The sequence below is a fragment of the Paralichthys olivaceus genome, chromosome 6, assembly GCF_024713975.1.
Source record: "Paralichthys olivaceus isolate ysfri-2021 chromosome 6, ASM2471397v2, whole genome shotgun sequence".
NCBI lineage: Eukaryota > Metazoa > Chordata > Actinopteri > Pleuronectiformes > Paralichthyidae > Paralichthys > Paralichthys olivaceus.
Window position 1 is genome coordinate 16673349 of NC_091098.1, and position 72089 is coordinate 16745437.

At 41.3% G+C, this 72089-nt stretch overlaps 3 protein-coding genes across 7 annotated transcripts; all 3 read right to left on the bottom strand.

The window, feature by feature from the left end:
* Positions 1-1319: 1319 nt before the first annotated feature.
* On the bottom strand, positions 1320-17388 carry kcna10a (potassium voltage-gated channel, shaker-related subfamily, member 10a). Of its 2 annotated transcripts, XR_002203126.2 has the most exons (5): positions 17092-17388; positions 5308-7288; positions 3300-3373; positions 2794-2827; positions 1320-2576 (listed from the first exon to the last, which is right to left on the bottom strand). XR_002203126.2 is itself a non-coding variant. In XM_020096457.2 (2 exons), exon 2 carries the CDS (start codon positions 7104-7106, stop codon positions 5367-5369), a length of 1740 nt encoding a protein of 579 aa, XP_019952016.2. In that variant the 5' UTR covers positions 7107-7288; positions 17092-17388; the 3' UTR covers positions 3406-5366. The 2 variants fall into 2 exon arrangements, 1 of the variants encoding a protein (XP_019952016.2); XM_020096457.2 differs by lacking the exons at positions 1320-2576; positions 2794-2827; positions 3300-3373 and having other exon boundaries at positions 3406-7288.
* A 6892-nt stretch (positions 17389-24280) lies between these two features.
* kcna2b (potassium voltage-gated channel, shaker-related subfamily, member 2b) lies at positions 24281-32639 on the bottom strand. 4 transcript variants are annotated; one of them, XM_020096385.2, is made up of 3 exons: positions 32381-32638; positions 31528-31684; positions 24281-30825 (listed from the first exon to the last, which is right to left on the bottom strand). In XM_020096385.2, exon 3 carries the CDS (start codon positions 30712-30714, stop codon positions 29215-29217), a length of 1500 nt encoding a protein of 499 aa, XP_019951944.1. In that variant the 5' UTR covers positions 30715-30825; positions 31528-31684; positions 32381-32638; the 3' UTR covers positions 24281-29214. The 4 variants fall into 4 exon arrangements, with proteins under 4 accessions (XP_019951944.1, XP_069382146.1, XP_019951945.1 ...); XM_069526045.1 differs by having other exon boundaries at positions 32350-32638; XM_020096386.2 differs by lacking the exon at positions 31528-31684 and having other exon boundaries at positions 32381-32639.
* A 6893-nt stretch (positions 32640-39532) lies between these two features.
* LOC109635016 (potassium voltage-gated channel subfamily A member 3) lies at positions 39533-45964 on the bottom strand. Its single transcript, XM_020095907.2, has 3 exons — positions 42940-45964; positions 40560-40633; positions 39533-40433 (listed from the first exon to the last, which is right to left on the bottom strand). Exon 1 carries the CDS (start codon positions 45789-45791, stop codon positions 44196-44198), a length of 1596 nt encoding a protein of 531 aa, XP_019951466.1. The 5' UTR covers positions 45792-45964; the 3' UTR covers positions 39533-40433; positions 40560-40633; positions 42940-44195.
* Positions 45965-72089: the final 26125 nt, after the last annotated feature.

Consider the following 72089-nt stretch of genomic DNA (forward strand, 5'->3'; position numbering starts at 1 on the left):
CCTTGGTATTTATGCTTTTCACATTAATAAGAAAGGATCAGGTTGGACCTCAGGACATGACATTGACATAGATTAATTTCCTGTAACATTACCTTAACCATAATTATTACTTGTCCATCCCTAACCTCAACCGTTCCCTAACCTTCAAGCACGTCTTCACCTTAAAATTCAAAGATACACATTTCTCTTTGTCCCACAGTGAAACCTAATTTCCAAAATGTGACTGTGAAAACAGCTTTAGGCTCCAGAATGAACAGAAATAAACTTTGTGCCAGTTCTTTCCTCTCTCTCTTCGTACTACGCCTACTGTGGACTCCTCTGTCTGTCTTCTCACTCGCTGTCCATATCTTCTACTCCGGTGTGGAACTTTCCATCAAAGCATCTCGTTAATGATGGAGCACTCTCATGCATCTTTAAGCACTTGACAGGTATCTTCCACTGTGCAGTTCAGTCCTTTGAACACACAAATTCACACACGTTGGTTCTGCCGGCTGGGGCAGGCTGTTCTGTAGTGGGTATGGATCATGCACGTGGAGGTGGATTCTACATGGATTCTACTCTCGAAAATTGAACAGGATGACAAGAAGCAACAATATCACAGATCACAGGTCTCTGGCTGTGCTGACTGGTAAATAAATTGAATTAAATTAAGTACATTTAATGAGATTTAATAAAGGAATTACATTTAAAAAATGATAAAATTCCATAATATGAAGAAATTCTATGATTAAATTTAATCATTTATATTTAATTTTGATTCGTGAAATAAATAAGATAAAGTACATTAAACTAAAGAAATTAAATAAATGATATAAAATAACATACATTTAATTAATTGCATTATACACATACCTCAAGAGTCGTATACATTGCTTGTTGCAGTATACAGACAATGACAAAATCAAGAACATTGTAGTTTAATTTGCATCTCAAAAACAAAGGTTATAGATTAAATAAAAATCATTAGCAATATATATTATAAAATTATTACTCCAGGGATTCATAATTTTTTTAATGAATTTGTATAATTTAAAAGTGATGCATACATTATACCTTATTTATTCAAACATTATATAAGAAATACCGAAAGTAATCTGGTAGTCTCTATTACAGAGTTTGGGTAATCCCTTGGATTACATTACCGATTACAATTTTGATGAGGTATCTTGTGACTGTAATGGAATACAATTTTAGTGACCTTTTGTGACCCTCCCTTGTCAAGGATCCAGTCAGATTGACTGGCTGTAGTTAAAACCTCACAGTTAGAATGTGGGACACTCAAACACACACAGACACACACGCATGAAAAAAACAGACACTGGGATTAATATCAAAAGCTGCTTTAGTCCTCGCTGATATGATGGATGATATCTGGATTTAAAATTTAGGATGTTGGCTTTGTCCTTTTCAAATTCGAGATTGAATCCCTAGAAACCATCAGAAAATTCTAATAATTGCTTCCAAGAATGACTTTGTATGCTGCACGTCTCTGAATATTATAAAAGAAAGTTAGCCAAAAATCCCCCTGATATTGTAGCATGTTATACAAAACTGTTCTTCTTTTACAACTGCATCAGTTTAAATGTGTTGGTGGAGATGAAGGATCACATCTTGTGTAGATGAACACATGTATTTCAGTCAAATACAAATTCAATGCAGAAATGTAACAATATTGGAGGAACTAGTAACAAAGCGAGGCTTAAAGTGGGTTTATACACAACAGACAAAAGTAACTCCCACTGACAGAAAACTTGAAAACAAGATATGCCCTTTAAATTGTTTGTCAAGCAAAGAATTTTTTCCCCCCAGTCAAAATACTTTTTTAAGTTACGCCTCTTATTGGTTTATACGTTAAATCATTTCCTCCAGGGATAATGCTTTTGCATTTTCTGACATTTCTGGATTTTGTGTTTCATATATGGCATCTAGAGCTTTTTCAGTTCAGACACAACAAGAAGAAAATATTTTCTGTCCGGAATATTCATGCAAAGGGTGGGGCCTGGCTAGAGCTTGCAAAAGGCATCTATTCTCGAATCTCTGTCTTTAGACGCTATCTTCTAAAATGGTACCTCTTTTTTTAGCCTTTTTTATCCCGTTACATGGACTTAGTCAGACATTTTCTGGACATTTTACCATAGGGGGCTGGCAGGAAAAATGTCCAGACATTCCGACTCAGACGTTTGAATTCTCACATCCAGCCCTTCCGGAACATTTCAGCACATGCATGTCTGAAGGCAGCTTAAGTTCACACAGTCGGGGAAGCACCTGGGCACCTTTTCCTCCTGCACTTCAATTACACAAATGACAAATTACAGGATCAGTTGTTCTGTGTGTAAGAGCATGTGTCGTGTGAACATACAGATTTATGTGGGATCAATTTCACTTGGAGGCTATTTCCACACACACTTGTAACCTATCTGTGTGTCTGACAGTCCATTACCAGACAACAGGTCTTATGTGAACTCAAAGATCCCGTCTCCTCCCAAGTGTCATTCATCCCTCCTTTCTCTCTTTTCATCAGTGGCTCCGTTTTCACTCTTTGTCCTTGGATGTCCCACATGTCCTATGGTCATAATCTGAGACATACATCCATTCATAGTTTAGGGTTCCTGTTATCAGGTTAGAGGAAACACAACCTGTTTCACTGCAGCAGTTTGAAAACAATATTGGAATCAAGAGCATTTGGAGAGCCAGAAAATGTTTGTGTTAATGTTCCCAACTCCACATAATGACACAACAGTTGTGATGTTACACAGAATAAAATCAGCTGAAGAAATTAGATTCACATGTTACCTCTGGGGTCTATTGCTCTTCACACGGCATCAAGCTTGAAGAAAGAAAAAAGCTTATTTTAGAGTCTTGATGGTGACTGTGAAGCAGTTTTACTGTGTGTGGAGTTATTCCACAATGTATTGCTTTATGTATAAAGTGAATCTATACCCTTAGGTCTTAGGAGCCTCCTCAGCCTGAGACAAAGTTCTGAGGTTAGTCCTGAAAGAAGGGTATCAGGTGAAGCTGGCCACCATTAATAGCTCAGACTACTCCTAGTCATCCAGAGACTGGCATCCTGTTGTTGTCTGGAAGATTTCCAGTGATACGGTTGATTTACTTGCCTTAATGTGACCTCTACCTTTTCGTGTGTGTGTGTGTGTGTGTGTGTGTGTGTGTGTGGCACTAACAGTGAAAGCAGAGACAGATTACTGCAAGTAATGACAAAATCTAATATAACATGAGGCATTTTCTTCCCTGAAGGTGAACACTGACAGATATAAGGATAAATTACAAGAATGCTGACTCACTTTCTTCTTCTGTCTGTCTCTCACTGGCACGGACACATGCGTGCACGCACATGCACACACACGTGCACACCTTTCTAAAAAACATCAGACCACATAAAACATGAGACATTACTTAAAATTCCAGAATATATTGCATCAACATAACAGTAAATCATATACTGATATGTACAAATACAGTGTAATGGTCTTGGTGGTGTGATAAACCCTCACCTGTGGTAGTCATGACAACACAAGGTAATCACTTCAGGCCAGTCTACCTCTGAGTAGCACAACTGTGACTTTACAGACAAGGGACTGACATTCATATCATTATAATGGACGTACTGTATAACCACTGTATTCTTCATTATATCCTTAAAGCTGAAGTATCATCAAGACGCATATTAAAACTTAAAATATTATTTTATTTGTTAACACAAATGAATTAAGTTGTTTAACTTCAAATTAAGGTTAACGAGTTACACAACAGCTAACTTTAATCTGAAAGAACTTAATTCATTTGTGTGTTTGCAATGAAATTTACTTTTTTGTATGAATATTAATTTGACTACTAAAGCCATTTTGAGATAATAACATCCTGGAGCTAGAATTACATGCCACTTTCTTTCAAACATTTCTATTATAATTAGTAAATACAAGATATAAAAAAGTACCATTTTGACATTGCATTAACACAGCATAATTTACAATTAGTCCTGCAACAGCCCTGTAACAGTTCCCTTTATACCCTGTATTCAGCAGTTATCTTTGGCTTCTCTCTACTTTCAGTTTTTTTCTGATCACGTTGTAACTGAAACTTTCACTCTGTCAATATGATGTCCACTAATGGATGGTGATGATGCTCATAGCATGAGATCCAGAAAGTATGCGTTTCACAAACAGATTCAATCTATGCTGTACTTTGGCTACGTTAGACTGTATTTCAGGTCAGAATGCATTTCTGTATCAGACAGCATTTGGGAAAGTAACTCTCCCAATCAAATGCCAGAATGGAGAATAAAGTCTACATTTTCAACCAAGATGAAATGAAAAATATGAAGCATATATGCATGATGAACATGGGAGTTACAGTAAGATTATGTATGGCGAGTTCAACAGCATCCTAAATAATACATTTAAGGCACTCCATTATATACATAGTGTGAAGTCTGATGACTATAATTGTGGAGTATTGTCACCCACGATACATATCAGAGAGAAAAATAAATACAATGAAATTGTGAGACATTTGTAGATAAATACAGCAGGGCTATATCCTAGAAACTATACACAAGATACACATTCTTACGGAAAAATTGTGTTTGAGATATTTGTGTTGAGTAATGTTTTCTTAAACAACCTTGGTCCTGTTTGAGTAGGATTGGCCATCATTCCCATCACTTGATGATTTTGCACTTTCAGTATCGTGTTAGTAAGCATGAGAGTTGGTCACCTTTCCACAACCTACAAGTCATCATAAACATCATTTGTTAGCTCCTGCAGCAGCAGCAGAAAGGCCATTCCTATAAACAGAGCCAAGAAGTGGCTCCATATAACACACAGGCTGGTGGCATTTAACTCCTCTCTTTTATTTTCATTTAATTTGTCTGGTTTAAACCTGTATAACTCTTATACTTTCATGGCCCTTGAAGAAACTTCAAATTTCCACTATTTTTAAAGTTGTATTTCAAGGGTGGTTTGCTGGTGCACAAAATGTTCTAAGCAATAGGATTAATGGCCAAGATAATACAAACAAGACCAAAATTATCAAAACAACTTTAAACATATATACTGCTGAAATATGACAATGAAGGTTTTTTTCTGCTTAACTAAAAAAAGTGTCCTTATGCTAAAACTTGTAATATGTTGACATCTTGAACATGACTTGTCTGTTATTCATCATTTTCATATTAGACATTAAAGAGGTAATTAGGGTATGCCCTGTATTTCATTATAAAACATATTTTTCAGTACACAAACAAGATACCTCACTTCCCGTTCTTCGGGAGAAATCATGAAAGTTAAATACCTCTATATTATCTTTATCTTTAATATTCCTCCACTGCTTTGTGGCAGTCTCTCCTTCAGTTATTTCCCTTTGTCCCTCTGCCAGATGCCATTGGATATAGTGAGCGAGGTGTTGCTGCCCTGCTTGGTATCTGTCTCAGCCTTCATTGCTTGCTCATTAGCATCTGTCAACGGCAACTTCTCCTCTGCCTCTGTCTCTCTATGGTAGAAGTAGTTGAAGTTAGAGACAATAACAGGAACAGGCAAAGCGATGGTCAGCACACCTGCAATGGCACACAGGGTGCCCACCATCTTGCCCCCCATGGTGATGGGACACATGTCCCCATAGCCCACAGTGGTCATGGTAACCACAGCCCACCAGAATCCATCAGGTATGCTGACAAACTGTGTGTTAGGCTCATCTACCTCAGCAAAGTAGATAGCACTGGAGAAAAGGATGACTCCAATGAAGAGGAAGAAGATGAGCAAGCCAAGCTCACGCATACTGGCCTTCAGAGTCTGTCCCAGGATCTGCAGTCCCTTGGAGTGACGAGAGAGTTTAAATATGCGAAACACCCTGACAAGGCGGATGATACGAAGAATTGCCAAAGACATGTTCTGCCCTGAGCTCTCCTCTGGCGTTGTGACCATTTCTGTAACCACAGTGACAAAATAGGGGATTATGGATATAATGTCAATGATGTTCATGAGGTTGTGGAAAAATTCCTTTTTGCTGGGACAGACCAAAAACCGCACACACAGCTCAAAGAAGAACCAGGCGATGCAGGCGGTCTCAATGATGAAGAAGGGATCCGAGAAAGTTGTGGGCTTTGCACCAGGTGGAGCCGTGTAACCACTGGTTTGGTTGAAAGGTTGTGGAACTGTGGGTACAACTGGGTCAGAGTCATCTCTAAATTCTGGAAGAGTTTCCATGCAGAAAATAATGATGGATATGACAATAACAAAAACAGATACAAGTGCTACACCCCGGGCAGCATTGGAGCTCTCTGGGTACTCAAACAGCAACCAGAATTGCCTGTACATGTCATTATTGGGTAGAGGTATGTCAACATCCTTTATAAATCCTTCATCCTCTCTGAACTGCTCCAAGGCCTCACTTCCAAGCTCATAGAACACAATTTCATCTGCAAACACATCAAGGGGAACATTAGCTGGTCGTCTGATCTTACCCCCTGACTGGTAGTAATACAAGATCCCGTCAAAACTGGGTCTGTTCCGATCGAAGAAATACTCATTCCTCATTGGATCGAAGTACTCCATTCTCTTCAAAGGGTCTCCAAGCAGAGTTTCAGGAAACTGGTCCAATGTTTTGAGCTGCGTCTCAAAACGGAGACCAGCAATGTTGATGATGACTTTCTGATCTCCATCCTCGAGCCCACGTTTATCGGCAAATAAATCTTCGCAGCACTCCTTGGTGAGCCGACTGAAGATTGTCTCACTCTCCTTAGTGCCCTCACTACTTAGCAGCAATTTCCAGTTGGAGATCATGCTGGCACAGCTAGTGCGCCCCCGCCTGCTTGGGGTTGCCATCGTAGGGGACTGGGGCACCACCAGGGTCTGTGCCAGTGGAATGGGTGAAGATGAGGTGGATTCCCAAAAGCAGGAGGGCACAGTACTGTGGTGGGAGGGTGTAGAGGAAAGTTGAGAACCTCGCAGAAGGTAGTTGCCGCCTGGGTTGTGGTCCTCTGGGGGCAGGTCCACAGTGAGAGCTGTGGTCTCATCAGCATATGTGTCCACCTCATCCTCAAGGCTGCCCTCAAGTTCATCCAGGCTCTCAAAGTCTACCAGGGCCACCTCCATGGCTGCAGTTCAGCCAGTGCAAAGCCTTGACACCCCAGGGTAAGACAATCACACACAGATGGACTGATTGGTGGCTCAATCACACGATTCAGCAGTGAAGAACCAGAGAATCCTGTCGTCAGCAAAACTTACACAAACAGGACAAATTGTTTGTCTTCTCTATTCTTCCCTCCCTCTAACACCTGCAGAGTGAGAGACAGAGAGAAAAAAATTAGTGTCTTCCTGTCAATGGTGAAGGGTTTGTTTTGTGAAATTGTCATCAGCTTACAAGAATATCATGTCTGAAAGTACATGTCCTATCATGACTCTTAGTTTCCTTCTCTCTGGAAACCACCAGCACCAGAAAGATGACTGAAAGTTGGAGCTACGGAAATGACGGTAGAAAGAGGAAGAAGAGGTTGAGGCTGCTGGAGGATTGGTAGAAAGAAAGGAGAGATTAGCAGTAACACTGGGGTGAGGAGATTTGACCAGTTTGGAAAGACAGACGTAGTAGTGAAGTCTTTGAAAGTTCTTTCCACAGTCTGTTATTGTGGAGGCACTGTGATGAGTCATGTAACTGTGAAAAGGGAAAAAAAGCAAATGATTAAACAAAACAGTAACCAAATAATTGGATGTAAGTGTAGCTAATGGAGGGCTTATTTGTAAAAGTGACCTAAAATCAGGCTGTAGGAGGAGAGGGTAGGACAGGACAACTGGGGCTGTGCATTCATTAGTGCATAATTAAATGCCTGTGCTGCGATAGCATGGGCTTCACTTCCTCCAGACACCAGGGCTCATTTATAAGCCGGACTGTTCCCCTTAATTTCCTCTCGCCTTGAGAATACATTAGTCTGACTGTTTCTATTCTGCTGTTTGTTTTACGTCTTTGTTAAATTTATCTTTCATTCACATAAAGAAATAAATCATTTGTAGGCTGACTTGTGAGGTGCATGCATTTGACATTTGTTTGGATCTGTGTGTGCATTGTGCTTACACTGTACACGTGAGCATGTGTGTGATCGAGTGCTGACGCCTGCAGATGTTTAATTAAAGACTCCAGAGATGAGTCACCACCTGAAACGCCAGTGATACCAACCCGGCTGAGGGGAGGGAGAGGCCCGCTGAGTGAATGAGGACGACATGAAAATTGTTGGGAAGACGGATGTGGGCGGGATGAGATGAGGAAGGAAAGTGACAGTGAGAGAGAATGGGAGTTGAAAGGTGGGTGGATGGAGAGACAGGATGATGAGAGACAAGGACAGAGGGTTTCTCACGGAGAGAAGAAACAGATGACGATGAGGGGGTAAGAGAAACAAGGGATTATGCGAACTGACAGATGTATCTAATAGGAAAAAAAAAACACCTACAGCTTTAATGACGGATCACCACTCAGAGCTAAAATGATCATTCCAACCCAACCCCTCTCTCCTCCCATCTTCCACCACATGACTGGAATGACATGATCTGACCCTTTGAACAACCAGAACTGTCTCATTGTCTTAAAATAGAAGCTCCACTAACAAAACATACAAAGATCAGAACATGGAAATTAACCAATGATATTGCTCTGATTCCTAATGTAGATAGGCCATTATTGTTTAATTTTGCTAAATGCAACCGAAAGACCTAAAAAATGCTTAAATGTCTGCCTCTGAAAGTAATAGAACCCCATGTGAGTGCTCTGACTCTCTGAAAAGACAAATTGTTTCTAAAACGAATCAAGATGGTTGCACTGATTCAGCCGTTTTAGAGACGTGGCCAAGAAGAACTGATCAATGTGGATTTCTTTGGGGGGGAATGTCGATACTGATATTAGGGAGTAAATAAAAATAAAACATAAACACAACAAATATATAGAACTTGAACAAAACAATAAATCAAAACATAAACACTGATATGTCAGTGATATTGACCAGTATTATCAGCTAACCATCGGTCTCTACCAAGATCTATTGAGAGTCTCTGGATTAGGAATTTACTTTCATAAACTGCCATGCAAAACCTGCTCTCTAGACTCTTTCTGTTGCATAAAGAAACAAACAGCCCATGCTATGAGACAGAGCTACAAACAGCAGCACACACCTTACCTGACTTATGAAGAAGCCTACGAGCCATGTGTGTGCAATATTCTGTAAAAAGGTCAAAAAGAAGTGGGACAAAAGGCTCCTCCACAGGTTCTGACACTGCGGCTGCTCTCTGCTAACACCACAGTCAGGATCAGAATGACTAATCTATCACAGACAGCATTGGGTAACCTTATGCTGAAGTAGAAACTAGAGCTGTAGCAAAGGCCACATGTGCACACATGCACACTCACGAATGAATTCAAACAGGCCTGCACACAGAAGAACAAAGGAAAGACAGACAGTGTAAAAGGACCTGATGCTAAACACTGTTCATCTTGTGGATGTGTTTGTGTGTGAGTGCTGTGGGCCAGGTGTCCTATAAACTGTCTCACATCATGATCTGGGTGATGTGCTCAAGGCCCAATGGAGTGGAGCGGTGCGATAAGATCCTCAGATTTCTACATGTTTACACACAAACACATTGAGGCCATATCCATATCTGATTTATTAACAGTATCCCAATTAATAATTGATGCTTAACAAATCCATTTACATGTCTGACATGGCTGAGAGGGAAAGAACGACGAGAGAGTGACGAGTCAGAGAGCTGCCTTCCTGACATACCTCCCTGTCTTCACGCTGTAAAATGTATTTGTGCACACAGGCATGCAGGGAAGCTGTCACTCCACTCCATGAGTATGTGTGAACACAACTGTGGAGAGTCATGTCAACACTGTTAAAGTATGGCTCATTCAATATCATATCAGTATTTATTGATGTGAGATTTAATCCTGATTTAAACCATTAAATACTCAATATGACTTGCTATTTAAAATGATTAATTATTATCATGTTTTCACCCCATCTGTTTCTTTGTTTCTCAACATGATTTTGCAAAAAATACTCCACAGATTTCCACAGAATGTGATGCAAGGATAGGACATGGAAATAGGGCAGATCCAGTAACATGCGTTATAATTCATAGATCTTGATGAGAAAATCTGGCATTTTAAGGGAACTGATATCTATAAGTGTAAAAAAAATTTGAACTTGCTAATTACAATGCTCTACTGAGTTGTAATTGTAAAAGAAAAAAACTAACTAAACTAAATGGACCATGAAGCAGTAAATTGAAACGTTTTATAGATTCCAGAAAAACATATTGGCAAAAATACTTTTTACTTTAATCTGGAAGTTTAGTAGGAAAAATGGCTGCATTTAACACCAAACCAGAAACTCTGACTTTACTGAGATGAAAAAGCAAGTAGTAGTTTAACATTAAAGTATAAATAATCAAATCTACTTTTGTCCACACCCTGGAGTTGGAGGTTTCTCTTTTGACTTATTTTCATCACAAACATTTAAAAAGCTAAAATGCAGTGCAGACAGTTACATTAGTGGGCAAGGACTTGACTTATGGGCTTTAAAGTTCACCCAAAATGAAAATTCACTGCTTATCTACTCACCAATATGCTGATGGAGTATTTGTCCACAAAACACTTCTGTTTACCCCTGAAACTCCAAAAGAATTTTGTGGACTCTAACACTTCACCCACCACTCCATCATCATAGTGGTCAGTGAATTTCCATTTTTGGGTGAACTATCCCTTTAAGCTCAAAGAAAAGAATAAATAAATGATGACAGGATACATTTGTACATGATTCTACATATACACATATCGTATTCTGTAATACATTAATATATTCATGTAACATGCCTTTGCCAGACGGTAGCAGCTGCGCTTTGCAGCAGTGAGGACAAAATGCTTCCGAAGAGGTAACATGACCTTGACTCGTGGTAGGACAGTGAAAAAGAGGTGTCATATGGGGCCCACGCCAACGCATGACTATTCTTACCACTCTATTAATACACGGGAAGTCAAAAAACCAATGAAAAGTCGTTCTACATATGAAGCTCTGACGCAAACTAACACAGGAAAGCCCTGCACACACAGAGTGGGAGGGGCAAAAGACTGCATGTGTGGGCCAACATGGGAATCTCCATCAGAAATATACTCTTACACGCAGTGCTGAGCAACTGTACAGTTTAGTGAGCTTGCCCTTGTGACACTACCACATGTGCGTAAACATGAGCAGATGTTCAGGAAGATCTAGATTAACAGCAAGCTAAGGCTTTGCTAGCTGGTCTGCAAGAAATACCATCATCAGACATAACGTCTGATGACAGTGAGTTACACTGAGTAATAATTAACCTTTTCTATTCAGCAGAAGATTTGCTTCATTAACTGATGCAAGGCGACCATCACTGTCACTACATGTGTCAGACATACATGAACTACTTCAGACAAGTGCAGCACCAACTTAGATGACTTTCCAATAATGTGTTTAATGTGAAGACACGTTTTTGCAAATCAACACACACCACTGAAAAAAGATACGGACAGCAACACACTCACTTTTGGTGCGGATCAAAACTGCTGACTTCAGATCTTTTAAAGCCATGAAAGGTTTTCAAAGAGATCAAGCTTAGTGTATTACGGCCATTATGTCTGTCTGACGTTAGCTGGTACTTTTTTTTTTTCTTCATGTGTTTGTGTGTGTGTGTGTGTGTGAGATCCCTGAGTAATTCCACTCAGGGTTGAGGCTTCATTAAAGTTTCAAGTGATCTTTTGCTTGCAGCTGATCCTGGTGCATATTTCAAATTTTTAATTGGATTGGTCGTCAGGTCAGCCTTTGTTCTTTTATCTCTAAGTACTTCATCTAAGTACTTCATGTGGCTCTGCACAAATACTGCTAAACTACACACTGTTTAACAAAGGGCCATATTGAGATGCAAATATACTTTACTTTTAAGATATACTGCTGCAGTTGTTTCAACTCACCGAAAATGATCTGCCTTTAAATAATAGTTCAATCCCCTCAGCACACACTGACATTCCAACACACTTTACTGACTAATATTCATTATCACAAGAATAAATCTGCAGTGTGCCAGATGTTTGCAGCTGAGCACAGTTGGTGTATCTGTTAAGTGCGCTCACACAAGTGTGTGTGTGTGTTTGTGTGTGTGTGTGTGTGTGTGTGGGGGGGGGGTGACTATATAGGACTATCACGGGACATACTCTCACTTTAAGGCACAGTAAATACAGTACGTTTGACCTTGTGTGCTGAAGCGTTTGTTATCAACCTGTGATGTGCTGCTGCTACTGCTGGTGGATGCGGTAGTGGTGGTGTGTGTGTGTGAGGGCATGGGTTGGTAGAGCTGATATTTTTGGACCGGAGTTTTGACCCTATTAAACAGATTAATGCAGGCTGGGCAGCTCAGTGCCATAAGCCGAGGGATCTCTTCCGTCAGATCAACACAGATATGATAGTGAGCCACACAAACACAAAAAAAGCAGCACACTTACACACAAATGTGCAAATCTACAACCAAATGTTCATTGTTAACTTCAGAATCCATGTGTAGAAACTGAACTATATTAAAGCTTGGTTAAGGTTCAGCGTTTACATCAGCTGTGATGAGTAGTTGATTAATGGGGTTTTTTTTCAATTTAAATGCTAATAATTCTCTGGGTCCGGTTTCTCAATGTGCATATTTAACTCTTTCCTTTGTAACATATGAGCATGAAGTAAATATATTTCAATCAGCAGAGACTGATAAAGGAATGACCAGGTCAAAAAGTGCTATGAAATAGATGGTTTCAATATGTAGAAAACTTCCTCTGAGGACAGACACTGGTGGCTGTGGACTTCAAGAGAGGTAACGTCTGATCGGAGGGAAGAAGTTCAGGCATCCACAGTCAAGGTGAAGAGGTGAATCACAAAACTCATGGTGCTGAAATGACAGATGGAACACTTGAAGGTTGACAGCTAACAAGTGATTGGCTCAAGGCAAAGTGTCAGGTTGTGATTGGCTGAGACAAGAATGAGGTGGTGGAGATAAGACATAGTGGGAAATAGGGTCCCCTGCTTACAGAATGTTTCATTTTTTCTTTTGGATTGTTCTTCAGATAAAAAAAAGCTATTTTCTGACATTTCAAATTGCCCATATTTGGGCCATTTTCAGGTTTACTTGCTATATACTGTTGTTTGCATTTGTCAGTTGTCATCTGAACCACCTTCGCAAACAAGACTGGAGCAGGATGTTTCACAGTGGAAAGCTTTTGTAGCTAATATTTCATATTTTACATTTTATTTTTGTAATCTATGTTGACTGGAGCCATGTAACTTTGGGATATAGACAAATAAGTCAGACCATAGACTGAATGTTAAGATGGAAACCTAGTCGCACCCTAGTGACTGGCTTCAGCTGTGAGAGGGATTTAGAGGACTCCTCCTCTCCATACATTGTCTAAATTTACAGATTCTCTTGTTTCTACCCAGTCTGACTTTACACGTGTCCGATGACACTGTTTGTTTTTCTAAGTGTCGTGTGTCAGGCTGTTAAAAAAATCATTGTTAGTTAAAAACCCAGACTTAGTACTGCAATATATAAACAACCTTTTCTTTTGGGTACAAAAATGCAGATATTGTTTATTTACATGATTCATGATACAAATGTCTTTCTTCATTACCATCATGACTGAAAGTGATCCGTTTACAAGCACACATATACTCTATAAGTCAAAAGTGTACATAGCATAAATACACAACACACACCAGCAAAATACTACTCATCACAAAGCCAGTCATTTCTATCCAGTACAAACACACCTCTTTTCTATTCACATGTTCAGACAGTATCACAGATGGTAATTGAGAATATTTTTTTAATTATCAAACAACTATTATCCGAATAACAGATGTTTATGAATATCGTAACCTTACCCCTCTCTCTTGAGCTTTCACATCACTTACTGAAATATGAATTACAAATGTCCATTTGGTAATTCAGTTTTAACAACCAGAGCCAACAAGGCTTCTCAGTAATGGAGCTAAAAATAGATGCAAAATGGACCCTCCAGTACTTCAGAGTGTGGCAGCAAGAAGGTGACATTATACTGTATGTTTTTATTAAATAAATGAATGTGTCTGACTTTTGTTTTGGTTTGTTAGTTTGTCTGTTATTTATCAGGCTCACACAAAAACTACTTGACAGATATCCAACTTAAACCATAAAATAAACCATAACATTTTGGTGCAAAATAAATCTGCTCTTTTTTAAATCTGAATTAACAACTTCATTATCTCATTAATTCAGAAAAACAGAGCACAGAGATACAGCTGTTGCTGCATATCAGCTGAACCCTGATAAGCAATCCTCTAACAGTGCTGTGTGGTTATGTGGTTATGCTAAAAAGATAAAATAGGCTGTTTTAATGAATTAACAAGATGGCAATACACTTCTGTAGTTTTAAAAAAATTGTGTTGATTTCTCAAATAATTATTCATGAATCTAGATGGAGACTGATAACAATGAGTGTGTGCAGTTTGGTGCAAATCCAAATAAAAATCCAGATCTACTAAATGTATATAAGGTGAAACTGAATTAAACATGGCTGATATGCAATATTATGCCTAAAAATGTAAAAAAAACAAACATCTTAATATGAGTTTGCTCATGTCACCAATGCATGCCCACTCCATATGTCTGTCTGGAGCAGATTTGTTGTCTATGTGCAGTCTCTGTGGGGCACTCATAGCTGACATGGGTGTCTGCAGGCTCCAGGCCAAGTCCCAGTGCACAGCAGCTGGGACCGAAATCCTCCCCTGGCTTTTCGACAACACACACACACACACACACACACACACACACACACACACACACACACACACACACACACACACACACACACACACACACACACACACACACACACACACACACACACAATGAAGGCAACAACAGCATGAGCGAAGTACAGCCAAAAATCAACTCCCGATAAATTAAAAACTTCCAGTGGAGCAGCTAAATACATCACAGAGACACAACTGGAGGCGATGACACTGAAGGTGAGACTCGTGTAATGTACTCAGGCAGAGGGACAAATAAAAACGCAGTTTGATGGAATCAGACAGACGGTCCACGGTCCATGGACAAAGACTGAACACTGCTGGTTAATGTGTCAAGACGCCCTGAATTACTGGCAGAGGTGCCAGTGTGAGTCTGTCTGGATGAAAGTGTTACACACATGGTGGCCGGCAACCATCAGAGCAAAGTTATCAATGAAACATAAAGGCTTCAAGATAAATGAACAATGAAATTCATAGCACATCAGGTCGTAGGCCCATCAGAGGGGATTTGACAATCACTAGGTGTTTTGTAGCAGGTTGAATGAAATTAAATGAGCATTTGATTTTACCTCAAAGTACAGACACTCACTCAGTGTTATCCCTTCCACACACACATACACAGACAGGCATTCCTCTTTAAGCCGGTCTCATTTTCAAAAATATGACGTTATGTTTTTTTAGAAGCTTTTTTTTGTGCCAGATCCAGACAGAAAATATGGCCATCTGGTCTGACTCTCCACATGTCACTAATCCCAGGTAGCGTACTAACAAGTGATGTACGCACGCACACACACACACACACACACACACACACACACACACACACAGAGATGCCAAAATGCACCGTGCACACTGAGTGAAGCCACATCTGCTTATAAATGACACACGCTGTACACTTTTGAACCCTCAAGACAAATTTTCTCCGTCACAGTATCAGCTTACTGACATAAACAGACTCATGGCTACAAGTCTACTTATATGTGCATACACAATAACACAAATAACACAACACGCTAGATTATGGCTATTGATTGGTGATCTTCACACAGGAAGAAATAATCATGAAAGGAATCATATATTTTTTATATATATATAAATACAATGTTGGTTAACATTATGGGATATCTACTGTCATTTCCATTAATTTCCGACAAGCACACGTTGACCAATTGCACGGTCTACAGAGCCATGTCATCTCCCCTGGTCAGGGAAGTACGAGAGGAGCTCTTCAACTGTCAGTTTCCATCACAGAGCCAAAAAACTTAACCAATTCTTACCTGTTTTTGTAACAGCAGTATTTTACTTTTTAAGCAAGTCTGTTTCTGTGAAGGAAATCAAGCCGAGGTGCTGGATTTACTCAAATCCTGAACATTTTTAAAACAACTAAGATGAAAAAGACGCGAAAACAAATTCAGTATCACAGGACAGGATCGATGCTCAATATGCCAGTCCTGCAGCCTACTAGCATTTTATTTCATATTGTCCATTTCAGTGTTATCCAAATACATTTTACATAATAAAACATTACACTTAGACATCAACAAAAAATGTACATATGTTTTGTTTATAATTTCTCAAGTTATTTGACTGAATCAAATTTACTCAACATGATAGTAAACTTATGGCCCTTTACATTAAACTAATGTAATAAAGTTACATGGTATTTTAAACATGTAATTGACATAGATAAAGTCAACATTATGAGCATACATTGTTTTGAGTGCAATCTAAATACTTTTTAAATTTCCTTTCCTTTCAAAAATCACATATAACAAATCAACTATCCACTAATCAATAGCCAACATAAATGATACTCAATAAGCTCATACTGTTTCATTCATCATTTTCTTAAATTGAATTATAGTTTAGGAACATTTCAAATCATTGTCCAGAGAGCTGCTCAGGTCACCAATTAAAAATCTATGATTTAGTCTTGATTTTTTTCAGCACCTACTTAAACCAGGGAGGGAAAATAGAAGAGTTGTGCAGACTCATGGAAGAATTGACCTTAATTGAAAAGAATGTATCCCTTCTTTCCTCTGATTTGTTTCCATTTGGGTGAATTGTCCTTCTTTTATTCACGAGTAAAAGAAGGTGGATGTGATTTCTCTGTAGCTCCAGACTCACACTTAAGTAGCGCGAACGTGCAACAGCTGGTTGAATGAAAGAAAACGCGCAGGGAGGTGACGGATCATGAGGAGCCAGTGACGGACGCACGGAGGAGAAGTGGAAGCGGAACCTACCTTCAGTCCCGTCACGATCCCCGCACATGCCCGGGCTGTGCTGGCGAAAGTTTGTTCGCTCCGGGCCGTGCCGGAGGCATGGTTAATGAGCACCGGATCCACTGATCCCCACGTACTTCCTGTCGCCCCCGGGTTGACCGCACCGACAGCAGGCGCGGTGGAGGTGCACCGGCCAGATGTGACAATGATATAACAACTGCATGGTTAAATGTGGCTAATTCCCCGCTGGCAAAAAAACCTGTTTATTTATTTTTTCTTCTTCGTCCTCCAACCAAAGCTGCAGCCTGTGGATCTGTTTATCTCCAGGGAGGGGAGGAAGGGAGGGAGGAAGGGAGGGAGGGAGGGAGAGAGAGAGAGAGAGATGCTTTCTTGATCACAATCTTTCATGATAACTTTCGCATTTGTAATCATAAATACTCAAACGACACATTTAAAATTTCTATCTAACAACAATATGGACATTAGAGGGATAGTTCACCCAAAAAATGAATATTCACTCATTATCTAGTCACCACAATGCCGATGGAGGAGGTGGGTGAAGTGTTTTAGTCCACTCCTTTAGGAGTTTCAGGGGAAAACAGTGTTGCAGCCAAATTTAATAAAACGTAAGTAAATGGTGACAGATTCTGCAAACATAAAAAACAAAACACAGAAATAAACATAAAATGCCTCCATACTGCTCCTGTGGTGTCATCCAAGTGTGCGTATGACCCCGCATTCAAATTCGACTCAAAAAAGAGTTTATATACAATATGTTTTTAGCCGAAATGTCCGCTGTGATCCAGATGCAAACGCGGCTCATGGGATATCAGTGGCTGATTACCCCTGAAACTCCAAAAGTGTTGTGTGGACTCAAACACTTCATCAACTCCTCCATCGGCATAGTGGCATAGTAGAGTAGATAATGCGATCATTTTCATTTTTAGGTAAACTATCCCTTTAACGATATTCCCCATAGGGATATTGATACTGTTATTGGTCACTTTAACGTCCCATGGCCTGAACCTGCCCAGGAACGCTTAAAACTCCACTGTCGTGAAAGCAGTACTCCCCGAGACCTGTGAACACAGTTTGATTATTAGATCAATAATGTTCGTGCTCAAGAGACCCTTTGGATGATGATGACCACTAGATTTGCTTGAATGCTGAACCGTACAGAATTGTGGATTTTGCCCCTCCCCATCACATTACTTCAGGGCCAGGGGTAATAAAAGTAACCAGAAAGTCTCACAGTATGCAGAAGTGTGGTTTTTCAGATGTATTCGAAAAGGTTGAAACTCTGCTTCAATACTAGCTTCTCTGCATTCCTGCTGCCCTTCCTCTTCTGACAGTTCCACCTGCACCACTTCATCATCTATCGTGTATCATTAAGTATGTGCGGGTCAAACTCCCTGTGGTCGAAGAAGATCGATCGGATGCATTGCTTGTGTATTAATCTCCCATCATCGCTGTTTAAATGGCTTCAAGGTTTCCACACCGACCCCTGGACCTGCAGCCAGCTTCTGGGGGGGGGGGTTGCCCCTGAACCTGGATCATGACAAAGCCACATGGGGATGACTGTGTAGGATATGGATAGGCTTCCCTCTGCAGGCTAATGGAGGTACTGCTGTTTTTTATGTTGTTGTTTGTTTGTCTGACTTATTTCAGTTGTGTTTGGTGTTAAATCTTTTTTGGACAGTCTGCCTGGTAAAATAAAGAACAAGTTAATCTCATGAAACTCTGGCTGATTGTGATAATTCCCCTTTCATTTTGTTCAAAGATATTTCCACTGAGGCTGGTTGCTTGAATGATTGGGCTCCATGTGCCTCAAACAGATGCAGACTGAAGTTGCACTGCTACAGATTATTTCTTTATTGCAGTTTTTATCAATGTGGTTAAAATCTGAAATAAGAACTCAAGATCCAAATTTCTTTATCAATTGTTGACACCATTCAATGCCCTCTTTTCTGTAGCCACAAATAAAGTTAATGGACTGCACATACGGACGTTTTGCAAAAACTACACAACAGATTTCCACGAAATTTGGTAAAGATTCCTCTCAGTATTGACACAGATCTGGACAAAGGAACAGATCCAAGATTGTTTTTTATCCCTTTCCTTAACATGCAAAATAAGATGCTTTTTGTGTGGGACATTTTCACAGATTTCCTAAGAAAATATAATAATGCATGAATATTTATGAAAATGATCAGACATACTTGGGGGACTGATACAGACGTCTGCGAGCAATTTTGTATAGATGCAAACAAGAATCAAGATCTAGAAGATTTAAATATGGTTTCATGAGGCCACTGTTGGGCCTTGGTGGAGGTGACTGTAGTTCTAGTTTGACATGAACTCTCAACTTTAGAGTCATTAACCTCCAGATTAAGCACATCTGTTCCCCTGCATGCTATTTCCCAGTGTACGCAGCCACACAAATCTGGATATTTCTGACTGTGTTTTCTGATTGTGTTTCCACCTCCATCCATATTCATGAGTCTCCTTCCAGGAATCCTCAACTACGCGTCTCGGCAGGCCTGATCTCCCACTCTTTTCTCATTTTCTCTGTTTTTCCTATTCCTCACAAAGCTGTTATACTGCCAACACTCTGTGTCTACTCTGCTTTCCCATTAGAGTCACAAAAACATGCCAAAGAGAGAAAGGCGGCTTGGCAACTTCAAAGACAAAGCTGCAGAGACGACGAGGGAGACGAGAATAAAGAGAATATCTGGAAGATTGTCTGTTAGTCTGTTAAATTAAGTTTTCGTTTGTTGCTCTATGTGAACTTTATGTGAACTCTACTCTCGGGGGAATCCAAAAGTATAAGATTATATGGGAAATTCAATATTACATTCTGTATATGTATGACAGAATTTGTGAAAATTAAAATGATGCCATACCACTAAAATTATATTTGGAAAAAAGTTATATTCTTCCTTGGTTGGGTTTGAACCAGGCAGATGGAGGGAAAGTAAATGCTCCCTTCAGCTAAGTAACCATTGACTGCTAATGCTCTCCAATCACCACCCATGAATCCACTTCTGTTGCATTCTTGATCAATACGCTAAGAGGTAAGAGGAATAAAAGCAAAGGGCAAATCTGCAGGGGAGAGAAAGTGTGTGTGTCCAGTGGGACTGTGTGAGCACATCTGAAAATCTGTGTTTTTAACATTAGTAAGCTAGAGTCAGGTAGAAAATCATTCACTCAACAAAGCAAACATGAAGCTGCAAAACAGAGGAGTAAAGACCCACCTGCAGAAAGACAGATATGCAGCAGGGGAGAGATGGAAAAGAGAACTGAAAACTAAAAGGGATTGTAGGATTTTTTATTTTTTTTAGTTTATGAATTATTTATACGGGTGAGATATTTTAAGCCCCCAATTTCATGTCTGTGAGAAATGAATGAGTGGAGGAGAGGAGCAGAGAAAGTGGATATCATTTGCCTCCTTGAGTCCTCACAGAGGTGACTTTTATCGTACTGAGCTGCATGCACACACACACACACACACACACACACACACACACACACACACACACACACAACGCTGCCTCTCCACATGATCTCATTCAGTGAACAGTATAAGAATCCCTAGTATTCATCAGCACATTCTACCATCAGAGGACCACCTGCTTGTAAATGCATTATGGGAAACAAGATCTTTTTGGTAGTGATGCATCCTATGTTTGGTCTCTGGGCTCCTTTTAACTGCATGAAAACTGAAACTATTGTCTTTCTACAAAAATAATGCAGAAGTCACAGGTTGGCTCTTAATGCTTATGAATTTGGTTCATTTCTTTTCACAGAATCAAGGTTCAGCAGCATCACATGAAGAAGGTGAGTAACTTATTCCAGTTCAGCATCTGTAAATATAATCATGTCTCTTCATGGACACTAGGTGGCAGAGAGGCTAACAGCAAGTGGATTCATTGGCCACTGGTTGCTGATTGAACTCATTTTTAAGGCTGCTGTGGATCAGGATGTAGAGCGGGTTGATCCGGGTTGCTGGACAAAGATGAATATGTGTGTGAATGGGTGAATGGCAAAACTGTACTGTGAAGTGCTTTGAGTGGTCATCAAGAAGAGAAAAGTGAGATATAAATACAGACCTTGTACTTATAATAAAGTGAAATCCAAACTTTGCTGCAAAGTGTGAATCAATAGGGATCAGTTATCTGTGGGGCTGTTTGGTGTCTGTGCTGAGCTGAAACATAAGAACCCGGTAAATTTTGTTGATTTATAAAATACTTCTTTTCATTTCTTTAGTGTCCTCATTACTCGTCACACCCAATATGTTTTTCCGCAGAGACTTTCAAGCAATTAATGCCCCAGCAAATACTTAATAATTCTAAGGTGTTGACCTTACTATGTAAAGTGCCTTGAGATAATAAAATTAGATAAAATTGAATTGAATGGAACAAATGTAAAGGTACGACCATGGTCAACAATTGTTGCTGCTCTACATCAGCCGTGTGTCTCTGATAACCATCATGATCTTAAACGTCTTCTAGCCTTCAACACACACACCTCCAGCTCAGGAGGAATAAGCATTGGGAAGTACAAATCAAATATATGGCTCCTGCAAGGTTGACTTGTCAGAGCAGAAAGTTCCATAAAGACAGACAGTGAAGTGGAAACTTTTAAGGAGGCCCTCCATCTGCTCACCCTTCCACTAGAAATCCTTGTGCAGCTGATGTATGGAGAGGACTGCAGGTTTACCTCAGTTCAGATGGTTCTATAAACTGTTTAGAAAGTAAAGAAACCCTCATGTCTGTCTTTACTGTGATGCAACGTACTTGCACGTGGTTCAGTTTAATCTCTGCAGGCCCTTAAAGAAAGCATGTGTCAGTCCAGGCTGACTTGCTAAAGCTTTATTATTATTTTCAAACATATCATCATTGCTCTTTTCTTTATTAATACCCTTTAGCGGAGAAAGGGGCCGTTTGATTCTGTCCCACATTATCACACATGCTGAAAAGACAAGACACATTCCTTTTCTGTGATCGTACATAATCTTTGACACAGTTTTTTTCCTCTCTCACTCACAGTAAACTACTGTATGTAAATCACCTTTTCATGCCTCTCAAGATCCTACTTATACATAAAGGCAAGAAACTAAACGGCTTAACAGGATTAACAGCTATAGGTGTCTGTTATATTTATGGGGAATGCCTCCTTTCTCCATCTCTTATTGTTTATGAATGGGTGTTCAACTGTCAACTGCAGCGATCAGATGAAATAAAGAATTTAGCTAATTGCAAACTTCTCTATGCATAACCATATTCATACCCATACATATATATATGTTATGTTAATGCGGCCATTAAATACTATGATTTAAAAACAATTTATTTTACAATAGATATATTTTAAGACAATATTGAAGACTGTTGCAGTGCTGTGTTCTGCTGTAAATAAAGGTATATGATGGACAGCAGCCGACAGAATGTGGGCCAAACACATAAATCAATTCAGCTCATTAAACTCATTGACAGGCCGGAGCTCTCCAGTGGCTCTTTTCACTGATACGTCCACATTCCCATCTATTTAAAATCCAACCCAGCTCCTGATCCACCTCCTCTTTCATTCACATCATCCCTGCATCTAATATATTGTTTTTATATTTGCATTCTTTAAAAATAACCGTCTTTTTCATTTGTGTCGAACATTTACTACAAATCCAATGAAAATATTATATATATTTATTCCCCACTCTTATAAAAACAATCAACCATGGAATATACACAATCCACTGGCTGTTTGAGTATTTACAGCAAGAAGCAGGCATTCCCTTCAACCAGAGAGGAAACCTATTGCTATTAATAGAGGAGGTAAGGAGCCTCCCATGGGTGAACAGGAGTGATAAAGAAAGGGCTCCCCCTCCTCCACAGACATTCATAAAAAAAATGTTCAGATGTGCACACAATATGAAAACAGGTTTTCCTTGTGGAACATGGCACGCTATAAAGAAAGTTTAGAATGACAGGCCATTAACTGGGCTGTATATTAGGTTATAAATCAGTTCATACTAAAATGGGCAAATGTTCACAGCATGTGAGCTATGCACTTGGCCCATTGGGCATTGCCTCATATTATGTGTCCATCAAAATGACAGGATTTATGGCAGGAACTGGGTCAGGAAATGCACTGGTAACATATGAATTTCATTATTTTCTCATGGCCACTTCAGGTAATCTAATAAATAAATATTGAAAGTCTGGCTGACCTACATGGAAAGCTTGATGCTCATGTTTAATACATAACAAACAGCAATATGTGAATTAATGACAATCAGTTATGTGTTGGGCTGTCTAGATTCTGAGCTTAGGTGAAATACCAGAACCATGCTGGTCAGCTGAGATGGTCATAGAGAGCATTATACTCCTGCTAATGTACATCTGAGGGGAGACTCAGATCACTCAGTGTGCATCACTCTGCTGCTGGAGGGGGAGAGAGATGAATATAAGGGGAAATGTGTGGGGAATGAAATGTGAGAAGGGCGAATGACAGAGAGGGAAAGTGAGAACAAACTCAAGCAGCAGTGATGGAGGGAACAAGAGGAGAAGCAAACATTTCCAGCAACTGGGGAGAGGTGTTCGACTAAGAGATGGTGAGAGTGTTTGTGCTTGTCCCACTCTATGTCGAACCGTGAATCAAGAGCGGTTTGCTCTCCTCTGTCTTCCTCGTTCTCTTTGCCACTGCCCCTCGCTGGTTTTATAAATAGACCACTTTGCTTTCTCAGTAAACCACAATGTACATAAGATTAACTCAGGAGGTAAAGCAGGACAAATTCAGGAGGTTAAGGTCGATAGTCGATTCAAATGTATCTTCTGTAATGGACAAGAGAGCGGCCACTTTTCATCAATTTATATTGTATGATATATGACAATTTTAGTTTTTCTCTCTCATGATGACTATTTTCTTTGCTTTAAGATCACGAAAGAGGAAAGTAATCTGTGGCACACTGTAAACTCTCTGACTGAGATATTAAGAAATCATTTTTGAGAATCCCGAACATCAAGTATATTGTTAAGATAAAAAACATTGTAGTTCAAAATCATTAATTCAAAGAACAGATTTGGACTCACATTTAAATAACCCTGCAATAAGAGCATATAGGTGTAGATAATGGATGGATGGATGGATGATGATGATCCAAGCCCACTCCAATTTCATCAGCCACAAGAAGAAGTCAGGAGAAAAACAGAAGCTTATTGTAAAGATATTATTATTGATATAATCATTAGATCATTAGTATCATCAAACCATTAGCAGTATTATTATTCATAATAGTTAGTCATTTACAATGGTTTTGAATGACAAAAGTGCCTCTTTCAGTTTATATTCACTGTAAGTCCTTGTGACCTTCCTCCTTTGCATGTAACATCAGACAGTTTGCATCTTGGTCTCTTTCTTTACAATGGTAGAAAAAAAAAACACAGGTTGTAAACAAATACATGGAGCTGAGCAGAATCCACGTTAAGAATGATAATACAGTGAATACTGTGGACTGTGTAAAGCACATTCAAAATAATTTCTGACTGAAGGCAGATGAATTAGAGTAATTGAGATCAGTAGTAGTCTTGAGGTAAATATGTGTCGAGACAGTACAGACAGAATCAATCCTGCATATGTATTTCAGTTAATCCTTCGCCCATGCAACATGTGAGGCTCAAAGGAAAGCTTATAATGACATTCAATACAAAACCATGGAGGAAACAAACAAAAGATAAGTTAGACATCTGAAAACACTAAATTAAAGTTCTAATAGAAATTATATTCCCTTTATGAATTCATAATATACATTCCATCCTTTGTCCTTGGAGCATAAAAACCTAAGAGCTAGTTCATCATCTATGAAGCTTCTTGGGTAAGTTCAGCAGGCATACACTTTGATTCCCTGCTACATAGGAATCTGTAAATGGCAGGAGCTCATTTTAAAGCAGAAGCTTTAGGCATTTTAAGACATTACTGAAAGCAGCCGTTTTAAATTACTGTTAAATACATTGTTTACATGGCTATGTGTGTTCACCACCAGCAGTGGCGTTTAAGTCCATTCAGTTTGTGTGTTGAAGTTTGATAAAACAACAGGAACATGTCTTTCCTGACAGCAGAAGTCACCACACAGGTGTGAGTTCACAGGCAGTGTGTGTACACACGTGTACAATAGCTGTATGTAATAAAGTACAGCAGAGATGTATTTTCCTTGGTTCAAATCCTGATGTGCCATCATGTTGGTTTCTCTGAGAGAACTTGTCTCGAAAGAGCGCATCACTTCAACCGTGTGCTTGGTAACAAAAGAGGAAAAGACGGCGGTCCAGAAGATTCACATAAAGTCACATAGGTGTTCCAATACAGTGTGGAGAAATACAAGAATACACCAGAGTAAAGAGGAGGGTGTGGGCAGTGCTTGATTTACTTTCATTGTCATGTTTTCGTTCCCAATCATTCCTCAGTTTTCCTCTATTTTCTCTCTTCAAGTCCCATTAACTGATACCACAGCTTATCTCGTAAACACATGCTCGTAGATCTCACCTCTAGCGAGTGTAGCGGGACATTTAGTTTTCCTCGTTTAATGCACTACATGCATGCGTTAAGTTTGCACACGCTCTGTAAACACTGTGCTGAGATGGTATCGAACATACAGAGCACCACAGTCGCTCAGGCCTGGAGTCAAGGAGAGCAGTGTTTTAGATAACTGCTGCCACATTGTCTATAAAAGCTAGACCAGCAGCTTGCATCTAAAAGCTCTTTCTCACAATCTCTTTGTCTCTTTCTCTCTGTCTTACATGCACACACTCTCTCTCTCACACACACAAACACACTCACAAAGACAACACAACACACTTAGCATGATGGACCTCCATGTCAGAGACAGTCCCTCGGAGCATTATGATACACTTGGCTGAGCAAAAAGTCTCACTGACCAACTGCTTGAGTCTGTGCGCATCCACTGGGTTTGGCAGCTCATACACAGTAGTAGCTGTTGTTGTGCTTTCACTATGACACACAGTTACGGTTAGGGTTGTGACTGCAACAGATGGTAAAGACTATAAAGCTAGAGCGGGACATTAGTTAACATCTGGGCTATGAATCAAACCGTCAGTTCGGCAATCCTCCTGCCTTTTCTGAATCTATCATATCTTCCTTTTTTCCGTATGTGTAACCTGTTTCATTTCCTCAGATTAGAGATAGTTAATTCTTCTAATGGAAACACAAGCCTCATTGGGTACATACTTCACATGGATGCAACAACATTTCAAATTGCAATGGCAGAAAGATGCATATATCTGAAATATCACTCAGACTTCTTAAACACCTGTCTCCCATACATTGCATAAAGCGCCAGTATTGATAAATACAAGAATGTATTTACAGGGGCAGTGTGTAGAATTTTGTGATATCTAGTGTTGAAGTTGCATGTTGCAGCTGAACACCCCTCACCTCATCCTCCCCTTCCAAACATGAAACAGAACCTGTGGCAGCCTTCAGTTGTCAAAAAAATCAAAAGGTGTTTAGTTTGTCCTGTCTGGCTACTATAAAAACAATAGCGGCCACCGTAGAGAGGGTCCCCTCGAGGTTAATATAAAGCATGTAAATATAAAGGGCCTTTTCTGGGGTAAAGAAAACTACAATTCATACAATTTAGATGAAACATAATGAGGATTATTCAACATTAAATTTCTGCCAATAGATCTCTTTCACCTAAATCTTGCACACTGGACCTTTAAGTAAATATGCCCTTTTCATACTATTCATACTAATGCATGCTATGATGAACACTCAGGACATGCAGCACTACAATAGCAGAATAGCATTTTAGCATTTGATAAAAAAAAGCTAATAGAGGACACTTGCGCTAGGTCCTGCATTATGTGTGCAAAATGCACAAATGGAATGACTTTTCAATACGAAGGCCAAGAGCTCAAAGTACAGCAACTTAAAAAACACATATGCAAATCGACATGTTACATGTTGATGGAGAAACATTGTCAACAATTTGAAAACACACGTGCCGCAAATGGAATATGCGCTGCATCACTCTCAACACAACCATATGCTCTCAATGCAACAATATACTCACAACACAGCCATATATTCTCAACACAACCAAATACTCACAACACAACCAAATACTCTCAACACAACCGTATACTCACAACACAACCAAATACTCTCAACCAAAACCAGATCAACAAAGCCACGGTAAAGACAAGTTGATCTGAAAAAAAAAGGTAGCACGTTACATAGCTAACTAACATGGCGTTAGCATGTTTCTAGTGTATTTTGTCAGATTCCCTGAATTGGCAGAGTAGCAGTATGTTTACCATTTGCTGTGCATGTGTTGTCAAATTGTGGAGATGTTTCTCAGTTTGTATGTTTTGTGTCTATTTGCATGTGTTTTCTTAAAATGTAGTGCATTGAGCTCTCAGGGCCACCGTAGTTCAAACTATATTAGAAAAGTTCTAAGACAAAATTGAGAATCCAAGTGACAGCACATTTGTCTTTGGTGACTTGATAGTTGAGCTATAGCCTATAGCAACACTTGAACACTGTAAAATCTACCAGTAGCCCACAATAAATGAATAAAGGTGTGCTGCTATAGGAGTAATCACATGACATGCTAAAATGAGTGATGAATCAGTTTGATTGGGTAAGATCAATAATTTTGAGTATTGCTAGTGAGACTCTGGATATCATAAGCAGGCTTGCAGTGGCCGACATCACTGGTTTAAAACAGTTGGACGTTTTCATTTGAGTTGATCACTGAGCTCCTCCTTAAATTGCTAACGTTTGATCTTGGTTAAATAAAAGTCTCAACGGATTGTACAGCAAACTGGTTCATTTAGCTTCAAACTGTGCTGAAATTATATACTGACAAAATCAACAAAGGAAACGCTCATCCAGATTTGCTCCTTAATCTCGTCTGATCTGTTTGTACAAACATGGAATGCTGTGAAGTCAAGGAGAGCCACGTTAATGCTGGGCAGTGGTGTCAAACTAAACTAGTGCTCACTGTTACAGTGGAGCAGGTGGCAGCCAAAGAGACAACTTGATGGTAAAGTCAAGAGGATGGAGAAACAGGCACTCACTCCGAACATTATATATTCAGGGTCTGCCCTTCTACATTGGGCGTTTTAACCATAAAAAAAGATGATAAGAAGCACACATTCATCATGTTAATTAGAAAAAAGCACACATTAAATTAACATACAACGATACATCGGACATTCACTCTGTTCAGAGGGAGATTTCTTGTGTCCACATGCTAGCCTGCATTTACTGGAAAAACAAGGCAGAGTCTTGGTGAGAGAGTACATATGTATGATAAATCTACTTGAGCTTCATCAAAGAGGGAAAAACTGGCAGGAAAAATTGGGTGGTGTGCTCTTGTGGTCCTGAATTACACAACAGCATCATAATATATCTCCACAGAGGCCCCTAGCTTGTACTATAGAATAGACTATAGAATATCTGGTGAGGGGTGAAGGAGTAAAGCTAGTGCACTCAGGCTGTTTCTCCCACAGAGAAAGCAACAAATGCTCTCTCTCTCTGTCTCTCTGTTTTTCCCTGACAGAACAGCTGTGATCTCAGGGATTTGGATTTCTCTGAGTCAGGACCTTGGCAGTTTGAGAAGCCGATTAAAGTTGCTTATGTATGCCGATAGTATGGCCTTTTTTTTTTTTTTTCTTATAATCACAAGTTAGTAAATTACATTTTAAAACAAACGTTAAGCTGATTGGAATTGCTGTCATCTTGCATCTTGTCCAGGCGGCAGCTTGAGCGAGAGGGTAAAAACTTCTGGTCCCTTTACACTGTTAATATTGATTATTACTGGTTAGGCTACTATTTGGCTACTGTTGCGAGCACAACGACTACGTCATATAGGTACGACTAACTCCATGCACACACTGACAATGTCCTAAATGCGACAGGGAGCAGTTCTATGATATGCAATGATAGGTCCATATAGGATAATGGGAGAATATGAGGTCTTTCTACTGACCTTTCTCCAAGATAATCTCACTCATCTGCTCTGGACTCCCATTCCGGGGAGCCATACATTGGTCAACACAGGGACTGACATTACTGTCACAACACCTGTAGACCCTGGCAGAAGTTAACCATCCTCAGTAGCTCACATTATACATCTGTACGCATCTTAGTGATGTTTACATAGTTAGTGTTGGCCAGTGTGCAATTTCCTGTTTTCATGCCTTCTAGTCTGAAGTCCTCAGTGCTGTGGTTCACAGCCTCCTGGATCTCCACGTAGTCAGATTTGCTGTTAGTGGACCCACTGCCGCTCCGACCACTCTTCTTCAGATCGTCAGCTGAGCTGGCTTTAGGCACGCTCGGCATATTCAAATACTGTGCCTGCTCCTCGCCCTCCGTCTCTCTGTGGTAGAAGTAGTTGAAGTTTGACACAATGACAGGTACAGGCAGGGCAATAGTTAGCACACCGGCGATTGCGCATAGTGATCCTACGATTTTTCCTCCAATGGTTGTTGGCACCATGTCTCCATAGCCTACAGTGGTCATTGAGACCACGGCCCACCAAAAGGCCTCAGGGATGCTGCTGAACTGGGAGTCTGGCTCGTCTGCCTCTGCGAAGTAGACGGCACTGGAGAAGAGGATCACACCGATAAACAGGAAGAAGATGAGGAGGCCAAGCTCACGCATACTGGCCTTCAGAGTCTGTCCCAAGATCTGGAGCCCCTTGGAGTGACGTGAGAGTTTGAAGATACGAAACACCCTTACTAGACGGATGACACGGAGAATAGCCAGAGACATGGCCTGCTGGCCTGCCTGGCTGTCCTCTGGCCTCTCTGCTAGCTCTGTGCCAAGTGTGATGAAGTATGGGATGATTGCCACAATGTCAATGATGTTCATGATGTTGCCAAAAAAACCAGCTTTACTGGGACAGGCGAAGAATCTGACAAGGAACTCAAAAGAGAACCAGATGATGCAGAGGGTCTCCACAATGAAGAAGGGATCTGTGAAATATGTAGAGCCGTCATAGGTAGAGGTGGTATTGCTCATGGACTGCGATGAATATTTGTACATGTCATCGTCATTTCGGAAAACTGGCAGTGTCTCTAAGCAGAAACTGACAATGGAGATCAGAATCACCATGACAGAGATTATAGCAATGATGCGAGCAGGACCTGAGCTCTCTGGATATTCAAACAGCAGCCACACTTGTCTCTGAAACTCATTCTCTGGCAGAGGTCGCTCCTCTTCCTTTATGAAACCTTCATCCTCTCTGAAGATTTCCATCGCCTCCTCGCCTAACTCATAAAACCGGATCTCCTCAGAAAAAATGTCCAAGGTGACATTAACAGGCCGGCGCAGCCTCCCTCCTGATTGGTAATAATACAGAATGGCGTCAAAACTTGGTCGATTGCGGTCAAAAAAGTATTCATTCCGGAGAGGATCAAAATACCTCATCCGCTTTTTGGGATCACCCAGTAGCGTCTCTGGAAACTGTGAGAGAGTCTTGAGCTGCGTCTCGAAGCGCAATCCAGAGATGTTGATTACGACTCTCTCGCAGCACTCCTGGTCTGGCTCTGGGTCATAGTGGTCATGAGGCTGGCCCGGGTGAGCTGCTGCTTCATCCGCAGGGTCGCTGGTCGCAACCGTCATGCTGGAGGGAGATGGGACCTGCAGCTTTCAGACAGGGTGGGGCCACTTCAGGGCAGAAGGAGACAAAGATGTCCAACACTTGTGGGTTCAGGGATATTAGCCAGTGAGGAGCTGCAGGAACATTAGAGAAAGCAAGGGAAGACTGCAATATTAATATCATCAACATATGTTATGTGCTCTTTAATATGCAACAAGCAAGAAAACTCATACTTCCAACAACTTGGATTCTTTGGCAGGTATGTCTTATCGATTTCTTCCTCCAAATGCAGTTCACAGTTCTAAATTGTCAGTGATTCCCAGAAACGCTGTGTTGTTTTACGAGCTTCTTACAAACAAGCGTGAGCAGGGCAGTTGAAAATAACAGCCAGGAGTGGCAGAACCATTTCAGCGCATTGGCTCCATTGTGTCTATGTGTATTAGGTTATGAGTTCCCTCTCATTTCAGCTCACTGCAGGATCAATATGCTCGGCAGTAATACTGTATCAGCTCTCGCAGGGTGTAATTACAACAGACAAATCTGATTATATGCTGAGTGCTCCATACAATCTCTGTGATAAATTTCCTCTTTTCTTATGGGGGTCCCAAAAAGAAGCAACATGTCATCAAGTCATAGATATTAATAGTTTCTCAGCTGATTATATTCAGGGATATTTGTCACATTCGCATATTTTCAAATGTCTGTAATACTGCAGAGCTGTAACCTTTACACTTCACAGGTTATTGCATAAAAGCTATAAAAAGAATATTAATTTGACCTAAGAAACAAACACAGAGGAATTTGCTAATAGGAGCAGCAATATGGAGAGGTCCTACCTATTCTCACTGGCACTTGTGATGCTTGTTTACGCTCGGTCCTCTATGTGTGACTGCAGGGGCCCATGGAGCTGAAAGTTCCCTGATCCAAAGTCAGTCTCCACGGTCAAAGCAGCTCCCCTGTGCCCACCATACATCACCAGGCGAGGCTCCGGCTCTGCAGCAACGCAGCAGTGGGGAGTGGAAGAGGGGGACAAGGCGTGAGGACGCAGGGGTTACATCCCTACCCTCAGTGACCAGCAGATGCATGTTGTGATGATGAAGTTATGGTGGTGTTGATGGGGGCATATTCTGTTAAAAATGCTGGCATGTACAAAACAAAATTGACAACCCAGCTTTAGCCTGATATCTGCAGAGGTATCACTGGGGAAGGAGTTGTTTTTTTGTGGGAGGCGAAGTGTCAGCTGATCTATGAGGCGAAATCACCTGTTAGATCCACACAGTTCCGTATGATTTTCTTTTTTTTTGTATCTTATTTTCTAATTTATCTCTGCGTAAATCCCCATCCATGTTAACACACCAATGATGCACAGAGGCTGTTATCTTCACGACCGATTCCATGGATGAATAATAACGCAGCCCTTTGGTGGTTGCTGATAATAAAGGGAGGACCTTTTTTTTTTTTCTCATACATTTTGAGACAAAGCAGCCAAGTTCCATGCACTGGGTTATTCACATGTTAAATGGCAGTGCCGTATAGTTGCGCGTTAGTTTGGAGTGACAGGTGCCAGACATGCTGGTGGATCGTGGACATCCGCGTTAGTCTCCATGCACTAAACTAAACAAAAGCAGCAGAGCATCATCCGTCGGACCATAACGCACAATTTCAGATAAATGACATGCAGGCATTCACCACGTTTCTCCCGGTCTCTTCCTAAAAGGTGCCTTGAGGTCTTGAGTCCATTCCCTCATTTCTGTCCCTCTTCCCCCGGTGTGACTGATGTGTCCAGCGGCTGTGTCATCTCATCACCACCGACCGTCTGTGAGCTGCCGGCTCTTCTCACGTCTTTTATATTTCGCCATGATTCTGCAGAGTTGAGGTGCGTGGGCTGCAGTTGGACATCGCGGCGCATACTAACAGCTCCTTTTGCACGCCTCGCCCCGTCCGTGCGCGCGCACCCCCCCCCCCCCCCTTAACTGATGACTTGACTGTGTTAACCATGTCAGTGCATTGTTCATTGTATGAAACATCTAAGACCTATTTTAAAGTGATAAATTGGTGCACCATCGTGGCCTTGCCCCACAATTTGGGCCCCTCCGAAATTGTCAGAAAGACAGAAACCTCTGTTCTTTTTTGTGCCCTAACCTTACTGGAGCCCAAATAAAGAGCCATTTAACATTATCATGCCTGATATCTCCAATCTACCATTGTTGATAAGAAACGAAATAAAAATACTACTATTAAATATTTAGCAGTTTTATCCAGTATAAAACATTCTTCTCGTAATTCTCTCGTATTTTATGACTTGAGTGCAGGTTACAAAACCCCTGTGCCTACATCAGAATAATATGTTTGTGTGCTTCTATGTGTCTACTTTATGTTTTATCTGTTAAAATACAACAGTACAGTTTGTGCTCAAACATTATGATAGTACGTTTGAAATGTGTCTGCCACCTGTAAGGTCCTACATCTTCGAATACAGAGACGGACACAAATATCATTCCTTTGGTTTATTCTGATACAGAATTACAGACGTGATACAGAATTACAGACTATATCACATCTATTAATTACTGACCACACCTATTACACTCACACTCAAGGCTGGACTGATGCTCTTAATACAATTGCAGCCAAGTTGAATTTCATGCCGAATCTGGTGATTATATGCGGTGAAATTAAGTGATGCAGTGAAATTCTCTTTCAGCCGGTCTTTCCCCATGGCCTCCTTTCCTCCGCTGACTGAAAGGGGGCCATGTGAAAACCCAGATATGTCTTCAGGCAGAAAGCAAAATTTACACATGAATGAAAAAGAGAGTGAATGACTCTCTGAGAATACATGAGGAATTCAGGCATTCTCCTTGCTCTACCACAGTCCAAGGACTGGTTCAACACTCTATGCAATCTTCCTCCAATCAAAGTGCAAAGCACAAATAGAGATGACGACATCGGACCACAGGGATTACAGCAAATAACTCTGCATAAAGTGTGTGCAAACAGTGGCTCACTCTCAGCAGAGAGTGCAACTGTTTTCCTCTCCGGCTGAATGTTTGTGTGAGGAGCACTGGGCACTTGTGCATAAGCAGCCTGATTGATGGCCAGGAACCCTTAAATCTCCGCCGACTATGAATGTAAATGAGGAAGCCTGATTTCTAAATGCAGGGCAGCTGAGAGCACATGCAACCACCAATATCCAGTGCTCGGTGTCAGCAGTGTAACAATTCATCATCCACCACCACATTCACAGCAATTATCCTTAACAGTTTTTCTAGTAGTATGGGGAAGAGGGCACTTAGATGATGGGATATGAGATTGAGTTGGTAGGAATTGGGGGAGGGTGTGGGAGTCATTTCCTTTATTGACTAATGTTTTATTAAATTCAGCATGCACAAACTATTTAATGTTAAAGTTCAGTATTTTTGAGAATGACTTCAATTGTTTTCTTAACCTCATCTTACTTGCACTAGGTGACTAACACAAACCTTACTGGAGCCCAAATAAAGAGCCATTTAACATCATCACGCCATGATAGAATAGATAGAACAAATGCCTTTAATGTTATTCTGTTAGTGTAATCCAGACATTCACACATTTTTCCTCCGCCAAGAAGGTTGTTGTCTTTGTAAGCAAGATTACACAAAAATAACAGAGTGCATGACAACAATACTTGGTGGAATGATGCAATATGGGTCAGGAAAGAACCCATTGAATTTTGAGTCATGATCGTGGGGCGGATGCAAAAAGAGGAATAATACAAATAATACAAATTAGAGGAACTGACATCTATGCATGTGTCTATTTGGTGCAGCTTGATTGAATTTGAGGGGGGCCTTGCCAGAGGTCTGCAATCTTATGAGTGCCGGTCTATATGACTTATTCACAGTGATACTTTACAATGACACGATTGTGTATCACAATCAATTGTGAATAGAGCTATTGGTAAATCATAGAGGAAACAAGGCTCACAAACTTGAATTAGGGGGCACGGTGTAAGACTTTGACAACTCTGGATAATTGATGACGAGTTTTAAATTACTGGATAACAATTGATTCCCAGTTCTCAGGGCAACCAGCTCTCCAACTATTTAAGATCTTTAGTTCTGTCTCCAGTTCCCATCACCTTTCATGGCTGTGTCAAGTCTTTGCAGAATGGGACCATTGATTCTGTTTTGTGTTCAGGCATGCAGACCAAATGGAGCCACAGAGAAACACAAGAATGCTTTCAAACTGATGGAAAGACCTGACTGTGTGTTAACCATGTCAGTGCATTGTTCATTGTATGAAACATCTTAGACCTTTTTTAAATGTGACAAATTGGTGCACCATTGTGGCCTCTAATTAGGGCCCCTCCGGTTTCACACAGAAACCTCTGTTCTCTGTGTGAAACCCTCTCTTGATATAAACATGCTCAGTTAACGTATTCTTATTGTATAAATTAGCTTTTAATCCTCATGTTCAGCCATTTCATTGCAGTCCAACACACATAGTACAATTAAGATGATTGAGAAATATGACGGCATATTTGTGCATCTGTGTGTGAGTCAGCAGACCTGCACACCTCAGATCCCCACCCTTTTCTATGCAGCAGGCCATGTGGAGCAGGGAGAGAGGGAGGAGGAGAGCGAGGACGAGAGAGGGGGGTGTTGATGCAACTTTTGACAGCAGACTGCAGGGCAGGGAAGGAGAGGTGACCTGGATGACCTCTGCTGGTGCTGCTGCTGCAGGTGATCACTCTCCTATGAAACATAATGATCTCACTCCCACACACACACACACAAACACACAGAAATACATTGTTCACACACTTAATGTCAATGTTCAACATTGTCACCAACATTAAAACAGTGAAAATTGTTTTAGCTTCTTAGTCTCTTCCACTAACGTCCTTAAGTTCCTGAATGACAGCATAACCTTTTCTTTCCCCGTGACCAGAACAAAATGCATCTATTCCTCATTAATCATGTCAACTAGGCATCATAATAACTCCCCACAGCAGACATCCTCAACTACAACAAGCCAAGGAACATCACCAGCTTGCTTTTGTCCCTTTGTCCCATTGTTCCCCAACATGTTCTACGCTCTCCCCCTGCCCTCTGGGTTCCTCCGATATTTAGAGATTGACCTTGGAAGATCTCTACTTGCCTGTTGAAAGCTGCCAGGCAGATGATGATCCCTGCTTTCATGATGAGATATGTCCTCACCTTCAGAGTAGAGTACTGTTCGTATCGATTCTGGATGTGGTTTCACTTTCTGTTGTTTTCTCAGGCTTAGAAAACAAGGAAAAATCAATGGCTTAACTGATTTGGGGGTGTGGTGCAGCTAAGAGAGGAAACCTGGGGTTGATATTAATGATATCTAGACTAGATATGCAAGACTGAACACATATGGTATATGTTAGGCTTGGCCTGACTTTGCAATATCCTCTGAATGTGCACTGACACAAAGGAAATCTCTACCTGCAAATGTTTTCTTCCCACAATGCCGGCAACAGTTAAGTGCTCCCTGTCTAGTCAGTTCAATCAAATCAGCAGTTAATGTATACAACCACAGTCTGGCCGCCACAGGCATCTGCTATCTCGTTGTCCGTAGTTTGTGTCTTGTGTGACAGCCCACATGTAGCATCGCTGTGTCAGAGCCAGCACATATTGATGGTGATGGGATCAGGCGTGAGGAAAGGTTAAAAACAGGGAGGAACAGGTTGAAATTCTTTCAGGAAGAACAGATATGCGGCAGAGAGAAGAGGGAGAGTAGAGGAGGGAGTAAGATCAGCAAGAAATGCTAATAGAGAGAGGTCGTCAGAAAATGAAAAACAATAGAGGTAGAGAATGTAGAGGAGAAAGGTCACAACGACAGAGTGATGAGTCATCTGATAGAGCACAGCAGCATCGCTCGCTCTCTTCATTTCCACGTTTTAACCCCATCACCCTCTCCACCATGTGTCTCTTTGTTTTGCAGCAAAACCTGAGACGACAGGCAGCAGATCACCTCTTCCAACAGATGGAAACAACATTTCCTTAAGATCTGTGTCTGAGTAAAGTACACACATAATTTATAATGTGGCTTTTATGTGCCTGTGTGAGTTAGCATGCATCAGAGTACATGTGAGTGTGTGTCCTTGTTTTCTATTTGTGCATGTGAGGCAAACTGTGCATGTGAATTGGGAGTCCCCACCTTGTCTGCTGCGCCTGTCCCTAGAAACTGGAACTGGTCAGCCAATCAGCATCAAGAAATAATCAGATTTTTGCTGAAGCACTAGCAACAGCATCATCCACCTTAGCAACCACCCTTTCCTGCACTGCCAGTGATGTGACTGCTGGTGAACATGGAAATATCACATAACTGAAAGTGACAAAGAAAAGGTGATCTACTGTAGGTGGCAGGTGTGAAGGATAAATCATTTATCAGTCTTTATGTCATGGAAATGTGTCACAGGAAATGTGTAAGGATATTTCAAGATTAAAAGCCTTTGATAAATTCAGCTAAAGTCAATTGAATATATCATTAAATCAGAAAAATAAGAAGAAGATAAATAATACAAGCACCATGAGCCGAAAAACTGAAAACAATGTGACCAACAAGGAATTATCTGCAGCTTCTCTTGGAGAGCTTCAAAGTTCCATGTTATTTTTAATTTTACTGCTACTGTTATCTCCCACTGAACGCGAGTGTCCAAGAGCCATTTAGCCATTTAACCATTTATTGAGGTCACAATAGGTTGATAGAGGAATGGATGAATAAATGGAGGATGAATTGATTTTTTTTCTGGATAATAAACAACATAAATTACCTCATTTCCATAAGCACCAGTTCGAAAAGAAATAATAAAATAAATGAAACACACATCAAGTTACTTACATAAGTTATGCAAGTCAATCAGTCAACAAAGCATCTGAGGTCTTGGTCAGGAACACGTTTTTCTCACATATATCACTCTTTTAGGGACCATTACAAACAAATGAATATGAAAAAAACATAAAATGAGATGATACGTATGATAGATTGTCGTAATACAAAGGATAGAAACTTAAACTGACTGGTGCATGGCCACATGGTCTCAAACAAAGGGATTTGGCTGGATACACTCAGATCTTAAATAACTTCCCCTTCAAAACTCCTCCCCTTGCACATGCAGGTGAGTCCCTCCTCCAATCCTGATCTCACAGAATGGGCCTTGATCCTGGCTTGAGATTCTTTCTCGGTTTAGTCTGCCTGCTTCATGACAAACATAGACACATATAGAAGAAGCTAAAGAATCATGTTTGCCTCAGGAGATGGCAGAAACCAAAAACTGAGCTGAAGGTGATAAATAATGGGCTAAAAGTTGCAGGATGACCAGAGATGTAGCTCAAACAGTGTTCAAACTTATTTCTGCTGCCCTCAAGTGGCACAGAAAAATCCATTCTTGCAGATTTCAATCATTCCATCTGCCCAGAGATGCTGGGATTCCCTTTACTCTATTGCTGCTGTTGGATTTAGCTGCATCATACCTGTGTGTTATTTTTTGTGTTCTTATAATCTGGTTTTCTGGCCCATGAAAGGCTGTTGTCGTTACTCCACTTAGACCTGCCGTCCAAATGGAGTCCCTGAGACTCCATCTGCCTGTGGGGCGCTACACTGATCCTTTGCCAGAGACACTAAAACACACATAAACAAAACCCATAAACACACTGGCACCGGCGAACTCATACACCGCCAATGTTGCCGTGTGCACATTAATGCTGCAGCAGGCGATACAGGCAGCTCAAGTGGTGATCTCTCCAATGCACCTGCGGAGAGCTGGATCTGTTCTTTGTGGCTCTTTATCTTACCAACAACCCTCCCTTGTTGCTATGGAGATTTCCTGCTGTCGCACCATGGCTGATTGCGAGGTTTGATGACATCATAGGTATTTTAAGGGATCCCAAAGGCAGTAGTGCATCTTCATTTACATCTTAAGTAGTAAATCTAGACACACAACAAAAATGTAATATTTAGTCTACAGGTCTTTCATCACATTATCAGTATGTCATTAGAAAGGCTGTTTGATAGTTACACAATGATGGCAGAGCTATTAGCGAGCTGGTGGGCTTACTGGAACAATAAAGCACACTTGCTCATACACAGCGTGACACCGTGATGGCTGTAAACCCCTGTTAGAATGTTAATATTTACCTCCTCTGCCCAGGGATATTCAGAAGTTTTCCACTGGACTCGTTCGTTGCTCAGATGCCTCTGAGGCCCAGACGTGCCGTTTCAGGGAGCAGCCAAACGTGTAGCAATTTTGTGGTTTGATATTTTTTTCGTTGATGTTTACATGTAGATGAAGTATTCTCTCATAAAGGACTGACCCTGGTCACCCTGTTATGGTGAGAATGTTCTGTCTGTTCATGCACAACCACACTACAATGACTTGTGTTGTATGACCATGTTTCTCTGTAAGCGCCTGTCAAGAGGGCTGTGAGCCAGACGTTGATATTCACTTCTGAAAAGCTGCCATTGTGCAAGGCTCTGCATGGGAAACACTAACTGCACAGTGACATTTCCGGTGTGTTAATTCCAACAGAATCACATATTATAAAGTTGAAATATTACTTAATTACTTCTAATGCCCTGAACTATTCAATGTGTTGTTGCTCTGCCTTTATTTCACCTTTACCCTGTAAAATAATAAATGCTTTTCCTAAAAAATTGACAGAGAGTGAATATAAGAAATGTTTTACTTGCCGCAACATTCACAACATTTATACTTAAAACATACTGTCGGTCTCGATTGGACCAACAAATTCTCCAAGAAATAAATGAATCTCCCAGTTATTGGGTGAAGCTGACCAAAGCTCCTCTTAAATAAGGACAGGACAATTCATGTTCTCTTTATAGGGGTCATGTTTAAGACAGCACAGAATAACACAGAACAAATACTGGCATTCTGCCCCATCCCAAAAAAACACCAGTGCACTCTGGGATTGAAGTAACAGCCATCCACAAGCATGTGTATCCATGTGTGCATGTGTGCGTGTTTGTGTGCATGTGTATGTGCACTCCTTAGTCTTGTTCTTCATGTGTAGGTCAGGGGAGTAGCAGCAACCAGCACACATACAGTATGTGTGTGTCACACATGTTAGCAATACGGAGAACACAGAGCTAACAAAGGCATATGGCTAACAGTCTTGATTTGTATCACAGTTTCATATCAGCAAATCACGGTTTGGCTTCATTTTTTGCCACTTTTTGACTTGAAGCAAAAGCTGTTTGACAGTTTTCGTCCATAATGAACATCATGTGCCAGAAACATGGATACAGAAAGTAGAAAGTCCAGAAATGCAAATGTGCTTTGCAAAACTGCTGGCTGTTTTCCTGAAGCTGTCCTTTTTGATTTGTAACACAGAAGCAGTTTGGAGAAACGTCAGAGTCCATAACAGTTCCCTCTGAATTCTGTCACTGTCTCAATCACTTCTGATCCTGTGATGGTTACACTCACGCTGTGTTAACTCAACAACAGAAACAGTCATAAAGCTGCAGCTACAAAGCTGTATGTGGAATATGTTGAGCATCTGTTTTTTTTTTATTGGTGTGCATTTTCTTTTTCCATTTTGGATTGAATGGTGGTCCACTGGAGGAGGAGAAATGTGAGGCACCACTTGTTAGAAGGCCAGGTTTGACGAGTCAGGAGGACAAAGACTGGGGGAAGAAAATCAGATCCAGTGCTAGTTCGGTCTCAGCTCTTAATTTTGGCCAATCTGGCCCAACAGGAAGACTCAATGCACCCCTACAGAGAAAACAGGTCACTGCAGGTTAATGGATACAGCTTTAAAATGAGAAAACCTCTTGGAGTAATTATTGTTAGTTGAAGTTCACATGAATTCAACCTCCTTATCAAATATGGTCTATTTACCTGAAGGGATGTAGTCTAATTGGGGTCGTCAGGGGTTCCAGGAGGTCTGAGCAGAATGAGGGAACCAACTTTACCTGAGACACAGAGAGAGAGAGATTGGGGGGAGGGTTAAAAAAAGTGTTAGAGCCAGACAGCGTAGACAGCCCCATCACACAGCTCTTTGGTCTTATTAACAATGCAAGGCTGCTCCTCTTCTCCCTGCTGTCTCATTACTGCTCATGCAAAAGTCAAACTGTAAACACTGTCAGTTCAAGAGGAGAGGAGAGGAGAGGAGAGGAGAGGAGAGGAGAGGAGAGGAGAGGAGAGGAGAGGAGAGGACAGGGGCTGCCCTGCAACAAGGTCATTTTTTTCTTTAATAATAATAACTTTTTACCGTCTTAATTTTTAGAGCGCCTCTCAAGTGACCAAAGGACGCTTTACATGTTTAAGGACATATTTAAGTCAACAGAGACAAAGACAAAGAGAGATGGTATCAAATCATGCTTCTTTTTTTTAATTTAGTTTTGAGAAGTTTTTTGAATGTCCAGACGGGAGTGGCATTGGGAAACTCCATTGCCAGTGCATTCCAGAGGGTGGGGGCTACCACGCTGAAAGCTCTGTCCCCAAAAATCTGCAGTCTGGTGTTGGGGATGGTGAGAAGACTCCGATCAAAGGATAGTAGATTCCTGGACGGGCTGTAGGGTCGAAGTAGTGAGCAGGAAGGAGGAGTTTGTAGGTGATCCAGGATTTAACTGGGAGCCAGTGAAAATGGATGAGAGTCAGGGCTTGGAATGGGTGACAACCCTGGCAGCTGAGTTTTGGTCAGGTCACGGACTTCAGAGTTACACATATGCTTGCAACAACACTGTGGCAAACTTAAACGTAGAGGACCAGAGGCAAAGAGATGCGATTATAATCCGACAGAAACAAATGTAATATTCAAATGAGCTGCCGGGATTCGCAGATGAAGACAGAGGAGGACAGAGTAGGAATTGAAAAGATGACTCTGCATGATCCTACATTACGTCCATGCTTTTGTCTCTAACAATCCATCCTCCCAGGGCCCACGAGAGCAGCTCCCAGACTGACCAATCTTATTAGAAGATGAACGTGCGGCTCCTATATCCTCCACTATGTATCTCGCTTACTGATCAATAGACCTATGTTTCCCGTCACTGCGACTTTTACGCAACCTGAGAAATGAGCTGGAGCATTTCACTCATGACAAATATGGAGATTTTCCCTGAAAAAGTATGAAGTCAAGGTCAGGGGTCAACATGGGAAGGAATAATCAATAAAGAAGTCGTTCACTGGGACCTCCCACTTTGCCTTAAGGGCACCATGGCTAATGAGACTGCCCTTTACTGATCACTAAACCGTAACAGCAGAGGTATACATGTTATCAGTCTACGACCACACACCTGCTCAAAAGCACACATGCAAGTTTGCAAGAATCTTTTTTTTCATTAAAAAGATTCACAGCACGACTGCTTGAGAGACCCCCTCCTCCCTTGTTTAAAAAAAATCTTGTTTCCTTCGAACCATCGCCTGTGTTTGAGCTCTGTTTGGAGTAATCACAGTGAGGGAAGACACTGAACATAAATCTCCACATAAATCTGTGAGGATAGCCGAGAAGCAGGCAGGAATCCAGGACAGGAAAAAGGCAGAGGGTTACACTGTGGCCTGCAAGAACATTTTCAATCCGATGTTTATAATATAAAAAAATATAAGTGAACAAATGATAATTCACAGTTTTTACTAGATAAAAAAACAGAATAATCATCTGTATAAGAAACAGAACATGGCAGTGTCAATCCAGCAGATCCATGTTTACTCTAACTGCCTGGTATTCCTCTGTTATTTGAAACAATGGGTTTGTGGGAGGTCGATGGCAAAGGAGGGCAGAGGTCACAAAGTAGGCCTGCGCCATCTGTTTTATTGGCCACTAGGGGGCAGCAGTGAGGCAAGCTGGATGGGCATGCTGTTGGTGCCCTTATTCATGTGACAGACAAAGTCATATGAAGGTGAAAGTCGACCTGGGCACACAGCAGGAGCATCACACCCGGTGCACAAAGGAGGTCAGACTAAATACACGCTAAAGGATGATGGAGAACAACACATTTGTGCCTCAAAGCACACAATACACAAAAGACTTGTTACTTCCATAACGTTTAGATGTTGGCTGAAAAAAATGAATGTAAGAACTCTGAGGAAGTATTTTTAACCTTAACATCTTTGCAGAGATCATGTCATTTCCAATAAGTGCAATTCTTAAAAAGAGTCGTTCAGAATTTTCTGAGGTGATTAGTGTATGAAACACTTGTGTAAATCCTGAAACAGTACACAAAGGCAAATAAATAATTCACAAAGAAAAAGGAGCATGACTGTGACCACTACTTACCATTTTAATCCGTCAGACAACAGCGGCCTCTGGTGAGAACCCACAGTAGCGCACCCAGTCCCATTCATAATTCCTCACACGCTGTCTCCCGGCCGTAGCGCCTCTCTGAGTTGCGCCTTTTCCCAGCTCTGGTGTTTAGGGGACAGTTCGTGGTTTCAACTTGTAAACAGACCTCCTTACTCCAATTCGTTTTTGTTCGTGTCAATGCAGTGAGCTCACCGATCAGTGACAGCGGCGCCAGGCGCGTCTGAGGGGCTCGTATTTTACGCACTAAGCGCACGATGACGAAACAATCTTATTACAGACCGGAGACGAGCCATTTAGATGTGAATCTTCCATAAGCTCCCAAGCCATCTCGGAGGTTACTGTGGAAACAAGGGCGCCATGGCAACGGGGGACTAGGGGTTACCTCGGAAACGAACGTCGCCATGGAGACTACATCACAGCGGGCTATATTTGAGGCATCCAAAGACAAGCATGCTCCATCTCTGATCGCTGATTGTGTTGTGTGTGTTTTTCCTCTCTCACGTGTGTCTTGCGCCGATGACGAGACACTGACACCTGGCTACATGGACCCTGTGTTTACATGGTGCCGTTTACGCATTAAAGAGCCTATCATGATCAAAGTTCGCGTTCAGGAAACAAAGATGGTTATTCTTTTAAAGACAGTAGCATCCGGACTAGACTTTAACGCACGATAAAGGCAAATAGCACAGAACGGTCTAATTGAGATTATATATTCTGAACTGTGTTTTCAGACATTACACACATTTAAATGATTCCAAATATTATACACAGCTATGACTGAAGAATCACGACTCATAACGCATGTTAATACAATATGAGTGTCCTCCGAGCAGCATACATTTGCGCTCATCGTTCACAGTTACAAAGCTTCTATTTCTGTTGTGATCATATATTGGCTTTTGCACAACAGCCCCCCCCCCCCCCCCCCCCCAGAAAGGAATAGTATAGGTCTAATACTTTAAGGAGCTATTTCTCTCCAATAGCGCATGGAACCATAACGATTTATGAATTCAGATAACTGATATTAAATGATCTCTGGATTAAATGGAGCACGAGGCAGCGGATCTGAACAGACAGGGTTGGCTCTTTCTCTTTGTTCCTTTCTTTCTTCGTCTGATAAACCGGGGACTCCACACGCTGGTGCGCAACAACAGAACCGGCTGTGTGTTGACACATCACCCCGCCCCCCCGTCTGTGTCCATACAGGTGCCAAGACTCTTAAAAACTGGCTACACGTCGGTGAAAATCTTTTTTTTTATGTTCACACAATTCTGTGAGTTGTTCTGAGTGGTAGTGGGGAAGTTGGGCTGTTGTTTGAACGCGCTGTTGATCCCATGCTCCTCTATCACCATATATTCGCTCTTGCTGAGCGAGGACGAGGAGCGAGTCTTCCTCAGATCCTCCGTGTCCGCCAGGGGCTGGCAGCTGCCCACGTGGAGGTATTGTGCCTGCTCCTCGCCCTCCGTCTCTCTGTGATAGAAGTAGTTGAAATTGGAGACGATGACGGGCACGGGCAGGGCAATGGTAAGCACGCCGGCTATTGCGCACAGAGATCCAACTATCTTTCCCCCGATTGTCACGGGGTGCATGTCCCCATAACCCACAGTTGTCATGGTGACAACAGCCCACCAGAACGCGTCTGGGATGCTGTTGAACCCCGATTCTGGGTCGTCTGCCTCGGCAAAATAAACAGCACTGGAGAAGAGGATGACACCAATGAACAAAAAGAATATTAGCAAGCCCAATTCACGCATACTGGCCTTTAGAGTCTGTCCTAAAATCTGAAGCCCCTTGGAGTGACGCGAGAGTTTAAAGATGCGAAATACTCGAACCAGCCTAATTACGCGCAGAATCGCTAATGACATGGCCTGCTGTCCGTTCCCCTGTCTCTCCGCCAGCTCCGTGCCCAGGGTAATGAAATAGGGGATGATGGCCACAATGTCTATGATGTTCATGATATTTTTGGAGAACGTGGCTTTGCTCGGGCAAGCGAAGAAGCGCACCAGCAGCTCGAAGGAGAACCAGATGATGCAAAGCGTCTCCACCACAAAGAAGGGGTCAGAGAAGGGGCTGATGAAATATGAGAGTGTGCCATTTAACGAGGGCGCAATGGTGATCGGATCCCTGTTCTCGTCCCTGAACTCCGGCAAAGTCTCCAAGCAGAAGATGACAATGGAGATGAGGATGACCAGAACAGACACTATCGCGATCCCCCGGGCGGGACCCGAGCTCTCCGGGTATTCAAACAGCAGCCACACCTGTCTTTGAAATTCATTCTCTGGCAGCGGCCGCTCCTCCTCCTTTATGAAGCCCTCATCCTCCCTGAACTTCTCCATAGCCTCCTCGCCCAGCTCGTAGAAGCGTATCTCCTCAGAGAAAATGTCAATGGGCACATTCACGGGTCTTCTGATGCGTCCGCCAGACTGGTAGTAGTAGAGGATGGCATCAAAGCTGGGTCGGTTCCGATCGAAGAAGTACTCGTTCCTGAGAGGGTCAAAGTACCTCATCCTCTTCTTGGGGTCCCCCAGCAGCGTCTCTGGAAACTGGGACAGAGTCTTGAGCTGCGTCTCGAAGCGCAGCCCTGAGATGTTGATGACCACCCTCTCGCAGCATTCGTGATCCGGCTCGTATCTGTCCAGAGAGTGGTGGCCCGGAAGAGCCGCCGACTCTTCCAGCATGTTGTCACACGCCACAACAGTCATCACGTCGGCCTCTGTCTCTGTGTACCCGTGATTCACGAGGTTGTCACCCCGAGTTTTGGTCACGCTCGGCGGGGGTGATTGCAGGAGGCTGAGGTGGTCGTCCATGCGCGGCTGAAGACGCATACAGGGGCCGCCGCCTCGCCCCCTCGGCGAACCCCGGTCAACCTCAGCCGCCGCCACAGGCTCGTCTCCTCCACCGTCTCTCTCTCTCCCCCCCTCTCACTCTCTCCCTGTGCTTCACTATCACTCTCCCTACTGTTGCTGTTCCCGCCCACGAGAAGAGATCTGGGTTTATAAACAGGCCTTACACCCGCCCACGGCGCTCCGGCGCTGGGTACCTTTCCCTGTCCTCAGCCAATGGCAGGACGCACCGATGTACACAAGAAGCAACAGACGGGTGTCATTCAACACCAGGGTTTGGGCGTGCCCACCTCCTTCTGCCCCCCCCCCCCCCCTCAAGTCTGGTAGACACGCACACGCACACACACACACACACACACACACACACACACACACACACCAGTCCCAACAATGTCCTTTTGAAACAAGGTCATCGCACAGAAATATGGGCATTTTATATAAATAGGCTACTTATAAATATAAAAGGCATCAGAGCTTCACTTTTCACTCTCACTCTTGCAGGATCCAAAAACATTACGTGTCACCCTTTGTCACAGCTTTTGTTCATCTGGAGGACGCACATGGGTGTGTCATTGTAAAATTGAATGCATTTGGCAGTTGAACACTAAACATAATTCTGTTATGACTGACATGCAGTGAGAAACTATGATAGACACGATTTGCATTGTGGCTGAGATCCTAAGTGATGTCCGCGTCCCAAAGTGGCGATGGTACGTGTTAAAGTGAAGAGGAGCAAACAGGGAGGGAGGGGAAGGAGGAGAGGATGGAGGTGGAACACACACACACACACACATACCAGTCCCATGTAATATTTAAAGGTTAATATGGTGAATGTCAAAAGGGCAACTGTAGATGACAGACTGACAGACAGATAGATAGATAGATAGATAGATAGATAGATAGATAGATAGATAGATAGATAGATGGATAGATAGATAGACAGAAAGACTGACTGACAGATAGACAGACAGACAGACAGATAAATAAATAGATAGATAGATAGATAGAAAGAAAGATAGATAGACAGACAGACAGAAAGACAGACAGATAGATAGATGATAGATAAATAGACAGACTGACAGACAGACAGATAAATATATCGATCGATAGATAGAAAGATAGATAGATAGATAGATAGATAGACAGACAGACAGATAGATAGATAGATAGATACAAACAAACATGACGCATTGTAGGAACTTTATTTAGGTTCTTCAATTCAATTTTATTTCCCTGGGGCCCTTAGGTACCATAAATGTGTTATTTGCAAAGCGTACTCTAGGTGCTGTGATGGTTTCAGACATCTTTGGTTACATTCTGTATTTATGATTTTTATTATGAGCTGCAGGGATTTCTGAGCTGAGCTCCTGGAGGCTGCTGTCCGAGGTGCTGAAATGAAAAAAGTGAAAGTTACCAGAGGCCAAAATAAGAAATTTCTGATGCGGACCTTGAAACAATCTCACTAATTAAGGAACAAGCTTAAACAAAGCAGGACAAAAACTGCACTACAGCTTTGTGAAAAGGACTGGAGGTCAGGGAAGTGTAGTTTACTTGCTGCCACTTGTAAGCTCCTCCATTAAAGCTGCCAAGCTGACAGAAAAACGATGTCCTATTGGCTTCACTCATCAAGGTTTAGTTGACTTAGGTACTTAATTTGTGGGTGCCCTTATTGTCAAGGCATGAACAATCTTATAGTGATCACAGAGCAAAGAAACCTTGTTGCATTTCAAACTGCCAATAATAAACGCCTCAATGTCTCAATCTTCCTTCAAAATGATGTATTTACTAATCAATCTTAATGGACCTATAGGGAGCAGCCCTGTCACTAAGCCTTGTTAAAAAACTCCAATATGCTAACTTGTGACCTTTAACCTATAATGACTTGACACAGCTGGAGTGACAGTGGTCTGAAAGGGCAGCACCAGTGAAACTGCTCTTGGCGAATACCACATACACTTAATGTCCCCTGTGCTTCCCTGAACCAGGCCTTTATAAAATCTACAATATCTGTTCAAACCAGCTCCCACATGTGTGAGGCAGTATTTTTGTTTAAATAATAGAAACATTTTCCTTCCAATGGTATCTCATAATATAGATTAGATAAAAACTATTGGACTTTTTCTGGCCTCAGAGCCTCTGAGATCTTTTTGTCTCTGTCTCCGCTGAGGAGATTGACATCATTCCAAAAAAACATTATACTTTTATTCAGTCTACTCCTTTAGTAAGCCAAAAATGGATTTGATCACCTGGTTGGCAGCCTGGTTCAACCTGCACAACAGTGTTAGGCTTACAGGGAAATGTAAGGGTTTGAAGTAATACAATACAATCTGTATTAAGTTGAAACTTCCTTACAAAGTCAGAAGAAACAAGGACAATACCCTGAGGTTCGGACATGTGTACTTGACCTCACTTCTAAAAAGAGATGTTCTGGGTTTGGGGAGAAATGTAATGGAATGTCCTAAGTATACTGCCAATCTCTCTCTCTCTCTCTTTCTCAATTTGTGTGTGTGTGGGGGTGTAGGATACATGCACGGAGAATAAAATGAGAGAAAGAAATCATGATAGTTGACTAAAACTATCTCAACTGCTCAACGAAGAAAAGAACAAATAAAGAGAGTGTCTTAAAAAATGTTCAGCAACTCTCTTTCAGTCATTCCCTCCTCTGATGTCTTTAACAGACGTTACCACTCTTTACTTTTACCTTCACGTGCTTTACATCACAGTCAGACGTGCACACACAGTCTCAGACAACATATCAACAAGTGGAAGGAACAAATCTTAAAAGGGAGGAAAGAGGCCGTGGGCTAATTGTGAGGGATGACTGTGTTTGCCGTACATGAACATCTGCTTCCTCCAGATTAAATTACATGAGCCTCGGATGACTGGACTCATCTGAGAGGTCTCCCATCATCATGGGAAATGTGTGGCAACACCAAACCTGACACATGGAGCGCCACCCTCACACACTTAGGCAGGATTATTGTTGATGCAGTTTACGTATTGTGAGGATATTAGATCGACATCCTTCAGGCCTTAACTTTAATCATAAATGCAGCATGTCTGATGCACTAAGCCTAAAGTGAAATGCTAATCTTCGTCTCAGAGGATTTTTTGAATATTACAACTGGAGGGCACCAATAGTTATTCTAAGATAATTTTTGATGGGGGGTTACGCACTGTTTCAATTATTGTAGTTTACCTATTGTAGCTTTCCTGCCATTCAGGGTGCACATGAAAGTGTGATACATGCATGTTTCAGAACTGGCTTCACTGGCCACTGAGAGTGTCAACCGTGACTTTCACAATGAGCTAACGTTAGCTTCAATGAATCTAACCTCACAATAGGGCATTTGTTGCCATGTTGTCAAACCTGCGTGAGTTGGGGAAAACTGTTGTCCCCACATATTTATCTTGCAACCTGATTATTTGAATGGTATAGGCTGTTTTCTTCAGACTGACGACAATGATTTCACAAATGTTCTGAACTTCGCAGTTCCTCCATATACAGGTGCATGTGTGAATGCAAATGTCCATGTGAGATGCTCCGCAGTTTCGGCAGACTTCATCCACCTGACCACCTGAGTATAACATCCGTAAAATTCCAAGAGAAGTTAATGTGTAGAACCACGACGAGCAGTGAAAAATCAGTGACACACACATGAAAGACATGGACATAGATGTCTGGAGTGTATGTGTTAATAAGTAGCTAAAAGTGGTGGTTGTGTGAAAATCACGTGATCTCCGCAGCAGAGTTAATACGTCACTTCCTGCCTCTGTCTGCTACACTCCTAAACAAATTCTTCGGATTTTACCCGCAGGTTATGTCTGAAAACAGCTTTAGTCTACCCAGTAAGAAACAGGGAATTGAAGCGATGGCAGGAGAAGGGGTTAAGCTACAGGAGGTCAAGATACTAGAGGGAGAGCAGATGGAGCAGCAGCATCAGTAGCTTCAGGAAAGAGGAGGAGGAATGATGCTGAGCGAAGACTGAATGCAACAGTGACTTATTAAAATACTATTACAAGATGTTGGCTAGCATGCTAACTTCTACACAATACAGAGAAGTCAAAACAGTTTTTCCTTCACTTTCTGTTCATTATCTTTGTTAATCTTTGAATTAAAATACATATTGTCCTTTAACAGAGGCAACACAGACAGGAAAGTGAATTGAGGTTCAATAGGGAAAGGCAGTATTTACAATTACACCCTTGTCATTGGTATACGTTTTGTTATTCATATAATATCTGAGTATGTCTGTGACTCATGACAATGTTCAGCCTGTTTTTCTATTGAGGCCACACCGAAGCTGTCTTGTAATAAAAGGGCCAGCCAGTCCTGTGGGAAGTAGCTTGGGGACAGCCAAAGGGCCTTCTAATGTGGTTTCCACTCTCCATGTTAAATATAGGACCACCCCAACTCCCTTATTAACCTACAGAATTAGGCTACCTTGTGCAGTGCACTTGAATGCCTCAAACTGGAATGTAGCTGACTGAGAGGCATTGAAACCTGTCCAGAGAGTGAGGGGGAAATGGGTCATTTTGCAGGATGAACAGCTCAGCTGGCTGAGGTCATGGACATCTGGTTGTACTTGAGAAAATAGGCTGGTTTGGATCTTTGTGCGAGGGATGCACAGCGGCCTCCATTCACACAGTTCCTGGAAAAAGGGTGACGTGAATATCTTTAAGCGAAAACTTAGAATTGGGATGATGTATCAGGCAACCTGTCCCAGCGCCTAAAGGTCAGCCTTTGTTGTGGTTGCACACTGTGACCTCACAAGTAGATTACGTGAGCATTAGTTTCTCTCAAAAAATGCACTGTTTGGACCATCTTCTCAGGGGATACTAACATCTGAAGAACAACCACACTTTCCAATACAGCTGTAACATAATTTTTTTTCTTATATCTCATGTTGTTACAACATAATTTTAAAGTTAAGTCAAGTATACTTGAGAGGAAGTAAATCCTGAGAATCCCATCAAAACACTGGTTACCCTGTCAGCATGTCAAAGGAAGCTGGTGTACCCAGAGAAAACCCACGATGACCCGAGAACACGCAAACAGAGGCAAGACCTGAGAGTCGAACTGAAAACATTCTTGTTGTGAAGATTTCACTGTCAGCTAATGCAATGATCTGTCATTCAAAGTTACAATGGCAACCATAGTCTTCCACTTTTACAAGCAGGGTCTTCTATAGCATCACACATCCAACATCCCCTTTTCTATCCACTCACACATGAACAATAAAACACACAGGGGTGCTGAATCTACTAATGACAAATTTAGAAGAGGCCCATGCAGACAATGTGTGTGTGTGTGTGTTCTAATTAATCAACTGCTCATATTAGCATAATATGAATATCAGGGCTAGGGTGCAGCTGCACATGACAGAGGCACAGAGGAGGCAGAGATGGAGAGAGAGAGGATGGGGCCATCTGTACAACAAAGCCTAACTGGCCAGGAGCCGCATCAGGTCCCGCTGTAACCCCGGCAACAGAAAGAGGATGGATGTGGAAAAAGGACGAGGGAGAGGAAGGAACACGTGTGACACTCAGTCTGTGTCACCGTTGTTTGAGCCTGATGATCTTGTCTGCACCCTGGATGAAGACAGAGAAGTAGACACACAGCAGGGATACAGGCAACTCATGCATGTGCACCACCACATGTGGTGTAAAAGGGAAAAAAAGACACATTTTCAGACATGACAATTTGACCTTTGCTTCATCTTATTTTCCCAACACCATAAAAAATGAAACATTTGCTTTTCAGGTAGAATTGCATCCAATCAGTAAGTTGCAGAAATGTCATAAATATGAATATGTGGAGGCAGGCGATATGTATGCATAATAGATACGGTCCCAACACAGCATATCAGCTGCAGCAGCGAGAGAGAGGGGGTTTCCCTGCTTCGCACACCAACCATCAGTTCAAATTAGAAACAGAATGAGGACAGCAACTGACAAAACAACAATTTCATTTTTGCAGAAGAAAACACTGCGAGGCTGAAGATGATTGAGGTGGAGGACTGTGTTATACATGTCGGAGCTCCGGAGACCGTGCAGGACTTTGATGAATTATAAAGCCTTGTAATGATCTATTAATTAGTGTTTGTCTCTGTGCTCTGTCCTAGTTAGAAACTAAATATTTTTCACAACAGAGCAGCTGCTAAATAATTGCATCACATGTTACTTCACATGTCCATTAAAAACAAACGAGGGTGCGTATTCTGTCTCTCGTGGCAGCTCTGGGTTTAAAGATGTGGGGAAGCTATGTCATCGGGACTCGAAGGAGTAAAACAAGCAGCCATTTGAGAGCCCCACCTCCGTCCTCCATCCCCCATCCTCCTCCTCTTCATTTTCCATTCTCACATCATCTCTCACCTCCGCTCATCACTTTCCACACCTCTTAATCTTTTCTCTCCTCATCTGCCCAACTTTTAATATTTCAGCCCTCTCCTTTGGGGCAAAATCTTTAATCTCTTTTTCTTTCTGCCCGCAGCAAGTCTGCATTGCTTTATTTTTCTTCGTGCTGCCATGGAGAGGACGGTAGATAGAAGTTCACATTATTTCCGTTATATATCAGTATTATTACTGGAATCACTTACTGCCATCTTTTTGTTACTCATTTGAAAAAGTATGTGCAATTCGTACTGAGCTTGAAGCTCTTACCGTCTTAAAGGTAGAAAAAATGCTGTTTAAAGGATATAGATTTTATTTTAACAATTCATTATATATTTTGATGTTGCCAAATCAAAGCTTGGTGATTCATTTTAGCTGAATTGGATTTGGCTTTTGCAAGCGGTAGTTTTATGTATTTGAATGCATCTGTTGGTGAAATGTGTTTATAAACTGAACATATTTGTGCCCATCTGTGTTTACAGTTCATCTTTGCTCTGACTTTGTCTTTCCATGGGTTCGCTCAGGAAAGCCACCGTGTCCCCAGTTGGTCCAGATGGTTGTTGGTACATGCCATGAAATATGCTCCAGTGCATCCAGACACTCTACCAACCTCCATATCGCAGGGTAGATTTCCCCTCTCAGCTACCATGTGAAACAATTTCAGACACAGATAAATAAGAAGACTCCTTTTTTATTAATTGTTGGTTTTGTCTTCCTACAAGCAGAAGGATTTACCAGGTTAATGTGCAGTATGTATATTTACAAAATCTTACTCAGACTAAATAACCGATGGCGGTCAAACAAAAAACATTCACCTATCTCCAATAATTGAGATGCCGACTGTTCACCCTGGTTTTCCAGATCAATAACGTGTAGAGCTGCGGCAGCATGAAACACGAAACCATTTCCTAAATATTAGAGGGTCAGAGCACCACTGGGAGAGAGATCGGCTTTCCACTGCAAAACATTTACAGAAGGTCAAGAGTTTCAATGAAGCCACATGACCTTTAGATAATGATTTCAGGAAATGCAAAATGGAGCCATCAAATTCTGACACTTGACAAAATAGTGCCTCTTCAGATCCTCAACAGCAGCACTGTGAGGTTGTACTTGCCAGACCTTCAAGGTAAACGTGCTCACAATGACAATCCTAACATGCTAATGTTGTCAGGTGAGGTTCACGGTGTCCATGATGGTGATTTAGTATGTTAGGATGTTAATGCTGGCTAATTTGCATTGAAGAGCTGAGACTGCTGGGAATTCTCAACAGATCTGCAGATGTTTGGTCATAAACAAAAGTGTTGGCAATATTTAAATTCTTACCTGATTGTTCTTAATAAAAATTCAAGGCATTGAATAAGTAATGACAGTTCACCCCAAGGGGGACATGAATGTTTACATTAAAGTTAATAACAATCTGTCCTAAAGTTGTTGAGACAGAAATGTAAATGTCAACCTCATAGGGGCACAAAAGAAACCACCATATAGTCATTAGGCTTCATCCGCTAGGGACCATGAATATCTGTAGCAAATATTGTTCAAATCCGCTGAGAAGATATTGATATATTTCACATAAAATAGAAACTTTGGTTAAGATTTATCCTCTGGAGACCAAGAGGAACACATTCAGTACTTGATGAGATGTTTCACTCTCAACCAACACACCCACAGCCAGACTGATCCTCGATTGAACAAGCATGGAGACAAAATCCCATCTGCTCCAACTGCTTTTATGTCAGTTTTATCTTTAGCCTTTTTTGTGCAGTAATGACATCAGTATGTAAAAAGGTCTAGTTATGCAGAAATGTTTGGAATGGACAGAAGCCAGCTGCAGTATGAACTCTTGATGTTCCATATTTCCATATTTCCCTTCTGCAGATTTCTCCTGCTGTGTTTTACAGATAGATGAAAGGGGGAGAGGAAGGTGTTGTGTGTGTGTGTGTGTGTGTGTGTGTGTGTGTGTGTGTGTGTGTGTGCTTGAGTGATGGTACCGTGGGAGGTCCAACACCTTTTCAAAGCCTGCATGGACCCCACAGAGGCAGAGGCAATAAGTTATTAGAGGAACTAAGATGACATATACCCACACCTTCACACATGCACACACACACTTTGTGGCTGGAGCTCCTTGGTGGCCTCTCTGGCCTCCACGTGCGCTCGCTCTCAGGCCACACAGCCACGGTAAGTGGGTCAGCTTGTCTTTGCCAACAGCAAGTGAGCGAACGTTCACTTTTCTCCTTGAGTTTATTCTTATTCTACTCCGATCACACTCTTAACCTCCAAAGATGTTTTGTGTCACACTGAGATCAAGTCCTGAATAATCATACCTCTGCAGTACACCTTGTACATTTAACAAATGTGCAGGTATGCGAGTGTGCAGAAGCAATTGTAAATCCCCTTGAGTACAAGGTCACACAGTCAACATGACTATCGTGCAGATTCAGCAGCCCTGTTTTAATGACTCTTTTCTTTCTTTAACGTAATAAAACACACGTGCAGAGTTTGTCACCCGAAACTTGTTGTCATCTAAACAGCTTGACAAAGTTCTTTATAAAAACCCCGGTAATTACTGTTTATGCAAATGAGGGTGTAATTAAAAAGGTGGATGTCGTTTGACTTCATTTCCTTTAACCATTGATACAGTCAAGGTTATTTTGAAAGACAAGGGTTTCAATAAGGAAAGTGTCAACGCAAGCAAACTACATCAGTTCATTTGCATACACTTTTGCCTACTCTGAGAAGGGGATAATGGTATTGGTAATTAAAAGATTGTTGTTATTACTTACAGTGATTTCATGTGATAATCTGTTATACCTCAACAAAGATTTTGAGTCTTTTCAGGGCTGCAAAAAAAAAAAAAGGCTGCTGACTCTGCTACTTTTAGTGTGTGCAGACCTTGTTTGTAGCTCTCTGGCTCATGTAGACAGTTAAACAGGCCCAGTGTATTGATGATGAGGTTCAAGAGATGTAAAAATAATCTCAATCTGTTAATCTGGCTCTGCATATTTTGATAACAATTTAAATGTGATAATACTATAAAAAATTTTACTAAGACATTTGCTATAATTTGTAAGTTGGTGTGATAACAGGCACACAGCAGCCCTATGCCTCGAAAGACTCTCTGTGCTAATTGAAGAAATCGTGTTGACTCACTTCAGGTATCACTTATCTGCACGTCTTCCAACATTTGTGCTGATCATCGTGTGGTTTCGTTTTCACTGAAGAATATAATTTTTTGTGTTATGACTTGGGGGATTTTTATATTCATTTAACTGATAATTTTGAGTACTTTTACACTTATATATAAATTATTTACAACTCTGTCAAGTTTATGAATAAAAGTCTAGTTACTGTGATGTGTGCACGTGTGTGTGTGTACGTGTGTACGTGTGTGTGTGTACGTGTGTGTGTGTCCATTATCGTTTTCTCCACCACCATTTTGTTTCTCCTCTTGTTCACCAACCATTCATTCATCACACTCATCTGCTATCCTTCCTCATCTTCACCCCCATCACTGACCTCTCTGAAAGGTGTTGCCTTGATAAATTATTCAGTTCTGGCATTTAGAAATCTCTGCCCTGGTGATCAGAGAACACAAATTTAAATGTACGTGTGTCATATTAATCCTGGCATCAAAGTGTGTGTGTTTTCTAAACTGTATTTAAAATCACACCATGCTGTAGACAGGAAAGATGTCAATGTTTAATTCAGACCAATGATAATGACAACATCAGCATAAAACATACAGCGGATTAATTTACTGCTGTGACAAACATAACAACCTGTGACAAACATTATCATTGTGAAAAAGTTATATAATCATGGATTCTTATAATTGTCATTGCAACCAGAAGCATTGATTTTATGATGTCAATCACACAGGAAACAATATGATAGCACAAAACCCAATGATGGACATCACTGAAACAGGAAAAATCAATGAACGGCATTGAACATTGACGTTTTCTTGCCAAAATTACATAAATTATAGTATCAGAAAGGAACAGAGAGTCTTTCCTCTGAAGAAAAAGAAGGTTTCTAGTCAACACAGTAAGGAGAGAGGCTCTCGTTCTGACAGGCGAATCTGAGCCATGCTCTTAAGTGATTCCACAGTGGAAATTAAGAGGGAGGAAGGCCTGGCTTTAATTACAGTAAAAGGGGAATATTGGAGGAAATTGTATTTCCAACTGCATTCTTTAAAAGGGGGACATTTTGTCTGTTAATTTCCACGTCACGCAGTTGTCATGCAACTTGAGTGTTGCTGGAGGATAAACTCATCACTTGTTCCGTGGATAACTCTCCAACGAATTCATAAGATCCATTTTAATCTGTTTTTACTGGTGTTCACCACCTGGAAGTCTGATGGCTGCAGAAACCATTCGCTGTCGCTGCTTCATTAGTTCTGCTACAGATTTCTGGTTTTAAAAAAATACAAATTAAAAAGACATTTTGTGATTCTCTTGTGACTGCTCTTTTCTAAAACGTATTGTCATTTGGCACATTGTGTGCCCGTGATTCTGTGCTTGTTAATTAGACGCACAAGCTTTCTGTTCCCTCTTGCGAGAGAGGACAATGTGTTGAAAGAGCTAACCCAATTTCTCACAGCTTCCCATAAAAGGCTGCTGATTTGATTGTCTCAAGCGCACACACACACACACACACACACAGAGGCAGTGGCACCTGATGGACCCAAACAGGCTGCACCAATGACAGTTTCTTTGAGCGGCTCAGAAACGTCTATACAAAACAAATGAGTCCAGCATCCTATTTGAGTGAGCAGCATCATTCACAGATTACAAAGTCAGTACATCTGTGCTCTTCACTCACCTCTGCTGGACTCCGGGCTGCTGTCCTGGGACCCTGTGCTATTTCTATTCAGAAGAGAAGAGAAGAGAAGGGAAGAGAAGAGAAGAGCGAAGCGGCTGTTATCAGTTTGAAGTTATAGTATAAGTACATTGGGTGTTAAGTTCTGTCTCTCCATTCAGAATAGGGTAAAGGCTAATAGCACTGAGACCATGGAAGGCCTGAGCAACTGGAGGAATCAGAACAAATAAAAACTGCCGCACAAAAGACCAACACACATCGACGTGCTGCAGAGATGCACCCACCCACTAAAGACCTCCCCCAGCTTCCAACTTTGACACATAACATCCTCGGGCATCCAGGGGATGTGAGACAGTGTAAATTGATTTCCACAAAAAAAAGGAAAAAAAGAAAAGGAAAACATGCGCACACACTGACGCACAAAAACACACACTAAACCCACACAGCCCATACACAGTAAATGACATTGGCACAGTTAAAGCTCAATTACATTGCAGCTGTGGTGCCCTCAATCTCTATAAGATCTGGATTCATTTTGTCCTCTACTGTCCCCCCCCCCCACGCTCCCCCCATTTCTCACCCCTTGTCTCATTTTTCAATTTGCTCACCGCTTCTCCACACTCCTCCCATTCCAGGCTTGTCATGGGTGTGCCTGTGCTTGCATCAGTGCATATCATGACTGAAATATTTTAAAATATTATAAAAAAAGGAATAAAAAAAGCAATCAGGAGCCGTGACTGTTCTTGTGTTTTCTTGTGCAGTTGTGCTTGACCTCATTTAAATTCATAAAATAATATACATCAATGAAAATGATCAATAAAATAGAAAAATAAATCCAGCAAGTGAATTATCCTTTCTTTTCATAACATAAATTTGGGTCTGACAACTTGTAGATCCTTATCAGGACCTTATCGGGCTTCTTTGTTTATATCTGCATAAAATATGAAAAATTCCACATTTGTTTTTATGTAAAATTGTGTGCGCTGACGGTCCAACAAAGGCACCACAAATACACTTGACTTCCATGTCTATTAGCGTAGCCTCCAGACTAACTAAGCCCACATTGAAAGGCCACCTGACACTCATTAGTTCAGCTCTGTGTGCTTCTGTCGAGCAGTGACATTCAAGAGGACAAACCAAACCAAAGAGAAAAGACGTGTGGAATCAGGGATGGAAGTAGGAACAGATTAAGGACGTGTATTTTGGTGATTATTGCATGAAACAGCTGACTCCTCTCTGGTGTGTAATGGCCTTTACCATAGCAACAATGCCTGATAGAGGTACGTTAATAATGTAAGAGACAAGAGAATAAAGCTGCCAATCAAAGAGTTTCAGTCCACACTGGACTGAGTGAATTATTTACCACAGGCACTGATTAGAACAGGCAGAGAGAGTGAGAGAAAGAGGCTGACAAAGGTGTGGAGAACATGACAAAGGAGAGTGATGTGACTAGAAGGGGCAACAGAGAAGAGAGGGACAAAAAAAGAGAGGGGGAATAAAGACAGGTATTCGCTTGTTACGTAACTCTGCTGTTGAAAGAGGAGAGCGGAGGGTCGTGGTTCATTTCAAACAGCACAGAGCAAAATAACTGTGTTTTTGGAAAAGAGGGTGGAAACCCAATGGTGCTGCAGAGTGCACTGGCCTTTCATGTCTCTCTATAAACAAACTGTTGTTTTGCGCTACATGCCACCCTGGTCCAAAATGCAGATTTAAATCCGGCAGCCTCTTTGACCTTTTTCTGTCCTCCACGCCACAGTTTTCCTTCTCAACTTTCCCTCTGCACGCTCTGAGAGCTGTGAAGCAGCAGCTGGTAATTCAGAGGTGGAAATGCACAGTCACACGTTCAAAGGTAGCACAAGTCTCTAAATTCTGAGGAATGCAGATCTGTGATGAACAGCTGCTAAGACAATAAAAGACGGTGACACATAACATAGCTATTTGTTTTAGAAGCAAGGGGCAGTCGCCTTTGTGTGTGATATACCGCTTTTACAACATTAATCTCATTGGACAGAGTTTGCATGAGAACATGTATAGACTCTGTTGGCGGGGGACAAGATTTTAGGGCTGGGAGCCTTCTGGTTCAGTTTCAATCAACAACACAATGAACACATCGTCTAGCTGCTTTTAGATTTTACTGCATTCATATAATTCATAGCTGTTGATAGAGATTAGTCAACATGTCGTCTGGACCACCTACATAAAATATCACTGTTTGGATTTTGTGTAGAAAAACATTCAACTTGAGTGAAACTATTCAGACAGTAAACAGTGTACAGCTGGAAGACAAGTTTTGGATATTCGCTGTCAGCAATGGAAGCGCCAAAGTACTGGCCAGTGCCCCCACAGGCTAACATCCACTAACATCAGCTGGTGGTTGGTATCTTCATTACTGCGGTACACCTTGAAACATACAGGGATAATCTCCATCTTGTACTATGACCTAAAATCAAACCATCACTGCAGAGCGGAGATGGAGCTTATAAGAACTCTGCTGCAGAGTCAGTGACCTGGGAGTGAATGCCGGCTGTATCCATTCCCATTGGAGAGAAAAGCCAGATGTTGTTGGATATTGATTTGCTCACAGATTGAGATTTTCTTCACCTCTGTCTGTCTCCCTTGTTCCCAGTTCCTGCCCTCTCAGTTTAAAAAAGCCTGAAACACATCACTTCCTGGCAAAGCTTTAGTCACTAGTCACATGTAATTAGAGCCTTAAACACATTGAGCTCATGTATAAATGTTGCCTTTATATGATTCCTTCATACTAACAAAAAGCAATGCAGGGATGGAAAGAAGCTGGTAATTAGAACCCTGTGGCATGAAAGGAAATGTGCCACATAATCATTAACATGTGTATGCACACAAGACAGATGTGCAGGTGCACACACACACACACTCACACACACACACAGACATGTTTTTTTCCATAGACAGACAGAGCTGAGGTAAGAGTTCACCAAGTTGTGCAGATGAATACATTTACTTGTTATAATGAATATATTGGAATTCATTAAGGTTAATTTTTAATGATAAAATTAAAGAAAATGTCAGAAGTTATGGATTTACAGTCAAAACAAGTAACAGACAAAAGATTTGGGGCAACAATTGCAACTGTATTTCCACATGGTGTCTGTAAATAGAATTTACAGACACCATGTGATTTGCTGGTAGCATTATCTATTTGATTACAATAAATCCAAATTTGTGCAAGTTATGTATTAATGTAGCACAGCAGTAATTTCTGTCCACGTTCATTAACTTTTACTGTAAAATTGGTTTGGTCTGGTTAGCTCTGTACTGGACATCTAACTCAGTGTTTGTGTGTGTGTCTGCGTGTGTGTGTGTGTGAAAAAACACCAGCCCACATGTGCTGCAGTTGTAAACCAACTCACCAATATTTCCTTCATGACCCAGTTTACTGTTTTTCCAGGACTGACGGCAGCTTTGCGTGAGGGAGCTCTGATGGATGAAACATCCTTTGTCAGTGACAGTTAGATTGTGTGGGATAGTGTGTGTGTGTGTGTGTGTGTGTGTGTGTGTGTGTGTTTGCATATGGATATTCTGAGGGTTGCTGAGCTTTGTTTTTGTTCAGGATTATTCATGGTGGAATAAAACCTCAGGCAACCAGATGAGTCTTTGTGTGACACAATCAAAGTCAAACTTGTAAAAATAAGGGTTATTAAAATATTTGGACAGCATAGTGCTGATGTTATGAAGCATAAAACATCCATTTACACACTGATGAAGCCAATGTCCAATAGCTAACAGCTTTTTTTCTGTTTTCAGAGGTCATTCTCATTTCCCATTTAACAATCAGCATGTTCACTTATTATCTTGTCATATGTTAGACACAGGAAGATGAAATTAAAATGTTTAAAAACCTTGTACAGCTTATAGAGCACACACACATTAAGTAAGTGCAAGGGCAGTATATAGGTCGTTGGATGGGTCTGAGAGAGAAATGTTGCTTTGCACATCTGATACGTATAAAAATGCACTTTGCCTTGATGTAATATTGAAACAAGCAGGGCCCACTATCTTCTGAACCATGAGTTATGATGCACCTTTAGTCATTGATCTGTTAGTCAAGGAACCAGATCTGAACAGATCAATAAATCTGAGGCTTGAAGAAACAAATGACAAAAACTACAAACTTAACCACGTGTTCAGCTTCCAAATTGAAATCATTAATCATTAAGGCTGTACTTGCATTTGCTAAATTAAGTTTATTAGCTTTGATTGAGGTGAATTGAGCAAATTTAATAAAAATATTTTATCATATCTTATTTAAGGTAATGATTGATTTAATTCAAGGAAGTTCTTTTCTTTTCTTTACCAAGCACTCACATGTGCATGATCCAAAACACAGTCTTATCTATTTATGAGAATATATACATAACAGAGAGAACACGTTTTGGTTAAGTTTCTTCTCAACACTGATCTCAGGGTCACAGTTGTTCCTCCACCTTTAACAGACTCTCCAGGCTTGGCCATGTTCTGTTATAATGTTGGCACCAGTGAAATGAAATGCAGCTCCATTAGTGAAAGCTGTGTTATGACAACATGGTAAAAACAGCTGAACGTATACTGTAGATGAGCCTGCAGGACTTGATGCATTAATGTGGACAAGCTCCAGTTTCACATTGAGTGTCTGAGTGCCCCCCCGCCCCCCCATGGAGAGAGACAGACTCAGGCACAAAGTTACACACATCCTGAGAAACCACATGAATGTGGCTCTGTGTTCATTTACTGCACAGATGTAACTGGAACCCTCTCGCATCACTGAACGATAAGTACCATAATCTTAAAGACACTCCGGAGAGATGTTTTTTCCCACGTTGAGCAGCTCAGCTACAGCAGCTACAACAGGCAAGTGACACTAACATTGTTCAGAACCTGTTGGCCAAATACAGCATGGCACTAAAACTGTCAGGCTCAGCAACTAAACTATGATGCTTGTGGTTAAAGAAGTTGATCTGGGGCTTCATAAACCACAAGGGATCAGGCTGCAACTCACATGAACTGTTCCCCAAATGTTGTTCCAGCCACATGGGGACCACTGCTGCTCTCCAGTGGAACGAAAAGGAAACAGAACAGTGTAGACTTTACCTAAAGCAGCATCAGCATGTTAAAAAAGTGTTGCACACTATAGAGGGAGAAGAAATAGTTAGGAGCATTATGGTGAGAAAAGGGAGTGGATTAAAAAGAGGAAGAAAGAAAAGAGATGCAGGGGGAGACAGCCTGTCTTTGTCCTCCAGAACAAAAGCACAGACAAAAGAACTGCAGATACCTGATCACCAGGGTCTTGGACCAGAGGGAGAGAGGGAGAGCCCGCAGGAATAAAAAGAGACGGACGAGGGCATGAGGTGCATTTAGGCGTGTGTGTGTGTGTGAGTGCTTGTGTTTTTTCTGGCGAACGAGTGAAATCCAAGAAACAGGTTCCCATTGTACAGCGAGGAGTAATGAGGGAGGTAATGAGGGTTTGGGTTTCCAGAGCTGCCCATTAAACGTGCACCATGGCCAGGCTGTGGAGAGCCAGGGGACTGGGAGAGGGGAGGAGGGGAGTTTGGTATCAATGGAGATAGGGGAGCTTGATCTTGATAGCAGCTAACAGCCGTCAGTCTCAAACTGCCACACAGGGAGCAGAAGTGACCGTGTGGATTTCAATAATATTCAGATAATAATTGCTCATGGTTTGATATGTTGAGTATTTCATGTTAAGTACATTACATCAATGTGAAGTCAGAGGATAAATATTTTCTGTAAAGGATGTTGACATTTTGGGCAAATTGTCTTTTTTACATCTGATTTGCCACTGTAAGATTATTATTGACCACCTGAGGGCAGCAAAATACACTGATGAGCCGATGTTTCCTCCCAACCTGTAACTGTAACACAGAACTATCTATTGATGAGCCACCAGACACATAAGAATACACACATACATGAGAGCACTTGTATACTTGCAATGACTCTTACTGACATACACGCATATATATATATTTTTATATATATTTATATTTATTTATTTTTTACCAGCACCCTAACTCTTTCATGCCTAACCCTAACCAGTGCCAACAACAATGGTGGATTAATCACTTTTATCAAGAATGTGTATTTATAACATCATTATTAATTAAATTCACTCTAAGTGGTGTGTGAGAATAATAGTATTATATATTTTAGGTGTTTGAGATGTTCGGTTTTTTCTTTACAGGTTCATCTTTTTTTGTGTGTGTGAAAACTGTAATCTACAAAGTATCAAGTGACTGAAGGTGCAGTCATTTCTTGTACCTAAATCTAAATTTCATCCTAAGAATAACTAAGAATTGTCTGATAGGCTATGTTCTTTATTTCATAAGTGAGCCACCATCATGCTAATTGTGCTGAGGACGATATAGGGAACACAAAAAGTCAAATCAGAGAAATGAGAATTCTGACGGATGAACTGACTACTTTATTATCTAAACAACCCCCATAATAGAGTATATTTTGCCTAATCTGAAAGCTGACGAGGCCACAGTTGCAAAAAAAAGACATTGATATCCAGGTAAGGAGGGATTTACTGTATAATACACATTGTATACATAGTCAGTCAGAGAGCTGTCATCTTTATGAAACAAGTCTGTAGGCAGTCAGCCCTGCTTGCTGGGAAATAATAAAAGATTCACGACTAAACCCTTCACTTCAAGAGGATAATCTGACCTTTAGAGGAATCAGTCAAACCACATGGGTTCTGTAGTGACTCTTTGATGAATTTAAAGTCTTCCTCCTCTCTGTTGCCTCAAGGTGTGTCTTAGAAAGCTTTACCATCCCAGCTTTACAAGTGTTTGTCCAGAGACAGAAATACCACCTGATTCATCTGTGTGTGTGTGTGTGTGTGTGTGTGTGCGTGTGTGTGTGTGTGTGTGTGTGTGTGTGTCCATCAAAGCTGTAAAGCCTTGGATGTCACCCTGTCAGCCCCTGGTTTGGTTTGGTCTGACTGTGTAAACTCTGGACTGAGGCAGGACAAGCTAACAAGTGGAATGTAAGCATTTGGGAAATGTGAGAACTTGTCTGTGACTCGCACTCTGTGTGCAGTCTAAAGCACCATTATGGTATGAGGTTGCATGTGTGTGTGAGAGAGAGGGGGGGTAGTCTTGGTTGTGAGAGGCCAGTTAGCCCAGTTCTAGACCAAGGTACTGAAACTTTGCGGTGGCCCACTTTTGGATTATTACATGTTTGTCATTATAAATAACAAACAATAAGAAATTGCACAGTAACTTGTGGCATAAGGCACGTGGCATTGTGGCAATAGTAAAATCATAACCTAACAAGCTAATAGTTGTCTGCTGTTGTGTCTGTCCTGATTGTTTTAGACGTTTCACAAGAAATCTAATCTTATGTTTCAACAGTATCAACATGTTCACAGTGTCACTTTGAGCATACTAACATGCTGGCATTGGCCTTAATTGAGTATCACCTCACAGATCTTGGACTTTGTCCTGTTCCGTGACTTTGACCTCGCACACACCTGGTATTAACATCCGTCCTGTGAGATCCGATCACAAGCCAGCGCTAAGTGTGCTCACACCTGGCATTAAACTGCGTCCTTAATGTGTCTCCTGTGACCACTTGTGATCGGATCTCACTTCCCCGCTCTACATGCAAGTCAACACGTCATTCATGTTAGTTAAGATGAGTTTACAGATGTGTTTGATAGGTCTGTGTCGGAATGAGTGAGAGAGGAGTCAAGAGGCGCAAAATGAATCTTGTGCAGCTGCAGCGAAGAAAGATTTCACCAGCACAAGAAAAGCATCAGTCATGATGTCGTGGTCGGTGTTGAAATTTTGACGATGACCACAAACAAATCAGCACTTGGGCACAGATAAGAGTAAAAATAGGTTCAGGTTATAGTGAAACTGTAGATGGCCAGAAGACGTCAGTAGGAGTTCCTTCATATGGTCCAGGATGTGGAACAATGTGGACACGTGGCCCAGACCACCTCCAAATGTGGTCTGGTGTGATCTGACCTGAGTGCATTCACACCTAAACAGAGCTGTCCAACTGAGATCAGATCACAAAAACCACAATACCAGGTGTGTATGGGGCCTTTGTGGCCAGTTCTGACTTGGTTGGTTGTTTAGACTTGGTCTTCAGGTTAGAGTGAGAAGTAGTTTCAAATTAAATTTAAACATGTAATGATTAAGGATAGTCCCAGAATGCATGTGTCAAAAAAGGCCCTGACAACATGCAAACAAATCAATAAACACATGTCAACATGTGAGGGCTTACCTCTCATCCCAAATCATTTACCACAAGGTGAAACATTCATTATTGAATAAAAATAAACATATGTCTGTTTGTGTGGTAAAATAATGTCCAGGGACGTACTAATTTTCCACTGAGAAACACTCTCATGAAACAACAATATCCCTCAACATGAAACACAAAAAATATGATTGTTGTGTTTCTCTTCAACTTTCTACAGCTAGAATTTCAAATCAGCCACACCACTGTGATTGACCACAGAACTATTACGAAACTACAATGTAGACAAGCAGAAGCATCAGTTCAGCAGAAATATTTGAAAAGGCCCAAAACACCAGTCTGAAAACAATTACTGGGAAAACAGAGACGTGAACAGAAAACATGCATTTCAATATGGTTATTAAGCTTTTTGGCCTCTGTCCATACCACCCATACTCTGCTGGTGGCTTGCATTTACACAACTTGAAGCAAAGCAGGACTGATTTGGCTGGACGAAAACATTTCAGGTTTGTGAATTCATTTATGATGAACTGCCTGTGTCTGCATATTGTCATTTTGTATGCATTCCTAGAATTATTCTTTTGAATACGCTTCAGATATGTGTGTGCAAGTTGAGCTTTGCCAAAGTGTTAGCTGTGGCAGCTTTCCTGTCAGCCTATTAGCTTTAAATATACGTCCAACGTTCAAAACAGCAGCCCCACGCTACAGCTCCCACTTGTAAATTCCATCTTTCCCCCTCATTCTTCTCTTCACACACATAACACTGTTTGGCCCATGTCCCAGACGTAATAGTCCTCCATTTAGGGTCCTGATGGCAGTGGGGCCGGCCTATCAAATGCCTGCGTCCTGTTTGATCCCATCCTACATTTCAAAGAGGAACACCTGATCCCCGCCCTGGGTGAGGTGGGTGAGGTACAAGGGGGCAGGCAAGGGGAAGGACAGCGGGTAGGGATGTTTGTAATAGATGGGAATAGGCAGGATCCCTCTGTTTTTTACTCTCTCTCTCTCTCTCTCTGCAAAGGATCCTGTTTCCACATGCAGACAGGTAAAGATGGAGAGGCAGGCAGGTGGGATAGGGTGAAGCTGGTGATCCTCTCATGTGTGAATTCCTCAACATTAGGGGCTTCATCCATCAACCAAGCATATACAGTACATAGTTTTTTGTACACCCAGTTCAAAATTTAATCTTTATTGATCGCTTTTCACCCCTTAACCCTACCACTTGGCCCTACCTCCACATTTCTTGTGTGGGTAGGGGGTAGTGTTTTCCAATTTCTCTATGTGATGTAGGGGTATTCAGGACCCCCCCTAAAAATGAAGGGGTAGACAAAAATTCCCAATTGCTTTACGAACTGACTATTTGAATCCAGCAGCAAATGAAAATGTAATTGAATCACTGTGACAAGAGTTTCAGGAAAACCGCTTTTAACGCTGTCCAAACAAGCAATGTTTGTGGCTTCATTTGGTGAGGGACACTACCCAGCGAGGGGCACTTTATATCAAGGGGTAGGGTTAAGAGAGAGGAATTTGGACAAGGAGTAAATACTGCCTTGTACGAACAAATACTTTATGGTCGACACAGGTAATACATGATTACCAATTCCTTGACAGAAATCCACAAACGTGTGTCAAGTTCTATTCAAACATGGTTTTGAAAACAAGTCTTCAGTTCTCTCCAGTGAACTGCAATTTGCCACCTCATTGAAAGCCCCGAAAACAAACACTTTTGAGTGAAGCACAAACACACACTTTCAACAGTTGTGGTTTTAAACACATGGCAGATTTCTGTCTGTTTTTCTTTTTGTTTAGCTCTTTTCTGTTGGACTCTTCTCATGCATGTCTGTGCACCGATCAGAATTCAAGCAATGTCAATCCTAATCTCACTTCACTTGTGAGGTTGTTTCCTTTTACAGCCAAGACCGTCAATCACATCAGGCTATAGACCGATGCTATCGCTGCACAGCCAACATTAGTATTAGCAGCTGCTTCTTACCACTCATGCAGAATGTGGTGCTTGTTCATCAGAGAGCTGCAAGCAACGTTGCGACGTTAACTCTTGTTTTGCTTCAATTTCTACCACTTTGCTACTACACATGCTAATCAGCTAGCCCTGGCCTAGCAGATGTGTCCCATCACTTTCTAAATGTGAGTCCAGATGTCGGCCCTTGAGAATACGCTGCTCCGATGGCGCATTATAAAATCTTGTCTTGTTAAAATAACAGTGGCTGATGCTCTTAAACCACCACAACCACCACCCACATCCGAGAAGAATATAGCACCTTTAATTATTAAAACCAAAGCATGTTCTTTTTGTTTCTGAACTTTAAGATTAAGCATTTAAATGCCAGTCTTTGATTTTTAGTAACTTAAATGTGAGATAAACTTATGTATGAATAAATTAACTCAATGGGGAAGACAATGTGTCTTCAGAGCTTTTCACTAGAATGTTCTCGACCCTGTCATTTTAGGAGCACACGGCTTATTTGATGAAAACAAAACATAGGTGTGAGTAATCAATGCTGCATGCTACACACTAACTGCCTCCTATGCATTGATTTTGAAATTGCTCTCAGCATAGTTTGATAAATGAGGTGGACAGGCATTCATTCTAAGATCTCCTCTCCCTCCATGGTAAAAATGATTTGTTTTCTAGCTTTTCCCTTATTTCGATCATTATCACATTCTCTCTCTTTGTCGCGTGTGTGAAGTGTTTGATGAAATTCTTGAGTCAGAGTGAGGTCAAGTCGAATGTGTTATGAACGTGGACCCCTGGGGCCAAATGTGTTGTGAAGCAATGGCAGGAATTTTTACAGTTTAAACACAGGCCCATTCGCCTTCCAAGCAGAAGGAATTCTCGCCAGCGGATGCGGCTGTTTTGCACTCGTGGCTTTATGAATGTAAAAGGACTACCTTGGCTGATGTTGACACAAGGCCATAATCTTAAGTGCTGGCTACATACAGACATAAACACAAATGGTGGGCAGTCATGCTCATACATATTTTTTGCTGCACCAATCAGAGGAAGGACATGTCATTCATTTGTGCCCCCCATGTGAAACAGAATGGCAACATTAAAACTATGTCCAAATGGTCTATCTCTTATTAAAAAGGTAACACAAATTGTTTATCTCAGAATATCTTCATTCATCAATATCTACACCCATCCCACAAATCATGGGTAAGGCTAAACTTGCTGTTCCCTAAATTATAAAGCAATGGAGAAGCCTGGACGCAAATCAAATAACCCATGCATCCTTAAACGTTCTGGCAATGAAGTGGAAACCTCTGATGCAAGGTCCTGTGTGCTTGTATGCGTGTGTGTGTGTAGAATGTAAATCAGTAAATCATGCAGGATCAGACCCAGAGGAGTGTCAGGGGCAGGTTGCACCACTATGTCACAGTGTCAGAGACGCCAGATATGCACCTGTGTCTGGAGCTGTGCCTGTAATCTGCACACAGCCATCAAATCAGAAAGGGGCTTTACTTGGTAAAGAGGACTTGAACACACAGAGAACAAAACAGATATGTACTTTCATCTAGAGTTTAATTTCCTCATTATTTAAGTGTGCAGAAGTCAGTTCTAATCATTTGATTAAAAAAGCAACTTTATGGTTAAGCGAGCAGCACACTCTCAGCATGAGATCCACAGAGGTCTGTTTCTTTCTCTTTATGAGGTGAATTAATAAAACACACAGCAGCTCATTATATGAGACTTTTTCTGTTTAGGTTTTTCATTTGTGCAGTATGATGCATGTGCTCATAATCACATTTGAACATACACACATGCAGATTTGCAACTAGTTTCCTGAAAGGCAGAGTAATTGTCTGTTATTAAGCAGTGAGAATGTCCACACAGTGGAAATATAATGTTACATTCACAAACGTGATTTCCCACTAAGCATCCAAGTAATGACAACATGACATCACACTCTTTAACATCATGCTCAGGTGCTCCAGTTGGTCCACGCTGCAGAATTTCCATCTGTAATACCCACAAAGCAGTGCGGTTTTATGCAGTTCTGCTTGTTTGGCAAAATGAGGGTTCTCATTCTTACTAGCCTAACATAGCTTTTACGAGATCCCGTGTCATTAATGTTGTACTTTACTGTATCACCACTAGTGAGGGCAGAGAGCAGAAAGCTCCGTGACTGGCTGCACGTTCTTTACAGCAGTTTTAAAACCATTTGGACCCGGGTGAGGGTTAATAAAAGTTCGACCAGCTATAAGAACAAAAAGATTTGCGTCTCTTTGGGGTTTATGGTGCTCCATAATCTCACCTTGTAAACAGTTAATATATCAAATTGGAGTTTATGAGCCACGCTAAACAAAAAACAAGGTGGGGGTCTCTCTTCTGAAACTCTATAACTTCATAATTTGTCATATTGGACAATGTTTATATTTAGTTTAGCTTTGAGGGCCTTCACCGTCTCTCCTCATCTCAGTCCTCCAGATGGGACGGGGTGTGTTTAAGCCTCCACTCCAAGTTTTTGTGCAACTTCAGATCATCACCTGGTCTTCATATCAGAAGAAGATCTTTCCCTCATGTTATCATGCTGTTGAGTCAAAAGGGGGCCCCTCAGTGTCGCTGGTAGAAAAATCAGCAATGACAAAGTGCCATGTGATTTAGATTAGCTGGGTAAACTGGCCAACCACCCCACCCTCTTCGCTGTGACCTGTATTATGGTTTCCAAATTGAAACTTAAGCTGCACAGAATGTCATATAACAGTACAATACAGCGTGCTGCCAATGCTGTGCTCAGCGTATGTAGGCAGGATTGGTTTACTGGGGTCCAATGTTTTATTTAGCATGTGTCAAAGTGTGTGTGTGTGTGTGTGTGTGTGTGTGTGTCTGTGTCTGTGTGTGTATGTCTGTGTGTCTGAGTGTTGTCTGCATTTGTCTGTCATGAGGGCATGTATCCTCTGTTTAAAGCGACATGAGGGAACACTAATTAACAGTCTACTACCAACGTGATTGATGAACTTTGGTATACTACTGCCACCCAAACCCGCATCATCCACATTTGCTTTTTGCGTGTGCGTATCTTGTCTGTTTATTCATATGTGGATGATATTTTATTCAGCAGATGTCACTGCCTGGTCACACTCATCTGAGCAAGAAGACACACGGATGCAACCTAAAACCCTTGGCTTGGATGACTCTCTTGTAATAACCCTGACATCATTAAATATAAAGGGGGGACATGACAATTACCACCTATTAGAGTCTTGTCCTGCTCAGCCAGTATTCAGATCTTCAGAACATCTTCTGTAAGGACTGATTATATTTAAATATATATATTTTAATATCTACCTTTTAATTCCACAAATGTCTTTTTTTCTGTCTGTCTGTATGTGGAACGTATATCTCCCGAATCATTCCATTTGGACACATGATACGTTCAACATCAATAAAAATTGAATAAACAGGTGACCAGCACTCTGCAGCAGTCATGGGGGCGGGAGTGTGATCACTGTCTGTCTATGGGCCGAGTTGAACATGTCCTCTTGTCTTTTTTCTCTCACAATATTGGACTGACACAAACAGACTGATATGTAATGGGTGCTGATCTCCATCATGGCAACATATTCCCATAGTCACTTCCTGTTTGGTTCATTTAATTGCTGTAATTGTATTGAGCTGAATTTACAGATCTTTTATTTTGAAAGGTTGTTAAATAAAGCCTGAAGATTCTGTCAATAGCTCATGTTAACGGTAATAAAGCAAATTCAGTTTAATTTTATAAAAAAGATTGACTATCAAATCTTTTCTTAAATCATTACAGATAAACCAGGTAGGATGAATGTAACTTTGCACCATAGGCGGTTTATAAAAAACTCTGCACAAGTGTTTGAGGAGGACAAGGAATAATCCTGGAGTAGCTCCGGAGCATCAACACAGGCCAAGAAGACAGCACTTTCCAATCAGACGTGTTTAGAATGGGCATAGCTCCATTCAATTGTTAATCTTAAGGATCTGAATATGTCAGGACAACTGAGTAAAATATGGATTTTTTGCCGCTCACCTGAAAGCTTTTAAATGTCTCCCTTCTTGTGAAATTATAAACAAAACCAATTCAAGATGTAACCAGCAATAAATGTGTTTTACAAGCACATTCTTCACCAACATGTTGACCAGCATAATCAGAGCAGGAGCCCTCCAGTGAGCCGACTTGAGAGGAGGGAGGAAGTCAATTGGTCTGAAAACTACACTGCCTGGCCAAGACGCTACTCAGCAATGAATCTCTGGGTTACATTAGCTCAGAGCTCTGTTTATTACACCGTCCACTTCAAAACTGACTCTGATGGATGTTTGTCTCTGGATATATACCTCTGTGGGTGTGCTAGGTGTCAGTGATTTTCAGCTCGGACTCTCCTGTCACCATTTTGCTTTTCACCCATGCACTCATGCTTTTCGAGAAAACCCCCCTCACTTCAGTTCACTTAAGTCCAACTTTTATCTTTTAAACGTCCCTCTTCCAGCACACTCAATGTTTTTATAGCCAGATTATGCAATTGATGCAAGAAAGCCTTGAATGCATGGCGCTCTAAGAGTTCTGTTTACGCTCCTCCTACCTTTCACATGTAAACACTTTCAAAAGGTTATTTCCACCGAAAAGTGTTTGATTCAATGGGAAATACGATGGAATTTACACTGGGAAGATTTGTGACGATGGTTCATAATCAAAAATAGCCACATGTCTAAATTGTCCAGAGATCGTGTGTCAAAGGATAAATTCCTCATTTACGATAAGGCCAGAGAGCTTTTACTGGAGTCGTGAATACTGTACATGGTGAATTAGTTTTCAAGACTCAAGCATG

Excerpts from the sequence above, each read along its gene's own strand:
- kcna2b (XM_020096386.2), bottom strand. The coding sequence starts at position 30,714 with ATGACGGTTGCGACCAGCGACCCTGCGGATGAAGCAGCAGCTCACCCG.
- kcna10a (XM_020096457.2), bottom strand. The coding sequence starts at position 7,106 with ATGGAGGTGGCCCTGGTAGACTTTGAGAGCCTGGATGAACTTGAGGGC.
- LOC109635016 (XM_020095907.2), bottom strand. The coding sequence starts at position 45,791 with ATGCGTCTTCAGCCGCGCATGGACGACCACCTCAGCCTCCTGCAATCA.